This window comes from Magnolia sinica, chromosome 1 (assembly GCF_029962835.1).
Source record: "Magnolia sinica isolate HGM2019 chromosome 1, MsV1, whole genome shotgun sequence".
In the NCBI taxonomy this organism is placed as follows: domain Eukaryota; kingdom Viridiplantae; phylum Streptophyta; class Magnoliopsida; order Magnoliales; family Magnoliaceae; genus Magnolia; species Magnolia sinica.
This window is the reverse complement of record NC_080573.1, coordinates 37701315-37773403: the sequence shown is the minus strand read 5'-3', so window position 1 is coordinate 37773403 and position 72089 is coordinate 37701315. Positions and strand designations below refer to the sequence as shown.

At 39.8% G+C, this 72089-nt stretch overlaps 1 protein-coding gene and 2 long non-coding RNA genes across 3 annotated transcripts; 2 read left to right on the top strand and 1 right to left on the bottom strand.

The window, feature by feature from the left end:
• Positions 1-41845: 41845 nt before the first annotated feature.
• LOC131246091 (pyruvate kinase isozyme G, chloroplastic-like) lies at positions 41846-44740 on the bottom strand. Its single transcript, XM_058245962.1, has 5 exons — positions 44592-44740; positions 42795-42895; positions 42489-42636; positions 41997-42105; positions 41846-41903 (listed from the first exon to the last, which is right to left on the bottom strand). The coding sequence occupies exons 1-5, from the start codon at positions 44738-44740 to the stop codon at positions 41859-41861; spliced, it is 552 nt and encodes a 183-aa protein (XP_058101945.1). The 3' UTR covers positions 41846-41858.
• An 8156-nt stretch (positions 44741-52896) lies between these two features.
• LOC131246100 (uncharacterized) lies at positions 52897-55167 on the top strand. Its single transcript, XR_009171164.1, has 3 exons — positions 52897-53226; positions 53358-53447; positions 54835-55167. It is a non-coding gene; the product is annotated as an uncharacterized LOC131246100 (long non-coding RNA).
• Positions 55168-61328: 6161 nt separating this feature from the next.
• On the top strand, positions 61329-61997 carry LOC131246105 (uncharacterized). The gene is made up of 2 exons (XR_009171170.1): positions 61329-61600; positions 61706-61997. It is a non-coding gene; the product is annotated as an uncharacterized LOC131246105 (long non-coding RNA).
• Positions 61998-72089: the final 10092 nt, after the last annotated feature.

The window sequence follows — 72089 nt, the reverse complement described above, 5'->3', positions numbered from 1 at the left end:
ATCCATCATTTTTGCATGGTTAGTGGGCCAAGACTGTATTTTGATGATAGATTGTGATCTTGGTTAATGGGTGTTGTTTGTGTCTAAGGGATGATGATAGATTGTGATCTTGATTTATTGTCTTTTGAAAGATAGCTTTTTCTCTTGTTATTTGATTGGATAGTTCCATCTTTCTTCAAAGCATAAACTGTCAGATTGAATTTCTTTTATCCGTACTATACGTATGATGGCCAACGAGCTCATATTCATAAATTAAAGGATGGGTTTGTGCAAGTCTTTTCACGAAATGGCGAAGAAACAACGTCTAAATTTCCAAATTTGGTGAATATAGTCAAGGAATCATGTAAGCCTGCTGCCATGACTTTCATACTGGATACAGAGGTAACACATTATTTTGTTTGGATGTGCTCTTTAGTTCTATTTGGAGTCATTCGATTGAAATTACCACATTGGAGTTTTTTTTTTTTTGAAATAGAGTATACATTGGAGTAAATTGTAGTGATAATCTATCATTTTTTTTTGGTCGTTGGGTAGTTGCAGTGAATAGAAAGAATTGAAGCAAGCTAATGGCCTTCCAACAACTATCCTCGCGAGAGAGAGGGAGTAAAGATTCCTTGATAACAATGTATTACATAAAGGTGGAGTTTAAATTCCAATTTTTAATACTCATTCAAATTTGTTGTACTGCTCAAGTTGTTTATATTCTCAAACTTAATTCTCATAAGTGATCCTTGCTTTTAAACTTTATCAGATTTGAAGGACTTATTCTATGAGGAAAAGTTAGGTTATTTTGAATTTGCGAAGGAAATAACTGTAAGTTTTTTTTTTTAAATAACCTTCATTTGCTTGTATGATTTTTTTTTTTTTTGGAACTCCTATTTTTTCTATTTTGTAGGTGGAAGCTAATGAAGCACGTTTGAAAAGGGCTACACTGCTCAACACATTTTCTACATTTCTTAATTGGTGGGACTCATCCACTGTATACATGGTCTTACTCACATGCTCTTACATGGTATCTAATACTTCCTAATGAATTGTTTCTATTTTCCCATTAGGAGATTTTTTTAACCATGTTGCAATTGATTGGTGGAATGATTTCTGGAGTTCTCACAATCATCATGGGGATGGATGTATCACATGGTTCCCCAGGCCAATCCGGCGTGCCGTCAATTGCGGCGGTAAGATAAGATGCATGATTTTCCTTTTCAACTGTTAGTCATAGAGTGATAGTACTTATTTCAATTTTCTTGAATGGATGATGAATGTATTTGCGAATGTAAATGAAAGGAGGATACCTTGTTTAGGGGGACATGAAATTCTTGTAGCTTATGGTATGGTGCCCTAATATTGGTTGTATGTTACTAGTATGTAGTAGATAATAATAGGTTCAATAGTAGATAATACTAGAGAATACCTAAACTCAAACCGAACTCGAAACCGAACCTAATTACCTAAACCTAAACTTAAACCTATAACCTAAACCTAAACCTAAACCTATAACCTAAACCTAAACCTATGACCTAAAACTATAACTTAAACCTAAACCTATGACCTAAACCTAAACCTATAACCTAAACCTAAACTTATAACCTAAACCTATAACCTAAATCTATAACCTAGACCTAAACCTATAGCCTAAACCTAAACCTATGACCTAAACCTATAACCTAAACCTAAAACCTAAACCTAAAACTATAACTTAAACCTAAACCTAAACCTAAACCTATGACCTATAACCTAAACCTAAACTTAAACCTAAACCTCAACCTATAATCTAAACCTACAACCTAAAACTTGAAAACCAAAACCTAAACCCGATCCCGAACCCGAACCTGATTTCCTAAACCTAAACCTTAACCTATACTCAATTCCCTAAACCTTAACCTATAACCTAACCTAAACCTAAACCTAAACCTATAACCTACACTTATAACCTAAGCCTAAACCTAAACCTAAACCTAAACCTATAACCTACACTTATAACCTAAACCTAAACCTAAACCTAAACCTGTAAACTTAACTTAAACGTAAAACCTAAACCTAAACCTAAAACGTAAATGTAATCTCAGATCCCTAAACCTAAACCTAAACCTAAACCTATAACCTACAACATTAAGATAAACTTATAACCTACAACATTAACCTAAACCTATACTTATAACCTAAACCTATTCTCAAATCCCAAAACCTATAACCTAAACCTAAACTTGAAAACCCAAACCAAAACCCAATCCCGAACTCGAACCTGATTTCCTAAACCTAAACCTTAACCTATTCTCAATTCCCCAAAGCTATAACCTATAACCTATAACATAAACCTAAACCTAAACCTAAACCTAAAACCTAAACCTAAACCTAAAACCTAAATGTATTCTCAAATCCCTAAACCTAAACCTATAACCTAAACCTAAACCTTAACCTATAACCTATAACCTATAACGTAAACCTATAACCTATAACCTAAACTCAATTCCTTAAACCCTAACCTATAACCTAACCTAAACCTAAACCTATAACCTACACATATAGCCTAAACCTATAACTTTAACCTTCAACCTAAAACCTAAGCCTAAACCTAAAACCTAAATGTATTCTCAAATCCCTAAACATAAACTTACACCTAATCCTAATCTCAACTCCCTAACCTAAACCTAAACCTAAAATTGAAAACCCAATCCCGAACCCGAACCCGATTTCCTAAACCTAAACCTTAACCTATTCTCAATTCCCTAAACCTATAACCCATAACTCATAAACTATAACCTAAACCTAAACCTAAAACCTAAATGCATTCTCAAATCCCTAAACCTAAACCTACACCTAATCTTAATCTCAACTCCCTAACATAAACCTAAACCTAAACCTAAACTTGAAAACCCAAACCTAAACCCGATCTCGAAACTGAACCCGATTTCCTAAACCTAAACCTTGACCTATTCTCAATTCCCTAAACCTATAACCCATAACCTATAACCTAAACCTAAACCTAAACCTAAAACTTAAAACTTAAAACATAAATGTATTCTCAGATCCGTAAACCTAAACCTAAACCTCCACCTAATTCTAATCTCAACTCCCTACCCTAAACCTAAACTTAAACTTGAAAACCCAAACGTAAACCCGAACCCGAACCCGAACCCAATTTCCTAGACCTAAACCTTAACCTATTCTCAATTTCCTAAACCCATAACCTATAACCTATAACCTAAACTTGAAAACCCAAACCTAAACCCAATCCCGAACCTGAACCAGATTTCCTAAACCTAAACCTTAACCTATTCTCAATTCCCTAAAGCTGTAACCTATAACCTATAACCTAAACCTAAACCTAAACCAACCTATAACCTAAACCTAAACCCAAACCTAAACCTAAACCTATAACCTAAACCTATAACCTAAACCTAAACCTAAAACCTAAACCTAAACTTAAAACCTAAATGTATTTTCAAATCCCTAAACCTAAACCTAATCTCAACTCCTTAACTTAAACCTAAACTTGAAAACCCAAACCTAAACCCGAACCCGATTTCCTAAACCTAAACCTTAACCTATTCTCAATTCCCTAAACCTTAACCTATAACCTAACCTAAACCTAAACCTATAACTTATACTTATAACCTACACTTATAACCTAAACCTAAACCTAACCTAAACCTAAACCTAAAACCTAAACCTAAACCTAAAACCTAAATGTATTCTCAAATCCTTAAACCTAAACCTATACCTAATCCTAATCTCAACTCCTAAACCTAAACGTAAACTTGAAAACCCAAACCTAAACCTGATACCGAACCTGAACCTAATTTCCTAAACCTAAACCTTAACCTATTCTCAATTCCCTATAGCTATAACCTATAACCTATAACCTAAACCTTAACCTAAACCTATAACATAAACCTGTAACCTTAACCTAAACGTAAAACCTAAACCTATAACCTTAATCTAAACCTAAACCATAAACCTAAACCTAAAACCTAAATGTATTCTCAAATCCCTAAACCTAAACCTACACCTAATCCTAATCTCAACTTCTTCACTTAAACCTAAACTTGAAAACCCAAACCTAAACCTAAACCCAATTTCATAAACCTAAACCTTAACCTATTCTGAATTCCCTATAGCTATAACCAATAACCTAAACCTAAACCTATAACCTTAACCTAAACCTAAAACCTAAACCTAAACCTAAAACCTAAAACCTAAATGTATTCTCAATTCCCTAAATGATTTCCTTAACCTAAACCTAAACTTGAAAACCCAAACCTAAACTCGAACCCGAACCTGATTTCCTAAACCTAAACCTTAACCTATTCTCAATTCCCTAAACCATAACCTATATAACCTAACCTAAACCTAAACCTATAACCTACACTTATAACCTAAACATAAACCTAAAACCTAAATGTATTCTTAAATCCTTAAACCTAAACCTACACCTAATCCTAATCTCAACTCCTTAACCTAAACCTAAACTTGAAAACCCAAACCTAAACCCAAATCTAAACCCAAACCCAAACCCGATTTCCTAAACCTAAACCTTAACTTATTCTTAATTCCCTAAACCTTAACCAATAACCTAACCTAAACCTAAACCTATAACCTAAACCTGTAACCTTAACCTAAACATAAAACCTAAACCTAAACCTAAAACCTAAATGTATTCTCAAATCTCTAAACCTAAACCTAAACCTATAACCTACAACATTAACATAAACTTATAATCTAAACCTATAACCTACAGCATTAACTTAAATCTATACTTATAACCTAAACCTATTCTCAAATCCCAAAAACTATAACTTAAACCTAAACCTAAACCTATAACCTAAACCAAAACCTTAACTTAAAACCTAAACCTTAACCTATAACCTAAAGTCAATTTCCTAAACCTTAACCTATAACCTACACTTATAACCTAAACCTAAACCTAAACCTAAAACCTAAACCTAAACCTAAAAACTAAATGTATTCTCAAATCACTAAACCTAAACCTACACTTATAACCTAAACCTAAACCTAAACCTAAAACCTAAACCTAAACCTAAAAACTAAATGTATTCTCAAATCACTAAACCTAAACCTACACCTAATCCTAATCTCAACTCTGTAACCTAAACCTAACCTAAACTTGAAAACCCAAACCTAAACCCAATCTTGAACCCAAACCCGATTTTCTAAACCTAAACCTTAACCTATTCTCAATTCCCTAAAGCTATAATCTATAACCTATAACCTAAACCTAAACCTTAACTTAATCCTATAACCTAAACCTAAACCTTAACCTAAACCTAAACCAAAACCTATAACCTAAACCTTAACCTATAACCTATAACCTATAACCTAAACTTATAACCTGTAACCTAACCTTAACCTAAACCTAAAACCTAAACCTAAACCTAAACCTAAAACCTAAATGTATTCTCAAATTCCTTAACCTAAACCTACACCTAATCCTAATCTCAACTCCCTAACCTAAACCTAAACTTAAACTAGAAAACCCAAACCTAAACCCGAACCTGAACCTGATTGAATGGGCCCACACACAATCTTAAAGAATTATCCTTATGCAAGTAGATTATTCATAGCCTATTTCCTGTATGATTTCAGTTGAATACCTTGTTAGGACATTAGTTGTTGTCTCTTATTATGATGATTTTTATCCTCTTTTGTAGGCATGGAAGGTGGTTAGAGGGGGATTCGAATTGCGTGTGTTCCCCACCAAGGTGGAATTTACGTGGGCTCACTCTGATATTCTTGAGAAATTCATTGTCTTTCAGTTTTATAAGCTTATGTTAAGACATGTGCCTAAAAATGAAGTAAATCCATACTCAAGTGAATCACATGGCAAATAAGAATAGAGATTGAACGCCTACATTCAAACCTTCATTGGGATATAAGAGTTTAGGATTAGCAAATTTTGTGTTTTTTTAGTTTATTTTAGTTGTAATGACTTTATAAACAATTTGGATAACATATGAGCATCACGAATCTAGATCCTCTGCTTACCATTGATACAAATAGAAATTTCTTATTTTCTTGCATTGTGATTGCAAGTCCTAGTCATCATTAACGTTGCCAGCATTGCTGCATCAAACATAGTATATAATAATGTAGCCCAATTGCATAACAACAAATAAGAAAATCTTGCTTTGTGATGCATCAAACGTAGTATATAATAATGTAGCCCAATTCATTGTGATGCTCGAACTCAAGCATCACAATGCATCTATTTCCATCTCCACTATCTCTTATAGCATAGATTATTTGAGATTTGGATTTATCTCATTTTTAGAGTCATGTCCTAACACAATATGATAATATTAATAGACAAGGTGGATTTGTCACCAACATTATTCTAAGACCCTTATAACTTCTCCTAATAGGAAGTTGGGTAGGGCACATGCAGCTTGAATTCATCAAAGGAGATAAGGATCACCTCTCATATGTTCTCTGTCTCTTTTTATTTGTTTTTTTCCATAGGATTGTTTATTTTGTGGTGTCTGCTCAAATATAAGTATAACATTTTATCATGATAATATAATTATAAGTGGCCTAATCTCACCTTTCTAAAAACAACTAATAATAATTTCTACCTGATGAGAAATCACCAAGTACCATTAGGCTCAACCCAAAAGATAAATCAGCATTTTCTTTCTTTCTTTTTCTTTTAACACACACTCACATACCAGAGTCGCTTACGTCCAAAATGGGTACTTGAACTCGTGACCTTATATTGAAACTATTTTGAATCTACCATGAAGGCATCAATAAAGACCTAGGTGTGTGTGAAAAGTTAGCGATGTGTTCACCACACTGAATTTTGTGAGCCCCACCAGGAAATAGGCTATGAATAGTTTTTTATATTTTATTTATGATCTTAAACTTATATGATTTCTGCATGGATGAATGTGATGTAGATAAGATTGTTTGTGTTTGGATGAATATAGTTTATGTTTGGATGAATGTAGTTTATGTTTGGATGGATTTACGTAGTTTGGGTTTAGATGGATGTGAATGTGAATATGATGAAATATATTATATACAGGTGTATATCAGAAAGAATATGATGAAATATATTGTAACAGATGTATATTAGGAATTTTGTGCTGGAAAATTGAAAAAAAAAAAAAGAGAGAGAGAGAGACTTTTACCTTTTTTACATACGAAAATTTTCGTAGGTAAAAGTCCCATCCACGTTTTTTACCTACGAAGCTATTCGTAGGTAAAAGTTTTGTAAATATTTTTACCTACGAAAATAGTCATAGGTAAAAGTTTTGTAAATATTTTTACCTTCTAAAATATTTGTAGGTACAAATTTTATAAATATTTTTACCTATGAAAATATTCGTAGGTAGAAGTTTTGTAAATATTTTTAGCTACGAACATATTCACAAGTAAAAGTTTTGTAAATAATTTTAGTTTTGTAAATATTTTTAGCTACGAAAATATTCGTGGGTAAAAGTTTTGTAAATATTTTTCGCTACGAAAATATTCGTGGGTAAAAGTTTTGTAAATATTTTTACCTACGAAAATATTCGTGGGTATAAGTTTTGTAAATATTTTTAGCTACGAAAATATTCGTGGGTAAAAGTTTTGTAAATAGTTTTAGCTACGCAAATATTCGTAGGTAAAAGTAATTTTTACCTACTACGAATAAGTTGTGTAAATATTTTTACCTACGAAAATATTCGTAGGTAAAACTTTGGTAAATTTTTTTACCTACGAAAATATTCGTAGGTAGAAGTTTTGTAAATATTTTTACATATGAAAAAAAGCGTCCGTAAAAGTTTTTATCAACGAAAAAATTCGTCGGTAAAAGTCTTACCTTTGTTGACGAAATTTTTTTTTGTTGGTAAAAAACTTTTACGACGTTCTTTTACCAACAAAAATTTTCGTCGGTAAAACTTTTTACCTACGAAAAAAAGCTTTTAGTTACAAAAATTTTCGTCGGTAAAAGTGTGCTTTCTTGTAGTGAGATGTGGACGAATTTGACCTGGGCAAGAGCGGACAGATCATTAATCCTATCCAGCCAATACTTCCATTTTCAGCCTAGGGCAACTGTCCCCGATAGGAAGTTGATCATCAGTTGGGAGTCTAATTCAACAACAACTTTGGAAAGGCCCTTGGTGAAGCAGATGAAGAGCCCGTCATAGATGGCCTGAACTTCCGCCCCAGTGTTGGACACCATCCTGTAACCTACGGAGAACCCGAAGAGGAAGTCTCCCATGTCTCCTTTGTAAATGCCTCCGCCACCAGCCATTCCCGAATTGTCCCTAGAAGACCCGTTGACGTTCAGCTTCACCCAGCCGGAAGGCGGCTTGCACCACTTCACAACGCTGAAATGCCTCTCCGGAGGTGGGGAGGAACCAAATCCCAATATAGCGAGAGCCCGCCTACTCGTCCCGGCTTGGGAGTGGGGCCATCTAATAGTGATGGCATGGATCCAGCCTAGGATCCGCGAGATCAGAACGCTGATGGGGATAACCTTCCCATCCATCTTGGCTACATTCTTGCTCTTCCACAGCTCCCAAAGAAGCTTGGGGTCAGCAATTTCAGGGACCCTGACAAACCAACAGCAGAAGGGGTGCACCACCAGTGAATAAGCCTGGACTCGACCGATTGGACCCCCACGAGGGAGGACCCAAACATATCAGCGAAAAAGGACCAGGTGCAAACCGCCCGGGCGCTGTGAAGGAATAGGTGTACCACACATCAGCTACGTCATAGCTAGTGTATTGACGTCAACAAGTTCTATGGGTCAAATAATGAGGTATGTGTTATATCCAAACCATCCATCATTTGGAGAGCTTGTCTTAAGGCTTAAGCAGAAAAATAAGACAGACCTTAAGATCAAGTGGACCACACTGCAAAAAACAGTGGGGGATTGAACGTCTACAATTGAAACCCTTTTGGGGGTCACAAAAGTTTCGGATCAACATGAAATTTGTTTTTCCTCTTCATCAATGTATTTTTAACCTTATTAACATATTGGATTGAAAATAAATGTTACGGTGGTCCTATAAATTTTTTAACGGTGAAAATCATTATCGTCGCTGCTATTTTTGTCGTGGTCTGTTTAAGCTTTGTATGTAATTCATATTTTGTCTAATGCTCTAAAATGATCTCAAAAAATGGATGAACGGTATGGATATAATAAATATATCATTTTGGGGCCATGTATCTTTGATCTCATTTGAACCGTTAGTACAAGTCAGAGCTCTAGGAGCATTGGTGCTTGTCTTCGCACGACACATATCTACATCAGCTATATAACTGGTGTGTGGTACACCAGCTAATCCGCTTCCTAAAAAATGAGGCTGACATGATGTGTACATGGATTGCAGAACAGCAGTGAATTTCTTCTCTTTTTTTCTAATCCATATCAAAAGATGAGGGCTGGAATGTGATTGGCCACGTCATTATGTAGCAGTGCTGACAACATCAACAATGATGTTTGTTATGGGGAAATCTCGACAAGGTCAAACAGGGTTGACCGGAGCCATCTGAACCAGTTAATAGGACCTTGAAAAGAGAACATGTTAGGCGTGAGCGGGCCTCTGGGCTATAACCCTAGGCTGGGAAAGTCGAGTTCTCATCCTTGTCCTCCTCCTCAACCGAAGAAGATTAGCCGAGCTAAGCCCTCATCCTCGTCCTCATCTTCATCTTCATCCGAAGAAGATTGGCCGAGCTGAGCCCTCGTCCTCATTGAGCCCTCGTCCTCATTCTCATCATCATCTTCATCCGAAGAAGGTTGGCCAAGCTGAGTTCTCGTCATCGTCCTCATCCTCATCCTCATCTTCATCCGGAGGTTGGCCGAGAGCTAAGCTCTGAATAAGCAAGCCCAATAAACTCTGACCCTGATGAGTCAACTATGAATTCTGACTACAGGTACTCAACCGCGGCTTTGGATAGGGCGAGGTTTGAGCCCTGATGAAAATACTTTGAGTACCGAATTGGGAAACCAGTCTGAATGTGGACGTGGCCAAAGATCACACCTGGGGATATGCTCCATTAAGACACGATAAGCTACACGATCCAAAGATTATGGAGTATCTCCACGATCATAGTATCCTCTTGATTGAGTAGATCATGCCGAGATTAACGGACGTGATCCGCCCGACCCACGGGTATAAATACCAAGGGACTCCATTACAATAGGTAAGTAAGATCTCGCACCCTCTCTCTACATTACGCAACTTAGACCCAGATTCCCTAGCCTAACTTAGGCATCAAAGGGTCCCCTATGTAAGTCATGGTCTCCTTTGCTCATCTTTCTGTGCAGGACTAAGGACCATTTCGATTTCACAAGCATTGAGTGGGGGGGGGGGGGGTGGTCTAGATTTTGACCTCAACATTTTTTGGTGTCGTCTATGGGAACTCTGACAAAAAGCTAGAAGGTACTCTGGCAAAAAGTTAGAAGGTTTTATCAGAAATGGTGAAAGGAAAGAAGAAGGTTACAGCAGTGGAGCCCGAACCTAGCGGATAACATCAGTCTTCTTCACTGCTACATATCGAATCGGCTCCTATAGGGCTGTCTCAATGGACTCGGAGACGAGGAGGAAAGTATAAGGCATTACAAAATGAAATCCAGATGTTGAGGGACGAAATCAACCGAACGAAAGCGCAACAAAACCATTAGCCACCTCTTAACATGGTGGAAGCCACCCCGGCACCCGAGAAACGATTGTAGCAAGTCAGTTCCCGGGTCAGAGGGTCCCAGGCATAGTCCGCACGTGCTCCCAACCCTACACAGAATGCAGTGTCCTAGAACCGGTCTGCTCGAGTCCCGAAACCTACTAGGGATGCGAAGCCATCCTATGTGTCTGCAACTTCAACTCTAACCCCCACTGACCTCCGCCATTGGCTGAAGAGGAGAAGACAGGGTAGAGAGCCCGAAGTGGCGGAGATCCCCCAAGAGACAGTGGCTGAGAATCAGAATCCTTGAGAGGCTTAGCTTAAGGAATTTTGTGACCAAATCAAGACATTGTAGAAAAATCAACAGTTCGCATCCATCCCAACTGCAGTTCAAGTGACGATGGAAGAGATTGAGCCTCCCTTCACCTTGGAAATCATGGATAAGTTGATTCCACAAAGGTTCAAGATGCCTCTAGTCATCCAATACTCTAGGTTTGCAGACATGTCAGAACATGTGGATTCCTACCATTCGTGGATCCAGATCCAGTCAGCCACAGACGCAATGATGTGCAGGGCCTTCTCAATAACCCTCTCCAAGTCTACTCGAAGTTGGTATCGGCACCTTAAGCCAAACTCGAACAACTCCTTTACGGAGCTTAGCAGATTATTCCTTACCTAGTTCATCTCTGGTAAGAAGAGTCGGAAGCCAACTACTTATCTATTTACCCTCAAGAAGGGCAATAAGGAGTCATTGAAGGACTTCATTGTCGCTTCAATGAAGAGGCGCTGTTAGTGGACGACTACGATGACAAGATGGCACTTTCTGTCATGTTCAGCGGACTCAGAGAAGAGAAGTTTTTCTTCTCAATTAGGAAGAATCCACCAACTACTTTAGCCGAGCTCATCAGTCGAGCTAAAAAATACACCAATATCGAGGAGTTCTCTAACTCTCACAAGATTGTCCAAGTTGCCGAACAGTCATCCAAGGAGAAGAGACCAAGGAACGAGAGCCTCAGTCGTCTAGCAAGAAGCCAGATGATTGAGCCTCTCACGATCGTCGACCGAGTAAGAGGCCTGAGAGAAAGTTCTGCTCTTACACTCCCCTCAACACATCTCTGGAACAAATCCTGTTAGACATCAGGGATCAGAAACTCCTGCAGTGGCCAGTTTGCATGAAGGCCGACGCAGGACAGTGAGACAAGCGTAAGTACTACCATTTCCATCGTGACTATGGTCACAATACGAGCGACTATGTGGATCTCAAGGACGAGATTGAGGCCCTCATCCATAAGGGCCATCTACGACGATACACCAAGGAAGAGAAGTCGGCTCAAATAGAAGAGCAGCCAAGCAAGACTGCAAAAGAGCCTGCTAAGATCTGCACTATCTATGGTGGTTCATCTGGTGGAGGTGACTTGAATAGAGCTCGTAAAGCTTACTCATGGAGGTCAGACCCCGAGCATTATGTCCATCTAACCGAAAGGCCATAGAAAGAACTCCAAGTGAGCCCCTGTAGCCTGACCTTTACAGAGGATGACACGCGCAGAATTCAACATTTGCACGACAATGCCCTATTGGTGGTGATGACTATAGCTAACCATAAGGTTTACCGCATATTGGTCGACACTAGCAGCTCGGCTGACATCATCTACTCCGAGGCTTTTGAGAGAATGGAGATCGACAGGTCACGCCTCTGATCTGTGAAGACCCCCCTACATGGCTTTACCGGAGATAAGGTGATCTCCGAGTGAGCCATCTCCCTCCCCGTAACAGTAGGGGAAGGGCAGCATCAAGTCACACTGTTGGTCGACTTCCTTGTTGTGAACATGTCGTCAATGCACAATGTTATATTGGACCAACCTTCCCTTAATGCAATAAGGATGGTCATGTCCACTTATCACCTCATGATGTAGTTCCCTGCAGAGGGAGGAGTTGGGTACCTCCGAGGAAACCAGTGCGAAGCCCGGAGGTATTATTTTGTGGTGGTCAGAAAGGGTTCGGTGAAGCAAGCCCTCATCGTTAATGTCCTCGACCCCATAACTCCTGCAGAAGATTCCTCCACAGAGGACTTAGTGATCATCCCACTCAAAGAAGCCAACCCAAGTAGAATTATTCAACTTGGATCATCGCTAAATCCCGAGCAGCGATCTCAGATGCTAGCTTTCTTACAGCAGCACAAGGACGTCTTCGCCTAGTCACACGAGGACATGCCTGCATCTCTCCCGAGGTTATGGTCCACAGGCTAAATGTGGGCCCAAATCACAGACTAGTGAAGCAGAAGAGGAGGAAGTTCGACCCCGAAAGGTACTCGGCCATAGCAGATGAAGTGTCGAAGCTCCTCAACGTCGGATTATCGAGGAAGTACATTATCTAGACTGGATGGCAAACGTGGTCTTTGTGAAGAAAGTCAACAGGAAGTGGCGGGTCTGTGTAGACTACTTAAACCTGAATAAGGCCTGCCCCCAGGACAGCTTCCCCCTACCTCGGATCAATTAGCTAGTGGACAACACAGCCGGACACGAAATGTTATCCTTCCTAGATGCTTACTCCAGGTATAATCAGATCATAATGCATTCTTCAGACAAGCAGAAGATGACCTTCGTCCCGAATAAAGGTCTTTATTGTTACCGGGTCATGCCCTTTAGCCTAAAAAATACTGGGGCAACATATCAGAGGCTCGTGAACTAGATATTCGCCAAGCAAATCGGTCACACAATGTAGGTTTATGTTGATGACATGTTAGTGAAGAGTGTTAGGGCATCCGATCACTTTGCAGACCTCGGAGAGACCTTCTCAATTCTTCGGGAGTATCGTATGAAGTTGAACCCCGCCAAGTTCGCCTTCGGAGTAGGCTATGGAAAATTCCTCAGGTTTCAAGTCAGCTAGAGGAGCATCGAGGCAAACCCTGAGAAGATCAAGGCACTGCTTGACATGAGCTTGCCTCGGACCACAAAGGAAATCCAATGCCTCATCGGCCAAGTGGCAGCACTCAGTAGATTCATATCCTGAGCCATGGATAAGTGCCTCCCCTTCTTCCAACAGTTGAAGGGTCATAAGAAGGCCAAGTGGACCCTAGAGTGCGAACAGGTGGTCCAGCAGCTGAAACAGTACCTGGGCTAACCTCCCCTGCTATCCAAACCAGAAGAGGGCGAGCTCCTCTTCCTATACTTGACGGTCTCTACCTCGGTCGTCAGCTCTGCACTTATCAAGGACATAGGGGGTAGACAGCACCCCGTCTACTATGTTAGCAAAGCAATGGTACTTGCTGAGACCAGGTACCTGAGTATGGAGAAGCTGGCACTCAACTTTGTCTTCTTAGCGTGGAAGCTATGTCCATATTTCCAAGCACATACTATTATTGTCCTGACTGACTCTCCCCTCAAGCAAGTCCTTCAAAAGCCCGAGGTGTCAGGACGACTGACCAAGTGGGCGATTGAACTTGGAGAGTTCGACATCCAATATCATCCGAGAACTGCAATCAAGGGCCAAGACGTGGCCAATTTCATAGCAGAGTTCACTACTCTAAATGTAGAGATGATAAACACAAGCGTGGAGGCAGTTCCTACGGCCCATTAGCTCTCTCGCTTTTCGAGATAAGGAATCAGACGGAGAGCATAGATGGATTCCTTATGTGGATGGGTTGTCCAATTCTAAGCGCGCCGGGGCAGAGATTGTCTTGGTCGCGCCCGATTCAACCTCCATCCAATACACCATCAGGCTCAGCTTCAAAGCCTCTAACAACAAAGTAGAGTACAAGGCCTTGCTGGCCAGACTCAGATTGGCTACTAGTCTGGGGGTTCAATCTCTCGAGGTACGATGCGATTCTCAACTCGTTGTTAACCACATTTCCACCGAGTACGAGGCCAAGGAGATTAGAATGGTGGCTTATCTTGCCAAGGCCCGAAAGCTGATAAAAAAGTTCTGGAGCTACATCATCAATCAGATTCCAAAGACGGAGAACTCTTGGGCCGACGCCCTCGCAAAGCTAGCCTCAGCTGCGGAAGGAAAGATTCTCAAAACCATTACTGTGGAATTTTTAGATAGTCCGAGCATCAACTAGGCTAATCACGAAACAGTCAATTCAGTGAAAACCACTCCAAGTTGGATGGACCAGATCTACGACTACCTCACATCTGGTGAGGTCCCCCAAGATAGACTAGAGGCCCAACGTTTGAAGGTCAGAGCTGCGCAATACATAGTCTTAAATGGGATCCTATACAAGAAAGGGCATTCATAGCCCTATCTCAGGTGTCTGCGACCTAATGAAGCAGACTACGTGATCTGAGAGACTCATGAGGAAATCTACGAAAATCATTCTGGTGGTCGTGCCTTAGCTCTGAAGATACTCTGTTAGGGGTACTTCTGACTGACTATTCGAGAAGACTCCAAGAACTATGTCCAGAGGTGTGACAAATGTCAGAGGTTCGCTGCCGTGCCGAGGAAGCCTGAGGAGGAAATGACACCTATGAGTGGGCCGTGGCCGTCTACTAAGTGGGGGATCAACATCATCGGGCCTCTACCCACTGGAAAGGGACAAGTCAAATTCGCCATCATAGTGGTCGACTACTTCATCAAGTGGGCCGAGGCCGAGCCTGTGGCAAAGATTATAGAGCAGAAGGTGACAGACTTCATCTGAAAAAATATTATCTGTCAATTTGGAATCCCTCACACCATTGTCTCTGACAACGGGAAGCAGTTCGATAATGAGAGATTCCGAGGCATGTGTAGAGAGCTTAACATTTCAAATGCATAAATCTAACCTTGTCACCCGCAGTCCAATGGGCAGGTAGAAGCCGTGAACAAGGTCATCAAGCACCACCTTAAGACAAAGTTAGAAAAAGCTAAAGGTAACTAGGCCGAGGAGCTCCCATTTGTCCTTTAGGCCTACAGGACTACAGCTCAGTCGTCTACCGGGGAGACCCCGTTCTCTCTATCTTGTGGCTCGGAGGCAATTGTCCCAATCGAGATCGGCCTCCCCACAGCTCGAATAAGAAACTACCAGGAGGGCCAGAATGCCGAGCAAACTGTAGTAAGCCTTAACTTGCTTAAAGAGGCCATATGTAAGACCCATATCCTAGTCTGTACCATTCCGTAGGCTTCCGCGGTCCTTCCGGTCGAATTTTGGCAACCCTCGACCCGTATCCAAAGTTTACGCGTGATCTTAAGCCGAATCCCGTATAGCAAAGTTGGCTTGAACCAAAACTTATATCTTAGCGACCGCACCATCGGCGCGGTTCTAACGCCGCGACTTGTGCACCGAACCAATACCCAGGTCAGAAGATGTGAGCCTACGTTCATTTCGAGAAAAATGCCACGTATTACGAATTTTGAGAGAATCTTTACAACATGTCCCATCAATCAATCAATCACTCATGTCAAGTACAAGTCAAGTACAAGCCATACCCAAGTACAAGCAACCCATCTCTCCCATTCCTAAAGTCAACTCTCTCTCTCTCCACCCATCCCTTTCTTACAACACTTCACTCCACCCATCACCCATCACACATCATCCCATCCCTTTTCACCCATCACTCCTCTCTCTCTCATTCCATCACTCCACTTTCATGCAACCCAAAACTTCACACGTCCAAGCATTCTCAAGTTTTCCCAAAAACATCAAGTGTGGCCCACCCTCTCATCTCTCATCCCCACCATCAAAATTTCATCATCCACCGTCAAAGGTTAAGCATAGGAGCTAAGGAGGCTAAGGGACCAAGGAGAAGGCCTAGAGGTGGGTGATCCACCGTTGAATTCTTATTTTTAGGGCCCACTTGTTGGTGGGACCCATTTTGATGTATGAGTTGTATCTTGTGAGCCCATAGTGGCGGGGCCCCTCCATCACCATCTCTCTTGTCTTCCTTTCTCTCTCTCTTTCCTTGTTTTCTTTTTGATGACATGGCCGTGTGGCCCACCTAGATGTACCCCGCATGGTGTATGTCTCATCCATACCATCTAACCATATGATGGCCCACCTGAGCAGGGCCCACCTTAAAGTATGTGTTACGCCCAAACCGTCCAACGTTCAGGGACGCTGGAAGTGTAATGAAAAATAAAAAATATTAGCTTGGTTCAACAAGCCTTGGGTGGACCATTCATACAGGCCCCACCTTGATGTATGTATACAATCCACACCGTCTATCCTCTTTCTCTGCTCATTTTAGGAGTTGAGACAAAAAATGAGACCAACCTAATTTCCTGGCGGGCCGTAGTATAGAACATGGTACTTCTACTGTTGAAATATACCCCGACGTTTCTGTACACCAAAAGTCATCAATATTGGGCTTGATAGGTTTGTATTAAGCCATGGAAACCAATGGTCAGGTCAGATTTCCTTGATGCGGGCCCCACCTATGAAAAACCACAGGAAAATATTTTAAATATATATATATATACATGTGCAGCAGTGTCAGAACGCACGTAGGCGACGCGCACCTGACTGACGGACGGACTGGGCTGGGACCATAGGTCCCAGCCATGGACCCCACCTTAATGTTTTAGAACATCAATACTGTGCATTCTGATGGCCCCCTTCTGATCAGGGGCCACCACAAAAATCAGCCATATCCACAACTCAGGTGGCCCACATCATAGGAAACAGTGGTGATTAAACGGCTGCCATTGAAACCCCTTTTGGGCAGTACAGAGGTTTTGGGTCAATATGAAATTTTTTTCCTCTTCTACAGGGTACATGTGACCCTATCAACAGATTGGATGATAAATAAGCATTACGGTGGGCCCCACGTGGGACCCACTTGTGTAGGTAGGGTTGGCATGTGCGTCTCACAGCAACTATTCAGCTGCTGTTGACGTCACCAAGCTCTATGGACCCCACCGTATGTGTTGCGTCCCAACTTCCATCTGAATGGTGGAAATCCACCTGGGACAGTGACATCTGTGGACCCCACCATGATACATGTATCCACCATGATACATGTGTTGTATCCTAACTATCCATCCATTTGACAAGATTGTCTCAAGGCTTGAGACTTAAATAAATAAATAAATAAAAAGATAAATCCATCTACCAGATGGACCACACTATAGGAGGCAGTGGATTGGGCACCCTCCATTGAAACCCTTTTTGGGATTACAGGAGTTTTAAACCCATATGATATTTTTTTTAAATTTGGATCTTTGTGACCTTATGAATAGTCTGGATAGAAAATAAATTCCACGGTGGGCCCTCTAAATTTTAACAATGTGAATCATTGTCACCACTGCCATATGTGGTATGGTCCAGATGATCCTTGAATATGATTCATTTATTTTGAAATAATGCTCTAAACTAATCTCTAGTAGTAGATGGATGGTGTGGTTGGAATCGGCCTACATAACATATTTGGGGCCCATGGGTTAAGGCCGATTTGATGTATTTGGGGGCCCACTTGGCTCAGCCCACTCGACTCGGCCCATTTGCTCGACCCATTTGAGGCCCCATGAGATGTATGTGAGTACCTTATGTAGGCCCACTTTGATATACAAGAGGCCCATGTGATTGGGCCCATCTTAATGTATTTGTGGCCCATTGTTGAGGCCTACCTTAATATATATACGAGACCCATGTTATGAGGCCCATTTAATGTACTGGAAGCCCATGGGTCGAGGCCCAATAGGACGCACATACGGTCCATTGTAGTATGATTCCACCATAGTATATGTGTTGACCTTTATAGTGGGCTATGCCTTAGGAGCAATGATGGTTTAATGTCCATATTGTAGGATGATGTTGGTTAAATGTCCACATTATCACTCTCCCTAAGGCCCATTATTAGGGCCATACTTGTAGTGTGTAGTCCGTCTAGGCCCATCATCGTTATGAACAAAGTCCATCACCACATAACTTATTTAGTATAGATCCATGATTCATGCTTATACACATCATATGTATGCTTGATATGAGGAGTGATTGGTCATAGCATATGCCTTCGGGCAGATTGTTTATGGGCTCCCTGATAGGCGAACTTGCCCTTCATGAGTGTGCGGTACGCGCAGGACTGTTACATGACTAGTAGTGTGATTCATGCACTTCACATTTGTATGACATGATTACTATATACCCTAGCGACATCAGAGTTATGACCTTCACGGACACATCGTGGATGGAAGGATCGGATACCGAAAATATTGTTACTAAGCATCAGGGTGCCATAAATGTCCCTGGGTGAAAATCCCTAAACCCGATGGTACCAGAGGATGACTCCAACATCTAGACCGAGTGAATATATGAGCGCGTGAGGGCCGAATACCAGGAGGCCACGTCTCCCACTGTATCATGGTCAGTTGGAAAGGGGTGTGGCCTTACTCGCCCGAGAGTAGGGGGCAATACTAGGTTGAGTTTGACCAACTCATGAATGGATTCGCTATCGACGTACCGAATAGGTATTGGTAGACTATTGGCCAAGCGGATAGTGAGGTTTCTTACGCTCACTTGGACTGTGTGGCTTGGAGAACGATAGTGCCATTTGGAGTGTACTAAACCCCGGTGATTATTCAGAATGAGAACTGTATTGATATATGATGAGGATTGACATACTTGAGTTGCATCTCGCATCGCATGGCTGTGTTATGGCCGATAGCAGTCATATCTTGCACCGCATAGCCTTGGTACAGCCGATTGCATTCATGTACTCATCACCATGATTCCGCATTACTCTGACCTTGCATTCTGAGCACGCTTATATTGCGCACACACTTACACCACCCTCTTAGCTTTCTATAAGTTTATGCACCATCAATGCGTGCAGGTGACGCCAAGACGCAGTCGTAGCCTCGTCAAAGTTAGAGCATGCAATTGAGCTTTTGGAGTTTCTGTTATTATCATTATCTTGTATTTCCCTTTCATATGCATTGTACTCAAAAGTGTTTTTTTCATAGTGGATTTTGTGATGGTGTTCTTGTGGTTATTGATCGTGGGTTATGCTTATGGTTATGCTTGTATAGAATCAAAATCATAATTGAAATCCTCCTTGTAGGATCCCAGGATCGGAACCTGGTGTATGGGTGTTGGAAGCTGAGAATGGGGTACTATGGAGGCTGTCAGCGCCGGATTCGGCGATCAGGAATTTTGTGAGCCAGGTCTCCGAGTTTGGGGCGTGACACCAGAGATGTCGCCAGAGTCCTAGTCGCAGCTCAACATCAGCAAGTGGCACGATTCTATAATTCTAGGGTCAAGACGAGGCTATTTCAGCCAGGGGACCTGGTTCTCCGCAAAGTCTTCTAGAATAGAGCAAAATCGAGGGCCGGGATGCTCGGATCAAACTAAGAAGGACCTTATCAAGTGGTCAGATTAACAAAGCCAGTCACCTACCACCTAGAAGATCTCGAAAATCGTCAACTCCCTCACCCCTGGAATGCCAAGCACTTGAAGATCTATTTTCCATAAAAACTACTAGCCATTCAAGGCCCTCCATAAATGTATGACTCGGATCTAGTAGCCTATTATGGATCTGAATAAAAGCATATTTCCTTTTACATGGTTTGCCCGTTTAGTTTATATACAACAAAAGAGTCACCTCTCGTAAGCAGAGGTGAACTCAACAGACCAATCCCTTAAAGAAGGGAGGTGGGCTCGTTATTTCACAAAAAACTACAAAAGGGTCACCTCTCATATGTAGAGATGAAAACCATAGGTGAAACGATCCTTTAAAAGAGGGGTCGGCTCATCACATGTTAATAATCTACAAAATGACTAAGTGTCGCACGCCGAGTTGACCTCTCAAAGGATCGGCTCTCAACATCAACAAATCATCATGCAGCAACCAACATATAAAATTATGTCCTCAACAAAGGGTTAAAAGATCATCATGCACCCAAAAAATTATCATCCATAAACATCTTAAGATTTAAAAAAATGTAAAGTTTCTCACTCCCTCCGAGCAGAGGGACTGGCCACCGAGCAAGGGGGCTGAGCGTCAAGGGTGGCTTCGACGACGAGGGGGCATTCTCGGTCTCCTCAACTACGGCCGGTTCAGAGTCCTCCGCCTCGTCTGCAGCAAGAGCATCTAGGCCAATGCCTAGGTGGAGCTTTCAGACCTCAGCAAGGCAGGTGTTGAAGCCGATGTTGTATCCGAAGAGATACAGTTTGTCCAACTCTCCGGCCCTCTCCGACGATCCTTGTAAGCTTCCACTACCTTGACAGCTTGTGAGGCCGCTTGAGTTTCGAGCGCCCCTCGCTGCTTCTCCAGCTCCGCAGAAGCCCAAGCCTCGAGGACTATCCTCCATTGATTCAGCCCATCGGCAGCCTTACGCTTCTCCCTCCTGAGGTCATCCATGAGTTACGCACTCTCCCCCTCCATGCATTCAACGGAGGCCTCTAAGCGCCCAACGACCTCCGGCAGGCGCACGACTTCAAGGTCGGCCACATCTAAGTGAACTTGGAGTTGATTGACCTCACCCTAAAGCACCAGCTCCCTCGCTCGGCCCTCATCTGCAGCCATTTTCAGCTCTTCTCGTTCGGCAGCTAAAGCCTCCAGAAGCCTTTTGAGCTTTGCCTTCTCTGCTTCAAGCCCAGCATTCTCCACCTCGAGTCAGTCCATCTCCTTCAACCTATTCTTAACCTCCACCATCATTGGTAGCAACTAGTAGCAAACCGCTGTGTAGTCGTTCATGAACTTAGTGTAGTTACAGGAGAGGGTGCTGGCTATGCTCGACTCTGGTACATGCTTGGCCGCCCAATCATTCAACAAAGCCCTGTGATAACCAGGAGGAAAGACCTGCAGAGGAGTGGGTTGGGCAGCTCGTCCGACTCCACTGGCCTCGAAGGCTTGAGCCACAGCCTCGGGAGTGGTAGTGTATCCGCCCAAGGCGTCGATTCTGCCGGCCAAGAACTCAACCTTGGCAGTAGTGAGGCGGACTGCAGAATGGCCAAGAGCATCAGCATCGAGAGTCTCCCCGACAACTTCTCCCCCTATCACAAGGCGGCCAGCAGGGAATGAGGGTGGAACCTCAGAGACTTGCCCCTCTGGACTTGAAGTCGAGATGTTGATAGGCTCGAATCCGGCGGGGGCCTCCGGGGCTTGCGCTTTGGGGACAGGAGTCGGGACTGGGACAGGCATGACTTCGGCTGGGGTGGGTGCAGCTTCAGCCGGGGCAGGCTCAGCTTCAAAAATCTTCCTCTTCTTCTATGTCACCTTGGTCCTTGGCTCATTAGCAAGGACCACACTCATCAGAGAGCACGACACCAGCAGCCTCCTCCTTTTCGAGTCGCTTGCTTCTATTCCTACCCGAAAAGAAATAAAATCAACCTAAGCGAAATCTACAGAAGAACAATGGATAGTCTCCGAGGACCCTTACCCCTCTTATCCAGAGTAAAGGGAGTAGACTGGAGTCTGCAGAAACCAGACAACACTAGGTTCTCCCCATTAATGAGGTCGAACCAACAATGTTGTTCTTCGGCGAGCACTCTGGCTCTGGCTACTTGGTTCCGCTGGAGAGGATTGAGATCAGGAGCCCCTTTTAGTCGGGCTATAGGCAGAAGCAAAGCCCCAATTAGAACACAAAAAAAGCAAGTCGAACATACAGACCGCGACAAAATGAAAAGTGCCCGACCTAGGTTGGCAAACTTAGTAGGGACCCAAGCCTGCAGTCTGCCCAGCTTAAAGGCCGGGGCCTCCCACTCTCCCGAGGCCTAAAACGACTTCCCTTTCCAATCTTTGTTGGAAGTAGGGAGTCGAATTACCAAACCCGGGATACATGGGGGTCTGGCAGAGAAGTAATACCAGGACGGCTCGTTCCTGTCGTACTTAGCTATGTACAAATATAAGAACTCGTCCGGCGTCAGCCTCTGATTCTTCACCTGGTACCAGATGATGAATGTGGAGACTACGATTCACCAGGCATTCAGGACCAGCTGGCCTAGGCCCACTTTTAGTTGTGCAGTAAACTCACGCATAAATGGATGGATGGGAAGTTGGAGCCCATACTGAAGGGCGTCAGTGAATATAGCGATCTCCCCCTTAGCAGGAAGGCCCGCTTGAACGGTAGGAGAAGGAGCTCGGATGTGCACCGAGTCTAGAATCTAGTAATCTTCACGAATCCGGGCCATCTCTGACTCGACTAAAAACGAGCCCTCGGGGACCAATGGCTTTGGTCTGCCTCCCGATGGGCTTGCCTTCGACCATCCCGTAGGATCTCTAAGTGCCCTCTTCGACCTCTTGCCTCAACTTTCGGTCCTTGGACCCGCAGTTCTCTAGGTCGAGGGGTTAAGCGGTATGGCCTCAAAGGGACCTTCAGAGTCCCCGGGCCCTGAGTCGGTGGTCCCCAGTTCAGAGTCGGCCTTCGCTCCTCGGACCTCCTCAATTTCATCAAAGTTGCTCGACATTGAAAAAGAAAAAGTCTAAAGAGTGGAAGACTCACCGGACTAAAGGTGTTTCATTTCGGCAGAAAGTTTCTCTACTCTGGCAGCTTCCTCCGAGCAAAATCCTTTCTCCGGCTATCAAAAACCCTTTATCCGGTGAGGAAAAACCACTTTCTGGTAGAGGTGATTTGAAAAGAGCAAGGGAACAGGAAGCAAGAGAGATAGAATGTAGGAGAATGGGAATGAGAATGAGAGCAAGAGGGGTTTATATAACCCTTCCATTGTTCAACGTCATCATTGCAGACAGTTATCCCTGAAGCCGAGGTGGCTCGGCACTGTCACCAAGAGACACATGGAGGGAGCTAATAAGCTCGGGTCTGCATTCCCAGGTCTGAGTCTCATCGGCATTAAAAGCTATTTATGGCATAAGCGACCTCTCGCCTCTCTATGAGCTCATGGCATCATTTTCTTTGCTCCGCCAATTAGGAATCATAACTGTCGCCACGTGTCCTTCGTTCAGAGGTCAAAATCCGAAGAGTCGCAGCTGTCGAACTGCACGTGTAACCCGAAGTGCAATCGTCACAGTGATTGCACTCTAATCATCTCAACCGTCATCATGATGCGAGGCGTGGAGGCATCACCCCATTTCCCCAGGCATTTACTCTCCAAGTTCGAGCTCGGACTGAGAGAGTAGGGGGCTTCTGTTATGAGGAAATCTGGATAGGTTCAAACAGGTTCGATCTGAGCCATCTGAACCAGTTAATAGGACCTCGGAAAGAGAACATGTCTGGCATGAGCGGGCCTCTGGACTATGACCCTAGGCTGGGTAAGACGAGCTCTCATCCTCGTCCTCGTCCTCATCCGAAGAAGGTTGGCCGAGCTGAGCCCTCATCCTCGTCCTCATCTTCATCTTCATCCGTAGAAGGTTGGTTGAGCTGAGCCCTCGTCCTCATCCCCATCCTCATCTTCATCCGAAGAAGGTTGGCTAAACTGATCCCTTGTCCTCATCCTTGTCCTCATCCTCATCTTCATTTAAAAAAGGTTGGTCATGCTGAGCTCTCGTCCTCGTCCTTATCCTCATCCTCATCTTCATCCGGAGGTTGGCCGAGAGCTAAGCTTTGGATAAGCATGCCCAACAGACTCTGACCCCGATGACTCGACTATGAATTCTGACTATAGGTACTCAGCCATGGCTTTGGATAAGACGAGGTCTGAGCCCTGATGAAAATACTCCGAGTACCGAATTGGGAAACTAGTCTGAATGTGGATGTGGCCGAAGATCACTCTTGGGGATACGTTCCATTAAGACACGATACGCTACACGATCTAAAGATTGTGGAGTATCTCCACGATCGTAGTATCCACTTGATTGAGTAGATCATGCCGAGATTGACGGACGCGATCCACCCGACCCACAGGTATAAATACCAAAGGACTCTATTGCAACAAGTACACAAGATCTCGCACCCTCTCTCTATATTACGCAACTTAGACCTAGATTCTCTAGCCTGACTTAGACATCGGATGGTCCCCTGTTTAAGCCAGGGTCTCATTTGCTCACTTTTCTATGCAAGACCAAGGACCATTTCGAGTTCGCAAGTATTGAGTGGGGGTGGTCCAGATTTTAACCTCACTAATGTCAAATACTAACAGTGTAAAAAAAATCATGAAAAACCGGTATGTGTCAAGGAGAGGATCCAGATTCATTTCTTTTCAGAATCCCAATTCTCTGCTTGCAAGCAAGAAAATCCTACTTGTTGTATTCCGATTGTGCCACATCATCACACATTGGATTTAATTCACAACGTTGACAACATCAGTGATCACATGGATCAATCATAATGTAAGAAAAGGATTTTATCGTGGCAAGTAAAGGATCCAGATTTATTTATTTTTTACTTTACTTTTTCCTCACACACGTCTGGCCAACTTATGTCAAGACAACCCGAATTTTTAAGGTCCCAACGCAAATCTGACAGGTCCACCTGATGAGTGGGGTGGATGTCATTCATGCATGTCATTACATCAGCATGTGTGAGAAATAGTCTTACCTTTTGTTCTTCAGGGTAGCTAAGGAAGTGATCGCCCCACACCGTTGGGTGAAAACCAGCTGTTCGGCGGACGACCTCAGCCTTTATAATTTCAGTGGATGGAAGAGTGCAACAAAGAGAGGGTGGATCTTGATGTGCCATTTCGATTGATGGATTTAAGTGACAATAATTTTGTTTCTATTGAAGGCTTGTATGGTCAAGAAGGGGACATTATGGGGTATTTAAGGACCCAGGGGCACGCAATGCATGCAATATACCAACCTACCATACCTACCTGAGTTTGGTTATGTTATTTTATTGGGTCCAGTGGTCAAGGAAAAAAGAATTATGTACAATCACCTCATGTTACACGAAGTGGGTGGGAATGTTGACTGCGGAGCTCAGAGTGATGTATGTGTCTTACATCCACGCCGTCCAAAAGTTTTGAAAGCTCATTTTAGGGCATGATCCCAAAAATGAAGCAGATCCAAATCTTATGTGAACCATATCACAGGAAGCAGTAGTGATTGAATCCCCATCATTAAAAACATCATGGGGCCACCAGAATGTTTATTTGCCATCCAAATTGTTGATAAGGTCAAAAAGACATGCATTATGGTCCACCTGAAATTTAGATCGGCTTTATTTTTGGGTCATAAATTAAAATAAGCTTTCAATATGGATGATCAATGTGGATGTAGTCACATTCATTACAGTGGGCCCCACGGTTAGGGGCCCCATCCACCTCGATGGATCCAGAGTCTCACCTAATCCACTCCCAGATTTTAGGTGATCAGGGCTGTTGTGAGACCTTTATCCCTAAAGACTACTTTTCGATATCGGCACACTCCGGATAAACTGGATCGGTGAGTTTCGATTGGATGCTCTGTTTTAATACCTTGATGATCAGAGACCAATACCCAAACAACCACGTGGATGTTGTGGTTCCAACGTACCCAAACAACCACACGGATGTTGTGGTTCCAACGTCGTGCAGCACGCCCCATTTCGATGGCTGGATTGAAAGATATGCACCCCATCAGAATTAACGTATGGAATGCATCGTACATGTTCGCACACGTGACCCATCAGGTGTGTCACCCCATGTTAGACCAAGGGATAAAAATTTATGACCATCAGTAGTTCCAAGTGGAGCAAATGATTGGAAACTATAGAGGGGAAAATTCACCCTCCAAACTATTTGCCTTGGTGTGTCTCACTTTAATCACATATGAGGCTTGATTTCTACGAACTAGGTCTGCACTACGTAAAGATTACAAATTTACAACAGATCAGGTCCGCCGCAAAACCCAATTAACAACGCCCTTGGTCCGTCGCTGTTTGCTGCATTGTAAAAATTATACAACAGATAGGATCTGTCACGAATTTGCAATGGACCAAATCCATCTTTGACTTTCAACTTGTTCTAAAATTAGAGACGAATTTGGTCCATCTCTAAAATTTCTACAAAATAAAACATAGCATTAAATTTGTTGTTTTTCAAATCTGTTGCACACGAGCCATCTAAAATAAATTCACAAGATTGTTTAATAAGAACCCCATTCACAAAAGATTGGCTTGAATAAGAAATTGGATGCTCAATTGGCCTAAATAGAAAACACTAAATATATAGTAAATAGCCTAAACTAGCATTGCCATCTTACCATGAAGATGGTCTTCCAATGAGAACCTCCACAAAAAAAAATTTCCTATTTCCTTGGAGCCCATCTCCATCCAATTATTTTACAGCAACAACCTTCTCAAAGAAGCACACATTCTCATTAGTAAAATGTAAATGTTTTCCAAAATCTACATTATATTTTGCATTGATGTTTAAGTTCATTTCTCAATGATATGATATGGGCATTCTCAAACTGAGCAAAAGAATCTTTCATCTTCAACTCAAGACTGAAGAGTTTAACCCCTAAAAATCCATCAAAACCAAGGTATATGATCCTGAATTCAGAAAAAGGAATTAATCTATTAGCATGAAGCAAACTGTTTATATTCACAGCTAGATGAAAATTGCTACTTATCAGGAAATCAAAACTATGTTAAAATAAGTGTCTAAAAGAAGATGAAATCAGGGTGAATTTTCTCAATCTCTTCCTCCCACCACTTATAATATGACAAGGATTTTGAAAGGGAATCAGATCTTGTTTTATTCAAAATCCATTAACAAAATTTGAACCCATTAATGGCATTAAAATTTTGGAATACTAGAAACAAGCATGGGAAAAAAATATTGATATTGTATAAAAGCAGTGAATTTCTTCTCTCTTTTTTCCTTTTTTTTTTTTAATCCAGACAAAAAAATGAGGTGATAAACAGGAAAATCTTGTTTGTTGGAATGTGATTGGCCACATCATTATAGGTTGCATTTAATGTAGCAGTGCTGACAACATTAGTGATGATGTCACACCCAGATCCATAGCTCAACTGGCAGACTGAGTGGAGATACCTCGTTTCAACACTGAGGTCTTGGTATCGGTCCCTAGTGGGGGTGGCTAACATGGAGTGTGTGTACTGACATGGGTGTGTACTAACAAGCTAACCCCAAAATAAATAAATAAATAAATAAACATCAGTGATGATGTCGACCAATTACAATGTAGGAAAATAGGAAAAACCTGTACATGTCAATTAGGGGATCCGGATTTCCATAGATGATCCAGATTCATTTCTTTTTAGAATATGAATTCTCTGCTGGCCATAAGCAAGAAAATCCTAGTTGTTGTAATCTGATTGTGCCACATCATCACACATTGGATTTAATGCACAATGTTTACAATATCAGTGATTACATGGACCAATCATGATGTAAGAAAATAGAATTTTCTTACTTGTGGCAAGCAAAGGATCCGAATTCTTCTTTTTTACTCTGCATTTTCCTTACACATGTCTGGCCAACTGATGTGTGGACAACTAGGATTTTAAGGCCCCAACGCAAATCTGATAGGTCCACCGGATGAGTGTGGTAGATGTCATTCATGCATGTCATTACATCGGAGTGTGAGAGAAATATTTCTACCTTGTTGTTCAGAGTAGTTAAGGAAGTGATCGCCCCACATTCTCCTAGCCTCCAGATGTATCTGCTATGACGTAGGCCACACCCAACATCCATTAGAAGAATTTGTAAACCATTTGTTTCTTTACAGCCAGCTAGCGTCCAAGGTCTGGGATTTTTTTGGGGCAATCCTCAGTATTTCCAACTCCGAATCAAAGTTGGGCTTAGAGCAGTCCATGATGGCCTTTATCACTATCTGAACCTGGGTTTCTCCAACGTAGTGGTAGAATCAGACTCTAAGCTTGTGGTGGACTGGTTGAATGGAGCTTCGGATCCAGCTTGGAAGTGGAACTACTAGCTATCCAGGATTGGGAAAGCGAACAGTCAAGGTCAGTTTAGGTTCGTCCATATCTGGAGTGAGGGGAATGCTCCGGCCGATTAGATGGCTCGCCAAGGAAGCGCTCTCCAAGTCACCTTGCTCGCACTCTCCCTTCCCTGCTTCTCACGCAGATCAGGGGGCTTCTCTTATTGGACAGAGTTGGGTTGGGAGCTATCAGGCACTCAGCGTAGTAGTGGGCCATATAGGCCATCATTTTGATTTTTTCCCTTTCTTATTTTCCTTCCTTTGGCCTCTTATGACAGGCTTCCTCCAGGTTTTTTTCTCTTGGGGTAGCCCGAATGTAGATCAGGGTGTATATCTTTTCTTGGAATGAAAATCTTCATTTGAAAAAAAAAAAGTGATTGCCCCACATCGTTGGGTGAAAACCAGCCATTTGGTGGACGACTTGGGGCTGTCTAATTTCAGTGGATGGAAGAGTGGAACAAAAGGCTTGTAGGGTCAAGAAGGGCACATTATGGGGTATTTAAGGGCCTAAGGGCACACAATACATGCTATATACCAACCTAACATACCTACCTGAGTTTGGTTATGTTATTGTATTGGGTCCAGTGATCAAGAAAGGACCTAAGGCGCAATACACGAGGAAAGTGAATACACGCACAATCACCTCATGTCACACGTGTAAAATATTTTAGGGGAGAGGATTAGTTGAGAACCTGGATCCATGGAGTGGGTGGGAACGTTGACTGTGGGGCTCACAGTGATGTATGTGTCTTATATCCACACCGTCCAAAAGTTTTGAAAGCTCATTTTAGGGCATGATCCCAAAAATGAAGCAGATTCAAATCTTATGTGGACCATATCACAGGAAATAGTAGTGATTGAATCCCCATCATTAAAAAACATAATGGGGCCACCAGAATGTTTATTTGCCATCCGAACTGTTTATAATGTAAAAACGACATGTATTATGGTCCACCTGAAATTTGGATATGCTTTATTTTTGGATCATACCTTAAAATAAGCTTTCAATATGGATGACCAGTGTGGATGCAGTCACATTCATTACAGTGGGCCCCACAATTAGGGGCCCCACCCACCTCGATGGATCTAGGTCTCACCTAATCCACTCCCAAATTTTAGGTGATCAGGGCTGTTGTGAGGCCTATATCCCTAAAGACTGTTCATACACAGTTTTCGGTATCGGCACACTTCGGATAGACTGGATTGGCGAGTTATGATTGGATGCTCTGTTTTAATACCTTGATGATCAGAGACCTATACCTAAACAACCACGCAGACGTTGTGGTTCCAACTAGTGGTGCACACGGGTCGGTTTGGTCCAGTTCTGGGGTGAAACTGGAACCGAATCGTTCCTAACAATTCTACGATTTTTGGAACTGGAACTGGACCGTTAGCACCCTAGAACTGATTAGGAACCAAACCGTGAAAAACGGTTCAGTTTCGGATTGGTTCCACGGTTCTGGGCTCTTAAAAATCGAGAGAGAAAGATAGAGAGATGGAGAGAAAGAGATGTTGTGGGGGACCGGCAGTGCCGTGGTGGTGAATGGCGAGAGAGAGAGAGAGAGAGAGAGAGAGAGAGAGAGATGGCCAGAAAGGGACGACTAGCGAGAGAGGGATGGTCGGACGGTTAGCGAGAGAGGGACGGCTAGAGAGAGACGGAGAGAGAGAGAGAGAGAGAGAGAGAGAGAGAGAGAGGGCGCTGCAGAGATACAAAGAGAGGTCAGGGGCCTGGGCAGCCAGCAGCAGCACCTAGATAGAGATGAAGAGAGAGAGAGAGAGAGAGAGAGAGCAGGGGCAGGGGCAAGAGAGATTGGGCCTTGGGCAATTGCACACAGACGACGAGAGAGGAGATGGGGATGGAAAAGCTGCACGCACCACGTAGTAAAGTGAAACAAATTAGGATTTTTTGTTTTAATCTCAAGTTCGGATCAACGATTCGGATCTAATGTTCGTATCCATGGTTCGGGCCACGGTTCAAATCAACGGTTTGGATCCATGGTTTGGATCAACAGTTTGGTTCATGGTTCGGTTCGGTTCTACATGGCCCTAGACTGGAACCGAACCGTATCCAATGGTTCTTGGAAATTTGGAACCGGAACCAAAACCGGTGCAATCTAGAACTGGACCGTTGTATTAGTTTTGGTCCGGTTCCACGGTTCTACTGGTTTGATGTGCACCCCTAGTTCCAACGCCGCGCGGCACACCCCATTTCGATGGCCGGATCGAAATATGTGCACCCCATCAGAATTAACATATGGCATGCATCGTACATGTTCACACACGTGACCCATCAGGTGTGTCACCCCATGTAAGACCAAGGGATAAAAATTTATGACCATCGGTAGTTCTAGTGGACAGGATGATTGGAAACTGTAGAGGGGAAAATTCACCCTCCAAACTATTTGCCTTGGTGTGTCCTACTTTAATCACATATGGGGCTTGATTTTTAGGAACTAGGGCTACACACTACATAAAGATTACCAATTTGCAACAGATCAGGTCCATCACAAAATGCAATTAACGACGCCCTTGGTCTGTTGCATGGTCCGTCGCTATTTGCTGCGCTATAAAAATTATACAACGGATAGGACCCGTCACGCATTTGCAACAGTTTAAGTCGCAAATAAATGACGGATTTTATCCATCGGAAAAATAAAAAAAAATCCATCGCTAAATTATGAAAAAGCCCACCTAGATGTGGTCCATCTTATGAGCAGCGACGAACTTCAAATTCGTCATTGATTTTCGACTTGTTCCAAAATTATAGGCGAATTTGGTCTGTCGCTAAAATTTCTACAATAAAACAACATTAATTTTGTTGCTTTTCGAATCCGTTACACCTGATAGTCATTTAAAATCAATTCACAAGATTGTTTAACAAGAACCCCATTCACAAAAGATTAGCCTGAATAAGAAACTAGACTAATTTTTTTTGGGTGTCTGGATGCTCAATTGGCCTGAATAGCAAACAGTGTGACAACATTGCCATCTTACCATGAAGATGGTCTTCCAATGAAAACCTCCAAAAAAAAAAAAAAAATCCTATTTCCTTGTTGCCCATCTCCATCCAATTATTTTACATCAACAACATACTCAAAGAAGCACATATTTTCATTAGTAAAATGCAAATGTTTTCCAAAATCTACATTATATTTTGCATTGATGTTTAAGTTCATTTCTCAATGATATGATACAAGCATTCTCAAATTGCGCAAAAGAATCTTCAACTCAAGACTGAAGAGTTCAGCTCCTGAAAATCCTTCAAAACCAAGATATATAATCCTGAAATCAGAAAATGGAACCCATAGACTGAAATAGCAAACTATATTCTGAATCAATCTATTAGCATGAAGCAAATTGTTCGTATTTACAACTAGATGAAAATTGCCGGGAAATCAAAGCTAAGTTTAAATAAGTGTTTAAAAGAAGACGAAATCAGGGTGAATTTTCTCAATCTCTTCCTCCCACCACTTGTAATCTGACAAGGATTTTGAAAGGGCATCAGATCTTGTTTTATTCAAAATACATTAACAAAATTTGAACCCATTAATGCCATAAAAAAATTGGAATGCTAGAAACAAGCGTGGGAGAATAATACTGATATTGTATTAAATTTCTGCTAGTCAGCATTCATATGGCTCAAAATTTCCAAGATGGTCAGAAATCGCAAGAAAGGTTCAATACAACCCAGAGAGAGTGTTCATCAAAACATCATGTACCAAGTCAACCGCTGATCTTTCAGAAGTGATATAGAACTTTGTATATCTCCTACATGAAAAGGGGAAAGAAAATACACATTCCTTGGGCTACTGCGCAAATATACCACCAATCCGACAAATATGAACCATTTGATCTATGGAATTTAATGATCATGATTGTTGTACAAAAATAGGTTTGATCAACAATCTGGTCCATCTATTTGTTAGCACATATCATAGATTAATGCTTATGATTGAAAATAATCATTTTCATTAGGCAATCTTAGCCATCCTATCCATGAACTGGGAAAAAAGGATGTGTATAAAAAATAAGATCAATCAAGAATTTGATCCTATCCGTGTAATGTTTGCGTCGTAGTCAATGAGATGTGTTGTGGACTCAATAGACAGTACAGATCGATGGATCAAACTATCCAAGTGAACAATGCAACTAAGGAGCGCTATGACTTAGAAGTGCTCTAAGAGCCACTACAACAAAAATGGATAAAATCGGCACTTTGGCTGCACCATGCAGCGGCGCTATTTAAAAGCGGGCCACGGATGTTTCTATATAAAAATAAAAACAACAGGCGACTTTCATTTCGCTCCTGACTCTCTCTCTCTCTCCCGACGACTCTCTCTCTCCCTCTCCCGACTCTCTCTCTCTCTACCTCTCCCGATGACTCTCTCTCTCTCTCTCTCTCTCTCTCTCTCTCCCGACTCTCAGCTTCTTCCTACCCCCGACTCTCTCTCTCTCTCGCGTGACTCTCAGCTTCTGCCTACCCCCGACTCTCTCTCTCTCTCTCTCTCTCTCTCTCTCTCTCTCTCTCTCGCGCGCGCGCGTGCGAGAGCTGCCATTAATTTCAGGGCTTAGATGAAGATCTGAAACAGGTAAGAGTCTAGATTTCATCAATTTCAACCTTAGTGATTTCCTAATTAGGGATTTACAATGTTGAAACCCTAATTAGGGATTTACTATGTTGAAATCCTAATTAGGGATTTTCTATGTGAAAACCCTAATTCAATGTTGAAATCCTAATTAGGGATTTTTCTATGTTGTTTGATGCGAATACATAGAAACGATTTGTTGTGTGATACAGTTCTGATTTGTTCGATACTTCGATTTGCAGTTTTTCGATCTGAATTCTGTTGGATTTCGTGACGGGTGGAGTGTTTTCTGCACTCGATTATGTAGTCAGAATTTTCAGGTGTTTATTTATTTATTTTATTTTTATAAATACTCGGTTTAGATTTCCGTTATTTCTGCTGTGTTTGATTCCGATCCGATTAGGTTCTTATCTGATGCTTCGAGGATTTCAGGGAAGAGTTATCAGTTTGAATTCTACTGGTTTTTTCATTTGGGACTTTATGCTTTGGATTTTGCCATGGTAGGTGGCAGTGATCCGGAAGGGAGTCAGTTTCTGAGGTTTCTCTTTTCTCCATTTTCGTTTTTTTTTTTTATCATTTGAGAATGTTGAATTGTGTCAATCTCTATGGAAAGAACCGTAGTTTTAGATTTTGAAGTTGTCAGTTATTGGAAAGATCCTTAACCACTCAACAGGGCTGTGTCTGTGAAGAATTATGTATATATCGATCTGGTGTTTCAGCTGAACATCTATTGTCCCATTGATGTGAGTGGCTCTAGTCTGCCATCTGTTTCTTGGGTCGATTGACATATTGGTTGAAAAGAGGTTCCTTTCATCTTTGGTGGTTAGAGCTGATTGGCTTGTGTTAAACAGGTTACTCACTGTATTTTTGGATTCCTGTTTTTTGTTTACTATTTTGAGTTTCTGTTATATTCTCTTAGCTTTCGAGCATAATATTCTCCTGTTCTGATTTCTTTCTCATGAAATCTAGGCGAATTCTTCCTTCAAATTATCTCTGCAGATGACTTCTTGCTTCATTGCATCTTTGCATAAAATTCATTATATGTAAAAATAAAAATTAAAGAAGAAGAAGAGATTTTGGTGTTCTGACATGTATTACATCCTGATTCATCCAGTCTGTATGTGGGACCCATGGTTCAGTGATCCAGACCGTTAATCTAATGTGCCCCACCCTTCAAGAGTATTCCTGATCGGGGCAAACCCCTACCCTTCAATCATTGGCCTTTTTTCTAGACTGTTGCTACATTTTTTTCCTTAACCATCTATTTGTGGGCTGCTGATTAGAAGAGTATAGTCTTCTAGTTGGATACTTTTGGAGCATCCCCTTCATTGGTGGACCCATCAGATCGATGCTCCAAATCAGTGAAGCAGGGCCTGCTTGCATATATTGGGTTATATATTGCATAATAGGTGCCTTGGATTATATGAATTGTTCGCCTCATTTTTTTCCCTTATGGTTAACATTCGTTATTATTAGTCGTAACAACTGTCTCTGCAGGCCCAAAAGATCCTATTACTTATGATTGCTAAATGAGCAACAATTGTTGTCTCTGCAAACCCAAAAGATCCTATTCTTTGTGTTTGATCTGATTAAAATATTCAACAGCTTTGAATTTGACTTTTACCAGTTTAAAATTTTAGGAATGGTTTAAACTGTTGAATATTTTAATCAGATTCTGTTAAATTTGCATCTACTTTTAGTTTTTATTTTTATTTTTTTGATATGTAGAATGGGCTTCTTGTTTTGGTTTTTCTCTTTTCTTATCAAAGGGAAGGTTTAGCTGTAGAAGAGGACAGTGGAAATTGCTGATTTTTTTTTTATTTTATTTTTTTAAAATATGATTTTGTTATGCGTTAGGCTTGTGACTGTTCCTGAGAAATGGGGTCCTTTGTTTGTTTGGATCTTTGTTGTCGATTAGGTTTATGAGTACAGCAGAGTTTCTATATATATGAGTTCGAAAAGCCTCTAATCAGTTGAATTTCAGTGAGTTATTCCTAATGTAAGTGTGAAATTTGAATAATTTCCTTTAATTCATGAATCGGGATTGGATTGGAATTGTATGGCAGTGATGTATGTCTCTGGTTTCTTTTTATTTAAGTTTAGGTCGTGGTGATTATTAATTTCCATTTTGGCATGAGAAGGGTGACTGAGCTAAATTTATACAAGTTTATGTGAGAGAACAGTGATATCAAAAGCTGAGTATTCTTATATGGATGTGATTTGCTAAAGACTATCTATCAACAAATAAATATCAATTTTCTGTATTATGAACGGTTTCGTACAAATAATGTTATGGTTTCGGTTCAATAGGCTTGCTATTGTTTTTACTGCAACTACATCATTTGGTTGGTAAGAAAATTATAGTCCAGTAATTGTGATTAGTGCATCATAGAGGACTCAAATCTGCTTTTTTATTTTATTTTTCCTTAAGTGCTTGACAAACAGGATTGTGAAACTGTGCATATCCTAGCCAAGTGGCACAAGGCTTAGCAATTGCAACAGTTCTTGCCACTGCAGCAGTGAATGGATTGGCATTAATCATGTATTTTATTTTATGTGAGAGCAAAGATTTTCTTAGGTTGTTGCACCGGATAGGTGCAGCTGCAGGAAGGAGTTGGAATGTTATAACATAGCATTGGCCATTGTTTGTCTGGGTTGTGTGAAATTGAGATTGTGAATTAGTCATATATTTTTCAGTATAAATTTGTATAGCTTTTGTAAATGTTGTACTCTTGTCATTATTCAATAATTCAGATGGGGATCTCCCTTCCAGTACAACTTAAGTTGTTTTTCTCCCTTGCAGGTCTTTGCATCCGTTCAGGCAGAACAAACCAGTTAATCTCCTCATATTGCAGATTGCAGATGATGATCCATGGAAACAACAATAAGTCAGGCCTCCATGAACTGAATACTTATTTTCCCATTTTCCAAGTTACTTCAAATTAAAAGAAAGAAAGAAAAGAAGATGCTTTTCTTAAATCATCATCCAATCACTGTCTTACTTGGCTTCCTCTTCAATGAAGGTTCTGACATGAGTCTTGGACTTCTGTTTATCTGAATGCAGTAAACAGAAAATACTATTGCATCTGAATATATTATTCTTCAGTCGGATGTAATAGTAACTAAATCCAAAGCAAAAGCTAAAGCTGATGAAGAAGATGAAGATGATGAGGAAGAATCTGACAAGTCGAAGTTTGAAGTAAATGATGAAGATGATGAGGATGTTTCCAGTAGCTCATGGCTGTATCCTGGCCATTTATTGATCCTGTACTTAACCTTTCGCTTCATCCTTCAACAACTCAGGTGTAGTTTTCTGTTTTTGGCCCTATCTCTACAACATCACTGCTATTGGTTCTCAAACATAATTAGTTTGGTTTGGTTTTCTATAATTGGCATTGTTTGGAATTCTGCGTTGTGGGGAGTTACCTCTTATGTCCCACCACTTGGTGACATGTTTGAGATCTCTGCCGTTCATGTACTTTGTACAGATGGAGTGGTTCTGTAATTCTCCTTGGCAATATGCAAGTAACTAATTCCTCAACCATCTCATGGCCAACATCAATTTTGAGTCAGCATAAACCTTTGGATCCTCTTTTTGAAAGGTATATTGGCTCTAATCCAACTCCCAAGCCCGCAAATAAATTCAGCCCACAAATGTATTTCTTGCAATATTTCAAAATGTGAATGATATTTGTCACATTGCTGACAGTAACAGAAAATTCAGAATGCATTCTAACACAATCTTATGTCACTTTTAGGTTCCTATCGGAGGATGCTATCAACTTATCAATGTTCCTAGGAGCAATTGCATCAATAGTGGCATAAACAAGATATTCATCCTCACCCAGTTCAACTCTGCTTCGCTCAATCGCCACCTCACTCATACTTGTAACTTTGGAAATGGTGTCAACTTTGGGGATGGATTTGTAGAGGTATGATCACAAGGGTTAAAACATTAAGATGGCTTCTCTGATAGCCTTAAGCTCACCTCAGAATAAATTTTCTGTTACACATCTAACTTTATTCCTTTTCATTCTGGTGGGTGAGTGGTTCTTATTTAAACATATACACATGCACATGTGCAAGCTAACTATCTTATCTTCACCTGCCCTATTGCTAGGTGTTCCCATCTTCACACACCCCTATGTCTGCCCATTCATAGTTTTAAAACTCGGTGACTCGACTGAAGACACGGCTAAGTCGACTCGGTGAAATTTCGAGCAAGGCTTGAGTGTCAAGGTGAGTTGTATCATTTTCTTCCATATTTCTTTAATGCAGCAATACTATGTTGAAATTTTCAGCATTTTTACAGGTTGAGAAGTGGGTTGATCCAAAATTCTGTTGACAGTGTAATCTCTAATTGCTTTATGTTGAAATTTTCAGCATTTTCATATGTATGTTACCCATGTTAAAATCTGAAACTTTCAGATCATATGACTGAATTGTTGAAATTTTATGTTTCAGGGACGATCCTTCACAGAATTTGATAAGATATGTAAGTGCAAGTTTTCCTTCTTGATCCATGTATATCATCACTAACATTGCATCCAGCTGAGCCATATTTTTTCTGTAATAACAGCCTGCCCTTTTTGTGAACAAAGAGAGATAATTCAGAATTAGTAGAGACAGATGGGCTGACAAGTTGTTCAATAGAAAATTTGAAAGGTTTGATATTCAAACAAGAAGTGTTGTAGTCCTGGCATATTGCTGTGTAGATTTTCTTTTGTACATTGTTCAAAAACTTGTGGCCTGAGCTTGGCTGAGTTGACCTATTTAAAAAGCTGGCAAAACATTCCAAGTTGATGATTTACTTGGAGTGTTAGTAGTTTCAACCCAATAAGTTTCTGGATTGTTGAAATTGAATTGAAACTTTAAGTTTCTTCTGAGAATTGCTGGCATTTTGTTTAGTATCATCTTTTTGTTGATTTGCTCAACTCCTTTACTGCTTCTAACACAAGCAAAACCCAATTGACATCATGTGTTGCTCTCCATAAGTAACCAATTTGCCATGCTGGCAGATGTCTGGCATGTACATGAGCTGCCTTGTACATGCATGTGTTGACAAAAACCTATAGTACCAAAAGGCAAGAAAGAAACAAGATAAAGATCTTTTGCTTTTTCTGCTTTTACCTTTTTTCAAATTGTTGTATTGAAACATGAATCTATTACTCATGAAGCGATTTGAATATTAAGGTTTCCTTGGTTTCCTTGTATGTAGCTTTTAGTAGATAAATTTTAACTAGTTGATATTTCAATGGTCTTTTCTTGTCTGTATCCTTTTAAATCATTCACTCTCTTACTCAATTTGTACCACATTCTGATTTTGCAGAGAGGAAATGATGTTCTGCATTCACCAGTGACTATGCATATTTAGTTGTGGAGATTGAAGGTGCTAAATTGTTTATCGATAATTATATTAATTGACAGGTAGAGATTTCTGAACTAAACAAGGAACTGAGCTGACTTCAGAATCAGGCAAGATTTGTGGCATTTTCTTTCGTATGTACAGAATTAGGCTTTTATTATTGTTGTTGTTGTTGTTGTGGTTAGCAATATCAGTGTCATTTTGTGTTTTTCAAATGACTGAAGCAAGGCTACTTTTTAATTAGAATTTTTGATATATATACACATGAGTACTAGGCATCAAACTGGTGTCATGAACTTATCGATGCATATGCCACTAGTCAAGATCATACCCATGGCGTGTTCTTCACATACATGAGATTGAGGGAGCAGGAAATTAGAAATCTGATATAGTAATGTGTGGCACTAAACCTGAAATTTGGAGTTCAAGACAGTGTTGTATTCCGATTCATACTGGAAGAGCTGGTCTTTTAATTTGATTTTGTAGTTGAAAAGAATTTAAAGCAGAGGTAAACATGAATTCTATGATTTTTACAATCTGATGGTTATATATGGCATTGAAAGACTTTCTTTTTTTTTTCTTTTTTTTTGAATTTGGATAAGATGACTATCAGGTTCAACAGATTCAAAAAAACAACAAATCCCATTCGTCATATCCTCTTGATTAAACTGATTGTTCACAATTCAGCTCACTTGGGCATCCAAATGCAGCGTGCATGCCTTCACAAGATCAATAACATTGTTTACATTCATACCCCAAATTTTTATTTTTTTATTTTTATTCTTTCTTTCCTCATTCGTCTTCTGCTGCTGCTTCTTCTTCTTCTTCTTCTTTTTCACGTTATATGAGCTTGGTTAGACACAATATCCAAGTTAAGAACTATAAACTCATATTTTTGTTTTTATTTTTATTTTTTATTTTTGGGTATTTCACAAATTCAATCTTCTTTTTTCTTAACCATTCACAGTGGATTTTTTTTTCTTGCTTTCTTTTGCAGTGCTGCTGATTGGAAATTTGCAGCTGACCAACTTGTTAGAACAATTCCAGATAAATTAATAGTTCACTGTAAGGAGTAGTTTTCCAAGTTTTCTGTCTTTTTTCTTTCTGTTATGTTTGGTATTCTTTTCTCATTGGGAACATTCAGCCTTTTGACGCCACTTGTGCTAGGAGTAGACCATATAGAGGATTTGTTTTTATTTATTTATTTACATTTAAGACCATTTATTGTAATATTTTTTTTTTATTGTGTGGTAATATAAATTTTGTTTAATATTCAGTTTAATTTGTATTGCATCATTTTTATGTTTCAAATATTTAAAAAATACAGGTTTTGATTGAATTATATATAATAATAAATAAATTACTGGCATGCTAGGGCCTCTCAAATCCATACAAGGGCTTCTCGCGGCGCTTGTGTAGAAATCTTACGGCGCTTTTTCGCAAGAAAAAGTGTCCACAAAGCATTTTACCGGCGCTCTAATTGATTTATACCGGCGCTTTTTCGCGTCGGAAAAACATACAATTATCGGCGCTCAGAAAGGCGCCGATAGAAGTTCCCTAGCGCCGCCAATACTTTTAGCGACATATCCATTTAGCGGCGCTTGACTAGCGCCAATAATAGAATCACCGGCGCTTTTAGGGATTTATAGCGGCGCTTGTGAGCGCCGCTAAAAGTCACATTTGTTGTAGTGAGCATTGGAGCATTTCTCAAATATAATAGAATACAATCTAAAGCACATGTATAGTCTTCGAAACATTAGATTGCTTGGAAAAAAAGTGGTCCAGAAGCTCTTAATCTAATGCATTCTTTTACATTTTAATAATATTTTACAAAAATGATTTTGATTGTATTACTTAGTGGCATTAGGATATGATACATGAGATATGATCTTTATTTATTTTTATATGCCACCAATTAAGATCGAAATCAGTTAGTCTATTATGATTTAACACACATGTTAAGCCACAAGAGGAGGTGGGTCATAGTAGGGTTGGAATATTGCCACAAGAGGAGGTGGGTCATAGTAGGGTTGGAATATTGGCACAAGAAATTCTAAGTGGACCTGGTAGTGCACTTTGTAATTGTGTTTTCTACACGTGTGGTCACTATGCACACGAGTGAGAGATGAGAGATCGATGTTGTTCATCAGGCGACTCCCAGTGTGGACATGATGAGTCTCAAAAGTCAGGCTGATCTTGTCATCAGGTTGGTAACACATGTGCATGGAATTTCTACCGTTGAGATGTCACCTCATTTGGCATGCATGGAGAAGATCTAATAGTGAGTGGGGCATGGTCTGAAAATTGCAATGTTTGGGTGATCCTAGCCCTTTAATTGGTGGCATACAAATGTACATAAATGGCTCCAGTCAAGTGAGAAAAAGGTCCAATGATTAGATGGTTAAGATAGTCCTATCATAGCTAATATTGGCTAGGACCCATTACTCAGGCGGAGCCTAGCTAGTTCGATCGGATCATCAAAACATAGTTTGCAAACTCGGTTAATCCACCCGACACTTGGCCAAGTGATATTGTACAGTTGCCCATGCATTTATATGGGCCCTGTCATGGGTGGGAAAATACATTTATGCATTTAACCCATTCATAATGGCTTGCGTATCACTGGATCTTAAGATGAATGCCGGTTGGATACCTGAAAACATCAACAAGGTTCACATGGATAGTTTTACTTCTTGCTTGCAGCTCTGACAGGCACTGACTTTATTGTTTACATGTTATGTGCAAAGTGGTACAAATGCATCTCGTTTGAAGGGAAATGTGGAGCCAAAGAATTCACTCATGATACCAATTCGCTTAAAGAATCTAGTAGTGGGTGAATGAATTTGGGTGGGTTATTAAGCAAGATGTGTAGCAGTAAGCCTATGAACAGTGTTACATGGGTAGGTGAAGCAAGATACCAGGTGAAGAAACTTGTAGCAAATGTTGAAATAAAAGACAATGACAACCCATCTTTTAAAGATTTCTAGAAACTTCCAAGGCATGTTTCCTTCCCCCACACACAGTGGGATTTGTCTTCTAATCCCAATGGGATTGTAAAGAAAGTGATAGAAATTGGACATGCGTAACAATACGAGTAGCTAACAAAAGAAGATAGTTGGTCAGGATGAAACAACTTGAGATCATGTCTTGACCAATATTTATCATATGGTGTTGGTACCTTATCTGCCTCCATGAAAAAGAAGAAAACAAGTCAAGAAAAAAAATAAAATAAAATGTGTGATTTAGTACAGTGTTTCGGATGCTCAGCTGGTTGATCAATATATCAAATTCTCATTATTTATTTTTTATTTTTATTTTACTTTTTTTTTTTTGCATAGCTAAGCTGTGTTTGTAAGAAACACTAATGATGATGGTAAGTTCTCTAGCAATTGGCCTGATGTTCAAAACTCATTAGATAGAAAATATGACCACTTATAAACAGCGAATGCCTCCAGCTTCACATTCCTGATACCATAGCACTATACATGAGTTCTACAAAACATCTAAGAAAAAGATTCGAATTGACTTAATTCAGTATATTCCACATTCATCAAATCGGTTGTGTTCCACTCTAGTCTAGACAAGAGTAACATGCTCTCCCTCCTCCAACAAACCTCGGCTCTGGTGCATGAAAATTTCATGGAATTAACTACTAAAGGTGAAAACAACGGGAAATAAAAACGATGAAGATCCATGAGTGCAAGCATTCCATACCAGCAAGAGATTCAGAGCTCGAGAGAATGTCTCTTCTGCATCATTGGAAAACTGCTTATATATGGGCAGCACCCCATGATAAAGTGCCAGCCTCTGCTTAACCCTTTCTCTGCCAAGCACGAAACTCTAATTCTGCCAAGCACAGAAGGCCTCAATCTATAACTTGCCAAGCACAGAAGGCCTCAATTGATAAAGTGCCAGCCTCTGCTTAACCCTTTCTCTGCCAAGCACAGAAGGTCTCAATCTATAACTTGCACATCAGCAAGCCAATAATTGAGGAAAAGTCCTTAATGCCAAATGTTGGCTATTTGCCATCCTGAAACTTTCTTGGAAAGCAAATATGAAGGTGGTATATTTTCAAAGCATTGATGTTTCTGATGGCAGTTTTACAGAAACCCATCGAAAAATATTATAATATGACAGTTAAAAATACTAAGGAACCTGTATAAATCAAACAGTTCAATCTCGTAATGATTAGTGCAGAGAACTTACTCATTCGTGAAGGCAAAGATGGTAGAGGAATGCCGATAGTGGCTTAACAGTGTAGCCATTGATCCCGTTCTCATGAAGACAAGACTGGATGTGCTAAGAGTGTTTGCCATTGTAGTTGCATGGAAGCCAAACATAGAGAGACAGGAATAAAAGAAATTTATTGCACATAGTGGAGAATTGCATGTATTTGACTGATATACATTTCAATCTTCTTAAGCCTAGTATCGTAGATGCGTTACTAGACCAACTTTTCCATGATTAAAAAGAGAAGGGGCCTTCCCTTGTTGGTATAATAATCATAAAGTACTTTGAGAGCAGTAGCCGGACTTGGAGGGGAGATGTTTGACAAAGTTGATTCAGTCCTCAGTGCCACAGTATGCATTACTTTGACAGCCTTCAATGGATACCGAAAGTAACAATTGCATATATGTAACATCTTCTATTGATCATGAATACTCAAGTTAAAAGGAATATAGCAGTTCTTCAATATACTTGATAAAAATATGACTATATGCATAATCAATATTAACTATATCATTACGCTGTGACCATGAAAAACTAAATTCTTCACCTGCCAATACACAACTGTCCTAAATTGATCTGATTTCTCACTGCATGTTTCTGAACAGAAACAAAACTAATCCCACTTTATTCAGAATGTCATTTTTACTACCTATGATCTTTTCATGAGATCTCCCCATGTGCAACATAAAACGGCATTCAGAATACTTTCGCCAAAGATGTACAAGTTACAGATATCGCAGGAAAAAAAATAAAAATAAATAAATAATCTCAAGATGATTCTTTTTTCTTTTTTCTTTTTTTCTTTCAGCTTGAGTAATGAGAATGCCACTGATTGTGATTTATAAAGCTTTCTTGGAAATAAGCAAGATATACCTTGTAACCAAATAACCAATTTTATTATAAAAGGAGAGGAAACCCAAAAATGAACACCTGCTACCCAAAATCCATTACATCAGTGGAACATCAAAGTTTACAACCTGATCCCTGGTTGCCCCTCCCTTAGCAAGCAAGCAAGCATCAAAGTTTTCCTCACAGTGAATGTGAAAGAGAAACATTAAAGGCATCGGCATCTCTCTCAGTTCCTCCATCGATAACAAGGGCCATTGGCTAATAATAGATAACTGAATGCTTAAGGGCCTGTTTGGATGCCTGTAAGTTCTCTAAGGGGCTGCGTGATTTTCAAGTTCACTGGTAAAAACCAGGTAAAAGAGTAATAATTACTTTCCCGTCTATTTACAACATACCTGATTTGACTACTTACTATTTTGACCAAAAAATTACAAAATATATATGGGTTCCACTGTGATGCATTTTGCTTATCTACACCGTTCATCCATTATGCCATTTGAATTTATAGCATGAACAAAATAATGAGGTATATCCAAAACTCAAGTGGACCACACCATATGAAAAATGGAATCAAATACTTACCGTTTAAAACTTTGTGAGGCCACTGTTTCTTTTGGTGTGGGCCACCTAAGTGTTGTATCTACTTCATTTTTTGTCTCATTCTTCAAAATATTATAGTAAAATATATGGATGGAACAGATATATCATATATATTACTGTACGATTCAAAAATTAAAATTATCTCTTTTGAAATAGTTTCAATGGCACAAATACCTATGAATTTTCAAACATGGTAAACTATAATAATTACCTATTTACAAATACACTGGCTTTGAAAAAACAAACAGGCCCTAAGTTGTAAGTCTCTTACTAGTGAAAGTCGATCATGTTTGGATGCAAGCGATGGGTCATTTACAAGTAAATTGGTTTTTGTGTGTTTGAGTAACCCGTAAGTGTATCCATGAGACAAGGCATGAATTTGACAAAAGAGAAAATGGGTCATTTACAAGTAAATTGGTTTTTGTGTGTTTGAGTAACCCGTAAGTGTATCCATGAGACAAGGCATGAATTTGACAAAAGAGAAAATTCTAATCGTAAAAATTTAAAAATAAAAAACTCCCTGAAGGTTCGAGGTCTGAGCAATACTTTCTGAAATGTTATGACTGGTCTTATAGCAAGAAATCTATACAAAAAGTACTTCACATAACAAGAAATCTATACAAGTACTTATTTCCCATGGCAGTTTCACCAGAGAGCATGATGGCATCAACACCTTCTCGTACTGCAATTGCAATGTCTGTGACTTCTGCTCTTGTTGGAGTTGGATGGTAAATCATGCTCTCCAACATGTTTGTTGCCACAATCACCGGTTTTCCCATGCTACAGAACTTTCTAATGATCTCCTACTATTTGATCAGTGCATCGAAGCTTCAGTTACTTTTTATGGCCACAACATTTAAAATAAAATTTTTTTTTTAAAAAAAAAAAAAAAAAAAAAAACGCCGTTGAATGATCCCGGCCGTCAGATTGTTAGACTTTTCCCTCCGAATCCTCACACCATAACCCCTATTTATCCAACTCTTTGTTCGTCACTCTTGAAAGAGTCTTCAGCCGAGCATGAGAGAAAGAGGTTAAGGGGCGGAGAGGGGGGAATCGTGGGTGGGGAGACGAAGCTTTTGCGGCCGTATGAATGTGCCTGACACAGTTGAGTTTTGGATCCACCGCATCTTTGGTCGTATCTCCTAAAATGATCTCGCAAAAACGGATGGACGGGTGGATTTCTCCCAAACATCACAGTGGGACCACGTAGCATCCCAGTGCAGGAACTTCCTGGGGTCGGAACGGGGTTTAGCAGGGAACGGATTGGCTACTTCCCCTGCCACCGTCCGGTGGCTGATGGTTGGTGCTCTGTGGGCCCCACCGTGATGTATGTGTTTCATCCATTCCGTTCATCCATATTTACATATCATTTTAGGGCTTGATCCCAAAAATGAGAGCGAGGGATATAAATCTCCAGTGGACCATACCACAGGAAAACAATATTAATGATTAGATATCCAGTATTAAAATCCTCCTTAGTCCCACTGTACTATTTATTTGACATATAATCTGTTGATTAGGTCACACAGATTGGATCTCAAATAAACACCACGGTGGGCCCTAAGAAGGTTTCAACGGTGGATGTCCCTATCCCATGCACCGTTTTCTATGGTGGGTCCACTTGAACTTTGGATCTGCCTCATTCTTTGGCTCAAGCCTTAAAATGATTTCTCCAAATGGATAAATGATGTGGATATAAACAACACATACATCATGGAGGGGCCAAAGAAGGTGAAGACGTAACATCAATAGCAAGACTCGCTCTTGTTGCATTCGGTAGCTGATCCCGTCCGGGTCCACATGCCGTCCATATATTTTTTTACAGTGCGGACCGTCTGTTTCCCGGAGGCAGGAACTCCCTGCCTCCAGCGTTTTCATTGGTCAACGTCACTATAAGTGCCATATCATCAGATTTTTTTAAATATATTAAAAAAGGTACATTCAATAAGAAGTATAGTGGAGACGTTAAACGGAAGCGGTTTACGTGCTAAGTAAATCAGTATGGTAAGCGTATTGAGTAAAGTTTGTGGAGCCCAACGTCATCCTTTCATTGTATCAACTCCATTGATCTCTTTTATCATCTAATTTTACAGTTTTACAACAAAAATGATTCATATCCAAGGATGAAGTGGACCACACCACCTGAAATAGTGTGAATTGAATTTCTACCGTTGAAAAGTTGTTGGGGGCCCACAAAAGTTTTATATCAAGATGATATTTGTTTTTTCCATTCATCCATGTCTTTGTGATCTTATGAATAATTTGGATGAAAAATAAACATCATTGGGGGCTTAGAAACATTTCAATGGTGAAAATCAATACTTCCACTGTTTCCTTAGGTATGGCCTACTTGATCTTTTGATATACTTCAGTTTTGGGCTCAACCCCTAAAATGATATGAAAAAACGGATGGACGGCATGGATAAACCACATGAAATCACAGTGGGCCCAACAGAGTTTACTGAGTACGATCAAACTTGGTAGGCAATTCGATTTCATGTGTCTAACGGGGACGCGGATTTCCTGCCAAAGCCTTTTGGAGTAAGATCCTGCACAAGGATTTCGGATGGGCCCACTATGACATTTGTGATAAATCTAACCCGTTCATCCATTTTTAGATATCATTTTAGGACATAATATCAAAAATTATATTTCAAAAAAAAAGTATAACACCGTTAAATATATTAAAACGGTTTCGCTTGGAAATCAGATTGCATATTGATTACGGCAAGCTCTTGCTCTCACGTAGTTGGGCCCACCTTGTATGTATGTTGTCTTGTCCATCCATTTTTCCATCTAATTTAAGGGGTTAAGCCCAAAATTAAAGTATATCCAAATATCAAGTGGATCGCTGGAAGCAGTGGGGATAATGATTTCCACTGTTGAAAACTTGCTAGGCACCATAGTGATGTTTATTTGTCATCCAACCAGTTCATAAGATCATAAAGGCATGGATGAAGAGAAAACACAAATATAAGCTTGATCCAAAAATTTTGTAGCCCTGACAAATTTTCAATGGTAAACATTCAATTTAACTGTTTCCTATGATGTGGTCCACTTGAACATTGTATATGCTTTATTTTTAGTCTCAAGCCCTAAAATTATCTGGTAAAATTTATGGACGGAGCGGATAAAATACATAAAATCATGGTGGACTCTATGGAGTTTACTCATTACGCTGACACTGTAAGTTACTCACCATGCAATCAGCGGAAACGATTGGCTACTCCCCCTGCCACCAGCCAATGGCTGGTGGTTAGTACTCCGTGGGCCCCAACATGATGTATGTGTTTCATCCATGCCGTTCATCTATTTTTCCAGATCATTTTATGGTTTGAGAAAAGCACGAGGTATATCACAATCTCAAGTGGACCACATTATAGGAAACGGTGTTGAATTAGCGTCGACCATTAAAAACCTTTTTAGGGCCATAAAAGTTTTGAATCAAGCTGATCTTTGTTTTTTTCCTTTCATCTAGGCCTGTATGACCTAATCAAAAGATTGGATGTCAAATAAATAGTACAGTGGGCCTTAGGAGGATTTTAATGGTGGATATCCAATCACTGTTGTTTTCCTATGGTGTGGTTCATCTGAGATTTATATACCTCTAATTTTTTGGATAAAGCGCTAAAATTATATGTAAAAATGGATAACCCCTAGCCACCCAGCCGGTAGCAGAGGGAGTAGCCAATCCGTTCTTGCAATCAGCTACCTTCTATTTGAGGATTCAACGCATAGATTAAGTAGCAATACTGCTACTAAAGTGATGTCACCTAGTTATGTGGGACCCACCATGATGTATGTTTTGTATCCACACCGTCCATCCATTTGGAGAGATCATTTTAGGGCATGAGCCATAAAATGAATTGGATCCAAAACTCAAGTGGACCCCAACACAGAAACAGTGGAGAGAGTTATGCCTGCCATTAAAAACCTCAAAGGGTCACAATAATTTTCCATCAAGCTGATATTTGTGTTTTCCCTTCTTTAATGTCTATGTTAACTTAACGTTCACTATGATTTTTATTTAAGTTTTCATTTAGGGATTCAGTGCACAGGTTGAGTAGCGAGACTCACTACTAAAGTGACGTCACGCAGTTATGTCGGTCCCACCATGATGTATGTTTTGTATCCACACTGTGACGGGCTACAGTAGACAAAGTGACAAGGTTGTAGCACAAAATGACAGAGTACTGTAAACAAAGTGACGGGTTTGCAGCACAAAGTGACGGGGTACAGTAGACAAAGTGATGATGTTGCAGTACAAAGTGACGGGGTTTAGTAGACAAAGTGATAGGATTGCAGTACAAAGTGGTGGGGTTTAGTAGACAAAGTGACGAGGTTGCAGTACAAAGTGACAGGGTTCAGTAGACAAAATGACGGGATTGCAGTACAAAGTGACGGGGTACAGTAGACAAAGTGACGAGGTTGCAGTACAAAGTGACGGGGTTCAGTAAACAAAGTGACGGGGTTGTAGTACAAAGTGACGAAGTTCACTAGACAAAGTGACGAGATTGCAGCACAAAGTGATGGGGTACAGTAGACAAAGTGACGAGGTTGTAGCACAAAGTAACGGGGTACAGTAGACAAAGTGACGATGTTGCAGTACAAAGTGACGGAGTTGCAGTACAAAGTAACGGGGTTCACTAGACAAAGTGACGAGGTTACAATACAAAGTGACAGGGTTCAATAGATAAAGTGACGGGGTTGCAATACAAAGTGACGAGGTTCAGTAGACAAAGTGACGAGGTTTGAATTGGATTCAGTCATAATAAATGGTGGGCATGACTCTCTCCACTGTTTTCTGTGGTGGGGTCCACTCGAGTTTTGGATCTGATTCATTCTTTGGCTCATGCCCTAAAATGATCTCTCCAAATGAATGGACGGTGTGGATACAAAACATACATTATAGTGGGACCCGTATAAATAGTTGACATCACTTCAGTAGTAAGTCTCACTGCTCAATGTGGCACCGAATCCCAAATGGAAATGAAAGCGGATTGGATACTCCCCCTACCACTTGCTCGGTGGTGGTGGTGGTCGGTACTCTGTGGGCCCCACCATGATGTATGTGTTTCATCCACTCCATTAATCTATTTTTACGTATAATTTTAGGGGTTGATCCAAAAAATGAAAGGGATATAAATCTCATATGGACCACAGCACAGGAAAATAATGGTGATTAGATATCCATCATTAAAGTCCTCCTAAGGCCCACCGTACTGTTTATTTGACATCCAATCTATTGGTTTGGTCATAAAGACCTAGATGAAAGAAAAAAACAAAGATCAGCTTAATCTAAAACTTTTATGGCCCCCAAAAAGTTTTTAATGGTCAACGTTCATTCAACACTGTTTCATGTAATGTGGTCCACTTGAGATTGGGTTATACCTCATTTTTGGTCTCAGACCATAAAATGATCTAGAAAAATAAATGGACGGCATGGATGAAACACATACATCATGGTGGGCCCACATAGCACCGAGTGGTAGGGGAGTAGCCAGTCCGTTTCCAATGGAAACCGTGGACGCGGATTCAACGGGGAAAGCCTTTTACATGAAGTTCCAGTGCTGGGATGCATGATGGGGTCCATAGTGATGTTTATAAGAATTCTAATCCATTCATCCATTTTTAAAGCTTATTTTAAGACATGTAACCAAAAATTAAGATGATAAAAAACTCAACTGAGCCATACAAGATGAAACAGTGGAGAAAGAAATTCATACCGTTGAAACCTTCCTAGGCATCTTGATGTTTATATGTCATCAAGATGAAACTGTTTATAAGGTCATTTTTACTAGGATGAAGTGAAAAAACCAAAATATTAGACCGATGCAAAACTTTTATGGCCATATACATATTTCAACGGTAGACACTAAATCCCCATTGTTTCCTCTCGTGTGGCCCATTTGAGTTTTGTATACACCTTAGTTTTGGTATTATGTCCTAAAATGATATCTTAAAATGGATGAACGGGTTGGATTTATCACAAACGTCGTAGTGTGCCCATCCGGAATCCTTGAGCAGGATCTTACTGCAAAAGGCTTTGGCAGGAAATCCGCGTCCCCGTTAAACACATGAAATCGGATTGCGTATCGAGTCTTATCGTACTGAGTAAACTTTATTGGGCCCACTGTGAATTCATGTGGTTTATCCATGCCGTCCATCCGTTTTTTCAAATCATTTTAGGAGTTGAGCCGAAAACTGAAGTATATTAAAAGCTCAAGTAGACCATACCAAAGGACATAGTACGGAAGTATTGATTTTCACCATTGAAATGTTTCTAAGCCCCCAATGATGTTTATATTTCATCCAAACTGGTCATAAGATCACAAAGACATGGATGAATGGAAAAAACAAATATCATCTTGATATAAAACTTTTGTGGGCCCCCAACAACTTTTCAACGGTAGAATTCAATTCACACTATTTCAGGTGGTATGGTCCACTTGATCTTTGGATATGATTAATTTTTGTTGTAAAACCCTAAAATTAGATGATAAAAGAGATGGATGGAGTTGATACAATGCACGAATGCCGGTGGGCTCCAAAGACTTTACTCAGTACGCTTACCATACTCGCAAACCACTTCGGTTTAACATCTCCGTTATACTTCTTATTAATTGTACCTTTTTTAATATATTTAAAAAATCTAATGACGTGGCACTTATAGTGACGTTGACCAATGAAAACGTTGGAGGCAGGGAGTTCCTGCCTCCGGGAACAGAGGATCCGCACTCATATTTTTATAATATTTTAGGATGTGATTCTAAATCATAAAAAGATCCAAATCTTAAGTAGGGCATACCAATCAAACGGTGATGAATAACCATTAAAAGCTTCTTGCAGGGTACAAAAATTTTGGATCAATTTAATCTTTGTAATTTCCCTTCATCCAGATCTTCTTGACATTATCAACATGTTAGGATTGCAAATAAATGCTACTTAAACCCTGCAAGGGGCCCTTTGTAATTTTTAATGGTGAGCATTATATTACCACTATTTCCGGTGGTGTGGTGCACTTAAGATTTAAGTCTACACAATTTTTAATACTCTACCCAAAATTGGGTTGGAGAAACAGATGGACAGCATGGATATACAACACATCATAAAGGTGGGCCCCACAGTCAAGGCCGCACTGTGTTGTGTGAGGTCGAAGCCACACCTAATCCACTCTCTGTAAGTGGGTGTTATGTAACCGTAGAGGCCTACCATGATATATTTTTGTAAATTCACGTTGTCCATATGTTTTACCGTCTTATTTTAGGAAGTGATCCCAAAAATTGTGAAGTTCTAAATCACAAGTGAGCCATACTAATAGAAATAATGACAAATAACTGAGCCAAATTGATGTATTATATATATATATATATATCATTCGTGTTCCTAAAATTCGTTATATCTAGACAAACTAATTATACCCATTTGAAAAGTGTTTTGGATGGATCTACTTCGTTTCATGTTAGATTGGACCCAAACATATATCCTAATTAGCACATTCCAAACATATATGACCATTGAAATCAACTTTAGTAATAGCCTGATCAGAGAATTTGATCAATCCTATCATTATAAGTTATTCTTGTAATTACATTTCTATTATATTTGACTATAATATCAGTTTTTCAACATCTCAGTTTTTTTTTTTTTTTAATTTTTTAATTTTTTTTAATCTCAATTCTTTTCAAAATCTCAAAATTTCTCAAACATTGTTATTTTTTTTTCAAAGTTTATAACTTTGTTTTTTAAAATCACAATTTTTTAAAACTTTTCAAAAAAGAAATTTTCAAAGTCTCACCTTTTTATATCAAAATTTTTAAAAATCTCAAATTTTGTCAAACATTTGAGCCTTTTTCTTTTTTCAAAATCACAATTTTTTAAAACTTATCAAGTTTATTTTTCAAAATGTTAAATTTTTATCAAAACCTTAGTGTTTTTTAAATCTCATTTTTTAATCATTATAAAAAAAATGTCACTAAATTTTCCTTTTCAAAATGTCAATTTTTCTGTCAAAATATCCATTTTTTAATCTCTTTTTCAAAATTTTTAATAAAATATCATTTTTGTTATCAAAATTTTCAATTTTGTTTTCACAATACAAAAAAGAAAGAAATATATAATAATAATAATAATATAAAATCTATATATATATATATATATATATATATATATATATATATATATATATATATATATATATATATATATATATATATATATATATTATTATTTTTTTTCACTTCATCCCCGTGGTAATGACCTTGTAAATAAATTTCAAGATGCAATTTTTTCTTTTTTAAAAGCACCATTTTTCTTCAACTTTTCAATTTACTTTTTCAAAATGATAATTTTTTGTCAAAATCTCGGTGTTTTTTTTAAATCAATATTTTTTTTTCAAAATCTTAAAATCTTTTAAACATTTTCAAATATATATATATATATATATATATATATATATATATATATATATATATATATATATATATATATATATATATATTCCAAAATCCTTATTCTAACTATTTGAGACAGAGAAAATGTCGATTTTTTAATCTCATTTTAATCCTGTCACAATACAACTTAATTTTCTTTGGAGCCTTTTTTTCTGTGAGGTGCAAAATCATGATTTTGATGTAGTGACATTTTGGTCTAGAATCTAATATGTAATCTTAGGTAGTGATTAATGCCATTAAATGTTGGCAGAGTAGCGCGTTCCTTAAAGGTCACTTTGGAAAAGGGGTCTACATCTCAGGTGGGCCTCACCATGGTCACTACAACAAAATAGGGCTTAGCCGACTGATGGGCTTACCCTTTGCCCTTAGCTCATTTTAATGGCTGCGGGTGAAGGGTCCCTTTCTATTAAAAAAAAAACATAAAGCCTATCTATTTGCACTGTATCTCCCTCTCTCTGTCTCTCCCTCTCCCTCTCCACTGCCTCTCGCTCTCCCTATCGCACGCTCTCCTTCTCCCTCTCTCTCTCTCCCTCTCCCTCTCACTCTCACGTGCTCTCCCTCTCCATCTCCCTCCTTCTCTCTGCCTCTCCGGCCCTCTCCCTCTTGCGCGCTCTCCCTCTCCCTCTGCCTCTCCCTCTTCCTCTCCCTCTCCGCTCTCTCTCCTCTTACTCTTTGAAGTTTTAAGTGTTCCTTCATCTCCACGGCGGAGATCGGAGGAGTTGGTAAAAAACAAAAAAAAAAAAAAAAACACTAGCTCTCTTTCACTCGCTTTCTGTGAGATCTCGATCTTCCTTCGATTCTATCATAAGCAGGTGATTTTCCCATCTCTGCCCTAATTTTTCTGTTTTCTGTACTGGATCTTCTGTAGATGCATTTTCTTGCTGTGATTTCCAACTTGAGGCTATTTTCTGTGCACTGAGGGTTTCTGTATTTGATTTTGCAGAATTAAAAACTGGAAACGTGAATATATACAGCAGTTCCTGAGAGAGAAGGTGAAGCCTGGTGCATCAGCAAGCTAAGATTTGAATCTCAGGTTCCGTTTCTCCTCTCTTAATTGCTATATAGGATTCTCTATCCTATTTGATTTAGTTTCAATAATTAGGTTTACTCAAAATTTCAAATTTGCAATTATGATGTTGGGGTGTAGCATCTTAGCTTTCCTTTTCATTATGGAATATAATTGCACAGGTTTTCTACTTGGGATGATGCCACTCTTGCTTCAAACCGCTGTGATTTCTCTAAGGTCATTAATGTCTTTTCCTGTTTCCTACTTCGTTTGGAACTCTCCTGCTTGCTGCTTTTGGTAGGCTAAAGATGTAGAAACTAGCCAAAGAAAGATGAGTACCATGTTCTTTAGGAAAAAAAAATGAATTGTAGTTTAGAGGTTTGATGTCTCTACAGTTTCTAAGAAATAGTGGGAATTCTCAATCTCTCTCAATGTGAAGATCAAGGATTTGAATTTATGATGTTTCATTGGCTCCTCCTAAAGATTTCATTTCAATTGGAATTTGATTATTCATGATGTATGATGCTGCCTGTTAAGCATCCATGGCCGAATGGCTATAATTCGCAAATTCATAGATTCAATTCCTGTATGATTCACAACCCCATGCAAACACTTCAAGCTTTTATTTGTGGAGCCCTCAAGTTCTTGAGTTTCATCACATGTTAACCTCGCAGGGCTGTCAAACACCATTTGGTTAAAGTTGCACAAGGGACTTGAAATTTCAGTTGGAGATTTTGCTGTCATCCATGGGATGTTGAAACGAGCATGATAAAAAATTGATCTTGTCCTTTGCCTTTTATATATATATATATATATATATATATATATATATATATATATATATATATATGATCTGCAGTTATTCATTTATATAATTGGAAGCACACTATCCAAACATAGTACAAAATATTGGCTGTTATGGTAATTGAGTGATCAAATATCCACCAGTTTGTGATGTTCCTCTTATGGTAGATACAGACAATAGCAGTGTTTGATAGTCTTGGTATCATTATAACTGTATGGTAATTGAGTGATCAAATGAGAATTCTTCTCTAAAAATTGAAATTTTTTTAAGGCATGGAACTCAACAGAAATTAAACAAGAATTCTAAAAACTCAACAAAAATGTTTCAAAGAGAAAAGGCCATTGACAAAATGGAAATGACTCTTACCAAGTGTTTGCCTCACCGTCATCTCATGCACATGCTAGTTCCTCCTTACTAAGATAATCCGAAGTCCTTTGATGAACGAACTCCTTCATCCCATGTCCATTATAGGTAATGCACCCTGATGTTTGTAAACATTTCAACGACAGTAACAAGTCACACAGTTTTTTCTTTTCTTTTCTTTTCTTTTCTTTTCTTTTAAGAGAACAACTGTGAAACAAATTTGACATGGTTGTTGCTGCCAAACAGGGATATGAGGTGCTGGACAGAGTTCCATGAAAAATCCAAATCGGCAAAAAGTTTTTGAATAGGTAAGCTGGGCTTGAATCAGAGACCGAATACCTCTCCACAGTCCACACAAACATTTAAATGCAGCACAAATGCATATGGGGACATCATAGCTGTACAAAAAGGTAAGAGCATCAGGCTGATCCATTCATTAGATGGGCCACACATGTAAGATTGCTGATTATTTTAAACAGATAATTGTTTTTGTGCGTGTGGCTACCAGATGAATGAACCTACCTAACTTTTATCCCAGGTGATCTTCACAAATGGATCCAACCTGATTCACAGCTCAAATCTCGAGTTTGTCCTTACAGGCATTTGCATGTATTTATCTTTTAATTATTCCTCTACTTATTTATGTTTATTTGTTGATTGTGCTAAGCTTATATTATAAATCAATAAAATCAGTATTTTAGCCTTTTATTTTAATATTTTTTATCCATGATTATACATGATTACACTATTTGAAGGCCATCAATTGAGGGTTAGGATTGTCATACACCCCTCACATTTATCTTCTTTTTAAAAAAAAATCTTTTCTTCTTTATGAGAATTCACAAAAATCAATAGTATCAGCAAGAGAAAAGAAAACATAGAAAATGAAATTACTAATTCCAGCCCAATCCAATGAGAGAGAGAGAGAGAAAGAAATGGATTTTTTTATTTTTTATTTTAAAACAAATGGAAAGGCATCAATTTCTAAGAATTGGGAAAAAAACTAAAACTATATATATATAAAATCATTTCTAAGAATCCAATTAAATAATCAAACACAACCCACAAGAAGGGGATATTCAAGAAAAGCACCAATCAAGGCAAACAAATGGAAAAGGGAAAAATGAAGGGAGAAAAAACACCAAAAAAGAATCCAATAAAATAACCAAGCATACACACACAAAAGATATACAAGGAAGCTATCAACAACATGAAGCTTCAAATTAACAACCATAAAAGAAAAACGAAAAGCAAAAGAAACGGAAATTTAAAGAGGGAAAAAAAATCCAAACAGTAGAAAAATGAGAACCACAGGAATCAATCAGCTCAAAATACAAGTACCCATATACAAACTCTAGTCAATATATACAATATATGTACACATACACATACATACCAAAAGTAAAAACAACAAAATTGGCTGAAGAATGGAGTTTATAGTTACATATATGTACCCATCATATATACATAAATGTGAAAGCAATGCAGGAAACAGGGTCTTGTCAAGAATGGTGTATTATAACCCATACGTATGCATACACATCACACATACATACATACATGTCAAAAACAAAAATAGGAAACTGGGTTTGGTGAATAATGATGTTTTACACATACATACATGTACATATCACTCATAGTTACATGTCCAAAGCAAAACAGGAAACTAGTTTTGTGTAGAATAGTGTTTTACTCATACATATATGTACACATCATGTATATATATTCCAAAGGAAAAACAGGAAACTGGGTTCTGTGAAGAATGGTGTTTTACACATACATACATGTACACATTGTACATACATATGTCAATTCCTTTTAACAATCTTAAATGCCTTTAAATTATAATTATTAAATATTGAAAGGAGGGTTTTGCTAAAGGTTGGAGAGGGGTCAAAGTTTTGGTTGCAGCAATTTTTCATAACATTCATGTTTTATTGTCATTAGTTATCTGACCCAATGCCTGATTCCTACTTGCTGTAGCTTGGTGGTCATTGGTTGGATCCTTGTCGTGGTCATGTTTGTCTTGTGTGGTGTATTTCTTCTTCTCCACAAGTGAGTGATATTGGGTTATGCTAATTATCTATAGACAATCTTAGCATTTACAGTTTATTCAGAGTTGTTATATATGAGAATGAAGTTGCTAATCTTGATAACCATATGATGTATGCTTTGTATGTTTATTGAGTTGACTTATATTGCAAGGTCGTATCAAAATTTTTGCAAATCCAGTGCTCATGTGAGTCACAATAGGAAAATACAAATTTGGGCAGTATGCTTTATATGTATTACATTTTTTTTCTTAAATTATTATTGTGACTTGTTAGTTTATAATTGTGACTTGTGATTGTGATTTGTAAGTTAGATAATTAGTTACCCATTTGAGGATTTCTATGTGGTCATACATAGATATGGTGTGTTTTTATGCTAAGGAACTATACAGTATCCATATTAATGTAATTGTTTTAACAGATTCACAAAGTGCGATAAAAAAGAGAGGCCACACACGATGCCTTGAAGTTTGGAAGATGCGTGAAGGACAACATATTCATATTCCCATCAACACTAAAGGACAACCCATTGGTGACAATGTTAACAAGTTGACAAACTTCCTAGGGACTATAGCAAGCAATGGGGAATATGCACCCCTTACATTTACTGATTGGAGGGCAATGCCAAATGAGAAGAGGGATGATATGTTGGGACTTGTTATGGTAATGGTGACAATGCTTTCTTTTTTCATTAATTATTTCATTTTTTGTTCATTATGTGATTGTCTGGTTTTAACATGTGATGCAGTCCAAGTTTGAGTTTGATGCGGATGCAAAGAAGTAGGTGTTACAATCAATTGGTAGAAAATTGAAGGATTGGAAAGGTGAACTGAAAATCGACATGGCTGAGTCCGCACTTATGGGTTAGGCCCCACTCCGACTGATTTGTGGGGAAGAACACGTAGCCAACAAAGGATTGCCTCCGCTGCTCAGAGTAGAAATGAAGAATATGAGGGATTGCAGATTGAAGTATCATCCATAAAATCGGAAGTTTTATCCCTAAAATCGAAAGTTTCATCCCTAAAATTGGAATTTTCATCTTTTAAAGAATTCGTGGTGCAACTGATATCCTCTAGGACTAATCTGAAATCCACAGTATTAGATAATTCAGCTAATCTCAACCCAAACCAACCGGCCTCATCATCAAGCCAAGTAATTATATGATATATATGCATATATTTACATGTGTATTATGCCCTATATTATATAGAGTTTAGTAGGTATATGATGATTGACATTGACTTATCATTTGTATGGACACTTAGTGAAAAAAGGAAAGACTACGACTTGCAGTAGTACCGGGGTAAATTTTCACACAAATCGAATAGTTCTTTTATTATGTTTTGAGATTATTGTGTTCTTAATTAGATGTGGTATACAAATGATGCAATGTATTGTGTTAAATAGTAAATTTTATTTATAGGACGTAATCGAAGTTCTTCTTACTAGTATCCGTGAGGTTACTGTTGCTAGAGGAATTGTCTTGAGTAAGGATCTGCTCACAAAAGTAGGCGGGTTCCCACTTAGAAATGGTTTTTGGGAAGTATTATATTCAGGTGGCAATTGTACGTGAAGAGACTTTGATGAGACCCTATGGATGATACAGAACAATTGGGGATGCGGTTGGAACAAGTATTTGTTGGCCTGATTGTTGTTGTTTGGTAAGATTTTTTTTTTTTCATATACAATAAAACTTATATAAGATTGTAAATATTAACTAATTTCTTTTTGTTATTTTGTTTTGTATGTTGTGACAGCTATGGATTGAGCTAATTGGAGGGATCTCTCTCTCTCTCTCTCTCTCTCTCTCTCTCTCTCTCTCTTGTTATTTCTAAAAACAAAATTAATTGATTAGAGAAGCTATGATGTTTTTAGAGAAGCTATGCCATTTTTATTTTCCATATACACACATACGTAACACACGCACACACATCAATTGCCTGATGGTACTGATAATAGCTTACCTGATTAGCAGACCCATAATTTTCTCCACTTTATTTTTAGAAAGTAGCTCATGTGATGCCAGAAACCACAATAAAAAATGCTAAAAAGATATCAGCTGCAAAAATCTCATAAGAGCTCTCGGTTTCTGACATTTTTCGGCTCATGCTTAAATGATCATGTATTGCCTTTTTTGTATATACAGGTACTCATAAGGAATCTGCTAAGAATCCTAAAAATACAACTCTTTACATATTTGTAGTGGGATTCCATTGCTATGTTCTTGAATTATTTAGTAGTTTTGCTTGACTAATCTACAAAGATTTATGTTGTGATTTGTTTCAGCTTTTCATCTTCTTATATGTAACAGAAGGTACACATATTTCTATCATGATTTGTTTTGATTTTTTCTTTGCTTATGCGTAAAATGTTCTATCTTAAATATTAAGAACTATGTAGTGGCTTGATCCGAATCTGCCAAACATTGGGTATGTAGGCAGCCATTCATACTAGACCATATCAGTGCAGCCACAATTTTTTTTTCCTCCCTTCTTGTAGTGTAGATGCATTTTCATCAGGACTACTTGACGGTAAGAGAGGTGGATGTAAGTTCTCGAAACCTTAAATTAATCTTGAACATTTATATCTTTATCGCTTCATTTATATGTTGTCGCAAGGGTCAACTTCTGTCGTAAGGCTCAACATATAACTAGGATGCCCTCCATCTACATGGTGGAGACAACTTATGTATGGTTTGGATTTCATAGTTGACAAGGTGTATATGACCCCTTGTAGGACTGCATGTGGGCTTAGAAAAGTGCCTGTTTATTGTTATTAGTGGAGAAGACATTTTACTTTGGGTCTAGCCTGGACTTTCTTGTTGACAGCGCAATTAATGTTGTCAACTCAGCCACTAGTATGCCAGTGCAGCTGCCACGGTCTTGTGGATGGTATGGTTGTGAGATTAGAACTGCTTATAAAGGATGAAGCAAACGGCATGATCATGATCTGCAAAGTTTGGGAACTATACGCAGATTGCCAAGTTCGTGTCAATTCATTTAAAAACAACTTAAAATGAGCTACCAAGGTTCATTAATTTATTGGCCTGAAATTTTCCGTTAAATCTGCCTTTTTTGGACTTTCCAGGAATGGAAATTAAGTTGATATATTACCACTGTAGAACTACTGATGCTAATGCATGCTGGTGAGGATTAAATATTGCTGATTTAGTTGCATATGTGCAACAAACACCCATCATCAAATATGGAAGCACAAGAAGAGTGCATTTGGAGAACATATTAGTCTTTAAAAAATGTGAAACACTCATCATCAAATATGGAAGCATAGGAAGAGTGCATTTGGAGAACATATTAGTCTTTAAAAAATGCGTTGTCCAATTCATTAGAAAACCAAGTCATTCGCTTGTTGCATGCAAGAAGATGACGAAAGCTTCTTCTCAGAATGATAGAGCCAGAATGGCTGTCCTGCTCTCCTCTTTTAAATAAACCTGAAATGCTAGCTGGAATAAATCTGTGAAGTTGTTGATAGCTCTACAAGGCTCTTACCAAACATTCTTTTTGAAGCCATCTCTGTTACAACTAGCTTCATTGGCTCCTTATTATAGTGTCTGCCATGAAACCAAAATGCATACCTGGTTAGACCCAATTTTTTTCTTTTTTTCTTTTTTTTAGGCCTGATTTCTAGTGAATACTTTTGTAATTGGCTTGTTGATTTTACTCACCCTATGTGATTGATTATTACATAGCAGTTGTGGGAGTTTTGTGCTCACATTGCCAGTCCTAGGCCCCGATAAAGGAGAAGGGTTACATCAGGTTGGCAACCAACGTGAAACTTTTTCCACAACTTTATCATTGATTTGGTAGTGGCACTATATTCAAATGATCGTACTGTTGTTTAATTTGTTGCTATGGGAATTATCAGCAACTGAAATTTCTCTTGAGAGTGTGGTCTCTTTACAGATTGAATCTTGACATTTTCTTGTTCTAGGTGCCATTTACCAAATTTATATATTGGAATGGAATACATGCAGACATAGTTTTAAACTTGCTGGACAGGTGAAATTCATGCTTCTTGACATCATGCAGCTGTGATTTTATAATGGTAACAGATTCATAAATTTGTTTAGTTAATTCACTATTCACTTATTTTGTGGATTATGGTCCTTGTACAAGTTGATGTGGACAAGTTAATGTGGAAGGGAGATGCATAAAGGCCCTAACATATGTGTTAAAATCTTTAGTACACAATGAGTTGCCGATAATTCCCACAACAAGGAAACACCTAGGTAGAGAAGCAAAGAAAAACCACCAGCATCTAGATCTAAAAGACTCTAGTTGTGGTTAGATATTTTAGCCCCCACAATTAGGTTTTGAGGTTCTTATATTCAAAGGAAGTGGGGGAATCTCTTTTAAATTAAGGTTAGGGTTATATTAGGAAAGTGAAAATGCGGCAGCTGCTTAAGGGCCAACTCTGATTTCACCCGGAATTGCCAACCAATGGCTCTGTTTTCACCGACGAAAGCCAACATAGGCTTACGTTTTACCCACAAGAAACCTCTCCACTCTAGTTTTTTCTTGTACCCTAGTGGTCCTTTTGACTATTAATAGTTCACTACTTGGGAAATAATTCAAATCATAAATGAATGTTCCCTCTTCTTCTTTTTTTTTCCTACTGCCATTTATTTTGTATATTCATGCCTATTTCTTATTTTGGAGCTAATTTGTTCCATCTCCATTCAATAAATGGTTGTCATGGCTTTTCGTGGAATGCATGTGTCATATCATTATTAAGGATTGTCCTACCTATTTGGCGTTGGCTATTGAATGCGTCTGTTTCTTTGTGCTTGTGGTGGTGAGCATCTTCTTTGTTGCATCTCATATATGACGAGTGAACTGTGACATTCTGTTTGAAGCTCAACTTTAGGGACTATTCAGGACCACCTATAAATATTCAACATTGAGACGAAGGTAAAAATGAAATCACATCAGATGCCTGAGCAGGTGATAATGTCATCCACTTTAAACTTTATTAGCTCACTTTTCTATTTGTTTCATAGGTTGTTTTGTTTCTCAATTAGTTTCCATGCTATATTGTTATATTCACAGGTTGTGTTTTGGAAGTGGATTACGCCAAAGATGTTGGGGCTGGTCACACAAACATCAGTATATCATTGGTCAATAGAAGGTAATATTGCATTTTTCTTTTCGTACAAGGGTTCTTTTGAACTACATTCAATTTCTCGCTTTTCTTTTTTGATAGATCAATTTATATTTCAGTTAGGAACTTCCATTACATTGTTGAATTGCTGGCTTTAAAATTTACAAAACTTATTTGTAGGTGATTCAGAGTGTATAAAGATTTGTTTCAGATATTTTGATATGTAACCATGTGCTAATATTTGTTATAAGTTCTGTACTTTAATTCACAGAAACTATTCAATTAAGGTTTGATTTATTTCACTATAGGCATTGTCTGCCTATAATATGTTAGTTAAAAACTAAAATAGGAAGCAATTTCTTTACAGTATATGCCTAGGAGGGATTCCATGAATTTTATTTATTGCCTATCATATACCTAGAATAACTAAGAGTTTCCCTATATCTTATTGGGGTAAGCTGATATGGATTCAACACTACTGTATCAGCTGATGTGAAACTAATTTTCTGAACCCCACTCAGCAGGCTATGCATCTATCGTGGTACGGTGCCAATGGCTATGGTCGTACTATGGGGCTAGTAATATTTAGCTATGGATTTTATCCGTAACTTTTGACCAATTTTGCAACAAAAACTGATGATTTAGTGGTGTCCAGTACAACTGTCAGTAAAGGTCCTGGCCGCCGGTAAAGCCTTTACCGACTGAGGCTTTACTGACTGTTAGATAATTGCAGGCAAAGGCTTTGCCGGCAGTTTTCTGAGCATTTGCCGGCGGTTTTGACCGCCGGTAAAGGCCAGTTTTCTTGTAGAATGTTGAATCCACGCCAACCATTAGGTGTGTCACCCCACCTTACACTCAAGGCCTAGACGTCAACCACATTAGTGATTCAGGTTGACCACGCCATTGGAAATAATGTTAGTGAAAAGTTCACCATTCAAACTTTTTACCATTGTGTAGCCCACTTGGATTATGGATGGACTTGAATTTTCGGCCTTAGGCTACATTTTAGTGTGACATTTAATGGTTGAAGTGGATTTCATATAGTCATCACAGTGAACCCTCCAAAAATCAATGGTGGACATCTCTTCCAACTATTTCCCTTGAAGTGGCACACCTGAATCACAGGTTAGCTTAAGCTTTTGGCTATATACGCCCCACGTGGTATTGCACATCTAATGGTCATAGTGGATCTCAATTTCACATCACAGTGGGCCCTGATTAAAAATAAATGAGAGCTTTTGTTAAAATTTCTTTTTGTTAATTGGAGGGTCTCAACTCCATTGGGCTGGACTAAGTTTAATGTTCAGTCAAAAGATAACATATAAACGTTTATGTGCATATAAACTCCAACCCATCTAATAGGTTAACCTATCATGAGTATCACTTTTTAGAAAACTCTCTAAAGAAATTGTGAGTATACACATCAGTGGGTTGTACACAATTTGGATGACTTTAATGGTTTGGACTTCACATCTTAACTATTTCCAATCACGTGGCCCACCCAAGTGTTGATTCAGCCTGAGTTTTAACGTCCTGTCCAAACAAAAGGTGGCACAAATGATGGACGGGGTGGATCTATTCCATATGAAATCTTGCCTTCCAAGTCAACAAAAATAATGCCACTTATCTGTAGGAAAGCCATGCAAATTAAACATTATACGGAGATATTTCGAATGGGAGACAAGGACGTAGAATACACTGGGCACACACCCGTAAAGACTTTGACCATGTATGTCATGATTAGAGCTGAGCATCGGACCGAGTTGGATCAGATTTGGTCCAACTCGACTCTGTTCGAGATTTGCAGGGACTGACCCAAACCCAAGCCGATCCGAGGCCGAGTACAGGTCATCTAACCCGAATAGATCCGAACTCCTGCTAACCTGAATCGATCCGAGTCCGACTCAGTCAGGAAAACCGAGTCGGATCGGATTGGGTAAGACTCATTTCGTTCGTTTCTTTCAACCATGTGGAAATCATTATTCTCAGTCTCCTATGGTGCGATTTACTTGATTATTAAATATACTTAAAATTTAGTATCAACCCTTAAAATGATCTGAAAAAACTAATGGACGGTGTGGATAAACTAAAAAGTTCAAGATGGGCCCCACATAGATAAAAATGTACAATCGTATAGCTTGCTAAAGAAGCTTTAAACCCTTACATAGCTTCTCCAGGAAGCTTTATAAAGAAATCGGATTGCGTACTACTCAGTACGCTAAGAGCATACTGAGTAAACTCTGTTGGGCCTACCGTGAATTCATTTGGTTTATCCACGCCAACCATCCATTTTTTCAGATCATTTTAGGGGTTAAGCCCAAAATCGAATCATATCTAAAGCTCAAATGGCCCATACCATAGGAAATAGTGGAAGTATTGATTTCCACCATTGAAACCTTTCCAAGGACTCCAGTGATGTTTATTTGTCATCCAACCCGTTAGTAAGATCAAAAAGACATGGATTAAGTGAAAAAAATAAAAAAAGCATCGGCTTGATCTAAAACTTCTATGGCCATCAAGAACTTTTCAACAGTAGATGTTAAATTCATACTGTTTCCAATGGTGTGGTCCACTTGATCTTTGAATATGCTTTGTTTTTGGGCTAACCACTTAAAATTAACTAATAAAATGGATGGACAGAGTGGATAAAATGCATAAATGACGGTGGGCCCCACAGAGTTTACTCACGTACTGAGTTACTCAGCAAGCAATCCGCTACCCTATATAAAAGTACAGCCTGGCTAGCCTATAGCTAGCACAGCTGTATTACAGCTACTATAGTACGTGTCGTGCGAAGACAGCACGGACGCTCCTCGAGCTCCGAGTTGTGAGAACGGTTCAAAGGAGATCAAAGTTACATGGGCCCCACAGTGATGTATTTATTATATCTACACCGTTCATCTATTTTTAGAGATCATTTTAGAGCATTATCCGAAAAATAAATCATATCCAACGATCATCCGGACCACACCATATATAGTGGCAGAGATAATGATTTTCACCGTTAAAAAATTTGTAGGCCCACCATAACGTTTATTTTACATCCAACCTGTTCATAAGGTCACAAGTACTTGATTGAAATGGAAAAATAAATCGTATAAGGCCACATGTACTTGAATGAAGAGGAAAAACAAATTTTATATTGATCTAAAACTTCGGTGGCCCTGAAAAGGGTTTCAATGGTAGACGTTCAATCTCTCATTAGTTTTTGCAGTGTAGTCCAGTTGATGGTTAGATCTATCTTATTTTTTGTCTCAAGCATTAAAATGAGCTCACCAAAGGGATGGATGGTTTGGATATAAAACATACCTCGTGATCAGACCCACAAAAACCGCTTCATACACCATTTTTCGATCGAGCTGCGACTCTCTTTCTCCTTCCCTCTTTCTCTCTTCCATATATACCTTTAGATCATTTCTTAATATATCTCTCCAACAAAGGAATCCAAGCTCCAAAACCTTCTTCTTGCTTTCTTCTTCAACAAAGATAAAGAGATAGATATAGAGAGAGAATCACAGATATAGAGATAGAGAGAGATAGAGTTGACGGGCTAAAGTGTATAATGGGCGGGATTTTTTTGGCGCCGAACCTAAATCCTAGGCGGTAAAAGAAAGAAAGAATATATATATATATATATATATAGAGAGAGAGAGAGAGAGAGAGAGACACACACACACACACTAATATATACGGTCTAGATCGGGTTGGTCCAAATCGAATCCAATCGGATCGGGTTGGTTCGGAACAGGGCCTATCTGGATCCGACCCGAAAATAATTCGGATCTGGATTACGCTACCCAATCCTAACCATCGGTTCTGTTCGAATCGGGTCGGATCGGGCCGGATCCACCGGTTCGGGTATGAAATGCCCAGCTCTAGTCATGACCCCAAATCTAAAACCATGGTTAAGGCTAACTCCAACCTCGGGTTTAGACTCATGACTAAGGTTAAAGGAAAAATAAACATTCACTCTACAAAATTCACATCCAAACTACTAAAATTTATTTAAAATATTTCAAATTATTCAATCATCAATCCAAAATATATATCTCAAAGTGAAATAACAAAATATCAAAATTCAAAAGTCTAAAGTATTATAAACCCAACGTCCATGCTACATGAAAACCTCCAAAATTCACCCATAAAAATGCACTAATTTCGACGACCTGATACTATCGAAGTTGGCATATTTATATGGTTGAATTTATTCGACGGATGTAGACCGTCAAGATTACCTTTTAGGGATTAAAATTATGACGTCCTAATTCCCCTCCCGCTCCCATTTCCCTTTCTTCCTCCAGCTCCGATTTCTCCCTCTCTACCTCCCTCCAGCTCCGATTTCTCTCTCTCTCTCTCTCTCTCTCTCTCTCTCTCTCTCTCTCTCTCTCTCTCTCTCTCTCTCTCTCTCTCTCGCACTCTCCCTCTCCCTCGGTTTCTCAGTCTCTCCATCTCTCCGTCAATGATCTCCCTCTCTCAATCTCTCTCTCTCCCTCCCTCTCTCTCAGAAATTGTCGACAATCGACACTGGCAATGGTTGTGGGAGCAAGGACGTGAGACTCATATCCTAGCCCGTACCGTTCTATAGGCTCCCACGGTCCCCCCCGATCAAATTCCGGTGACCTACGACACGTAGATAGCATTTGCGCGCGACCTTGAGTGTTATCCTATAATTCCGAGTCGCCTTGACTTAAGACCTATGTCATTGCGACCGCATCATCGCTGCAGTTCCAACGCCGCGTCTCGTATGACAATCCGAGTTGTACATCAAAAGATGTAGGCAGCGCTTTATTTGGACCTTAATCGCATTTGTGGGACCCACCTATGGCATGACACGCCACCCTATGCATGCATGATATCATCATCTTCATAATTTTCTAGCCAACTATGGCTAGTCTAAACCCCTAGCCACTTATAGCTAGTCTAGACCCCTAGCCCCTCCCTTACATTCATTATGACATGCATTTATTACATCTTTTTCTCTCTCTTATATCTCTCCCTCCCTCTTTCTTTCTTATTTCCTAGCAAGAGAGAGCTCCCAACGTCCATTAGAGCTCTCCATTTCCAACCCTTTTGCAAGCTCTCCACCCCTAAATCCAACCCTCCAAAATCAATCCCAACCATTGAATCTTGTTCCCTTGGAGCTCTAGATCACATTGGTGGAAGAAGAAGTCCAAGATCTAAGGTGGGTGCTTCTCTCTCTCTCTCTCTCCCTCTCTTTTTCATTTGTTTTGTGTGTGAAGATGTGATTGTGTGGCCCACTTACTGAGTTGTGAGATGTCCAAACCGTTCATCGAATGGACCTCACTTTGATGTATGTATTACCCACATCATCCAACCATTTGGGTGGCCCACCTGAACAGTATGTCTGTAGGTGGAGCCCACCTTAAATGTATGTTTTAAGCAACCCTCCAGCATCCAGGGACGCTAGACGTTGCAACCGTGAAGTGTGAGCTGACAGTCGGTGTACTAACGTTCAAAAAAAAAAGAGAAGGGGTTTTGGGTGGGCCGCCCATGCAGGCCCCATCTTAATGTATCGGTCTAATCCACACCGTCCATCCCAATCCCCAGCTCATTTTAAGCGTTGAGCCAAAAAATGGAGCCAATCCGAGGTTCTGGCGGGCCATAGCATAAAACAAAACTGTTCTTTACTATTGAAAACCATCCTACTGTTTCTGTACCCCGAAACATGCCCAATATTGAGCTCGTTGCACTTGGTATGGGTTGCAGGAACCAATGTATGGAGTGGATTTTGTTGATGTGGGCCCCACTTGTGAAAAACCACAGGAAAATAAAAAAATAAAAATAAAAATAAAATAAAAATAGGCAGCGCTGATGCTACTGCTACTGCAGGGTGCACGCAGGCAGCACCTGCGCGCTGACGCTGACGGACAGACTAGGCTGGGCCAGGGGTCCCAGCCTGGGTCCCACCATGATGTGTTAGGACATCAACACTGTGAAATCTGGTGGGCCCCTTCTGATCTTGGGCCACCCCAAAAATCAGCCGTATACATGACTCAGGTGGCCCACATTACCGGAAACAGTGAGGACTGGATGTCTGCCATTGAAACTCGTTGGGTTCCACAGAAGTTTTTGATCAATTTGAAATTTGTTTTTCCTCTCCGTTAGGGTCTATGTGTCACGCCCCAAACTCGAAAACCGGACTCACAAAGATCTCGATCGCCGAATTCGGTGCAGACAGCTTCCGTAGTACCCCATTCTCGGCTCCTAGCGTCTATACGCCAGATTTCGATCCTGGGATCCTACAAGGAGGATTTTCCAATGTACGTTTAACTCGTAATAAGCATAACCACAAGTTTACCCAAATCACAAAGGCAACATCATCATCACATATCCACTAATATAAACAGTTGGATATAGTGCTGAAAGGGAAATACATATGTCAAAAATCAAAACTCCATAAGTCTGCTGCATGCTCCATGCTCAGTGCTGCTGCAACCAAATGCCACCTGCATGCATCAATCATGCATAAGCTTATAGAAAGCTTAGAGGGTAGTGTAAGTGTGTGTATAAGGTAAGTGTCAAGTATGCAATACAATGCCATAAATCAGACAATGGAATAAATAGAAATACTGACAAGATACGATATCAGAGTAATGCGAAAACCTACTGATAGGGCCATAAATACCATCAGCCTTATCCAGACTATACGATGCAGAAATATAATAAAAACAATATCATATACTGATGAAGCAATGGAGATCAGCTATGCAATGCGGAGACAGCAAGCCAAATAACAGATGCCGATGATGCAAATGCAACATGCAAATCCTGATGAGTCCACGAATACTGTCAGTCGTATCTAGGCCATATAAATGCATAAACATAGTAACCCCAAATACCATATATTGCTAATGTAATGCGATATGCGGTGCGAATGGAGTGACCATGCTGGAGTGTGAAGTCGGGATGATAGTACGTAGTATCGCAGACTACGGGGTCCACCACAAGGGACTTCTTTCCAAACCAGTCCCATACCTAAATTTGGATAATCAGACTCAATGTGATAAACTCCTAATCTCAGGTTAGTCGCGCGCCCAACCGAAATACTGGCCATGCGAAGGTACACGTCACAAATAGTTACGCACCATCAGCCCGAGTGGATAGTGAAGGAATGAATGAATGAATATGTAATTCCTGCTCAATAAGTCCATATATCAGTACGGTTACTCTCTGGAAAATCACTAAGGTCTATTACACTCCAAACCAGATTGTCGCCCCATCGCACACAACAAGATGAGTGGAAGAGACCTCACTATCTGCCTGCCAATATCGGGCCCGGCTCGTCGATAGCGGACCCATTCCTCGAGCTGGTCAGACTCAACCTGGCATTACCCCCTCCTCTCGGGCAGGTAAGGTCGTACCCCTTTCCAACCGACCACGACACAGTGGGAGACGCGGCCTAAAGGTATGTGGCCCTCATGTGCTCATGCATCCACTCGGTCTAGACGTTGGAGTAACCTCTGGAACCAAGAGGGTTTAGGGACTTTCACCCAGGGATATCTATAGCACCCCATGTAGAACAGATTTTCGGTGTCCCATCTGGCCATCCACGAAGTACCTGTGGAGGTTACGACCCTAATGTCGCTAAGGCGTACAGTAATCACAACACACAATGCAAGATGAATGAGTCATATAATCCAGTCATGCATCAATCTCACGCATACCGTGTACTCATGTGAGACAATCTCCACCTATCAGAGAGTCTCATAACAACATGCCCAATGACATATGCAATGGTCAACCACATCTCATAACAAACATGCAGATGATGCGTATGGGCATGTATCTTGATGCTATGCTATCACATACTCATAATCGGTATCAATAATCAGCCTTGACAATATGGACATTTAACCAACATTGCCCCCAAGGAATGGCCCACATAGAGCCTACCATATAGTGGACCAATGGCCTCACATAAGGGCCTAGTATACAACATCATAGGCCTCACTCAAGAGCTTAATACATCATAATGGGCCTTTCACATGGGCCTCACATACATTACATAGTCCTCAAATACATCAGGCCGAAGCCGAATGCTCATCAGAATGGGCCTCAATAGTAGGAATCGACGATCAGAATCAGACTCAGTAATTGACATCGATAATCGGCCATAACAATTGGAATTAATTAATAATCGGCCTCGATGATCGAAATCGGTAATCGGCCATAACAATCAGAATTGATCGATAATCAGAATCGGCAAATCGGTCATGAGAATCGGTTCGTTCGATAATCAGAGATGGCAAATCAGTCACGTCAATCAGAATGGCAATTGGCCACGACAATCGGGATTGATCGATGATCAGAGTCGGCAAATCGATCACGTCAATCAGAATCGGCAATCAGCCACGTGAATCAGATCGATCGATAATCAGAGTCAGCAAATCGGTCACATGAATCGGATCGATCGATAATCAGAGTCTGCAAATCGGTCATGACAATTGGATCGATCGATAATCAGAATCGACAAATCGGTCACGAGAATCAGATTGATCGATAATTAGAGTCGGCAAATCGGTCACGTTAATCAGATCGATCGACAATCAGAATCGGTAAATCGGTCACGAGAATCGGATCGATCGATAATCAGAATCGACAAATCGGTCACGACAATTGAAATCGGTCAAAATCAGAATCGGTAAATCAGTCACGTCAATTAGAATAGGCAATCGGTCATGATAAACGGCCTCGATCGCTAATCGGCAATCGGTTAAGTCAATCAGAATCGGCAATCGGTCACGACAATCAAAATCGGTAATCAGCATCGATAATCGGCATCGATAATCAGGGTCGATAATTGGCGTCGGCCTCGATAACTGGCACCGGTAATCAGTAGATAAACAAAGCGAGGTCCATAAATGATCTGCCGATCCACCATAATATAAAGATCGACACTTAACCGTGGTTATATCAAATCCAATAGCACGGAGTCATCCGTCTATGGTGAATGGGGCTCACTGATTAGGGTTAACTCACTAAGAGAATGATGAGAATGGGCCTAACAAAGCCTAAGGGAATGTCACAATGTGGACATCCAACCATCATTGCTCATCAATGTGGACATCTAACCAACATTAATCCCAAGAAGTGGCCCACATAGAGCCATACGAATAGTGGCCCTTGGCCTTACATACAATCACGATGGGCCTCATTTACATCACATAGGCCTCATCATATGGGCCAACATACATCTCATCAGGCCTCAAATACATAACAGGTGGGCCTCGCACCTGGGCCTCAAATATATCATAATGAGCCTTGCACCTGGGCCTCAAATATATCATAATGAGCCTCGCACCTGGGCCTTATATGTTAAGTGGGCCACATCACATGGGCCGTATTACATGGGTCACACCATCAGCTTCATGTATATCAAATAGGTCGCATCAATGGGCCTCATATATATCAAGTCGGGCCCACCCTTATGTATTTTAAGACCCGACCTATTCATAAGATAACATGGGGATAAATGAAATGAAAACAATATCAGCTTAATTGAAAACTACCATGGTCCTTAAAAGTTTGAACGGTGGATGTCACTGTCCACTATTTAAATGGTGGGGCCCACTTGAACTTTAGATCTAACCCATTCTTTTGCTCACGCCATAAAATGATATTTTAAATGATTAGACGGTTTGTATACAACACATGCATAATGGTGGGTCACATATTTAGACAGCACGGATGGATGAGGTGGAACCCACGCATCTTACTGCCTTGTGCAGCAGCAATGGGGCAGCCATGTAGCTGTCGTACATGCAGCAGCTACTGCTAAAAGAGAAGCTAAGGTGGGTCTCACGCACCCTTATATATATATATATATATATATATATAAAGGTGCGTGAGACCCACCTTAGCTAAGGTGAGACGCATACATATGTGTGTGTGTATATATATATATATATATATATATATATATATATATATGCCGCTGCTGCTAGTGCAGCTTTTAGCATTTAAAGGAGCAGAGGTGGGTCTCACGTAGGGCCCACCCTTATAGGTAATGTAAAAATATATGTTTAATACAAAACAACACCAGCTGTTGTACATGCAGCTTTTCTGTATTTAAAAGAGAGAGGTGGATCCCACGTCGGGTCCACCCTCATGTGTTATATATAAACAATATAATATGAGTCCGGATCCTCTGTTATCAGGTCAACAGAGAATTCCTGATACCCTAATTCTCATTGGTCCACGTCACCACTTACTAAAAAAAATAAAAAACAGCTTCGGACGCCAAACCATTAGGGTAACAGGAATTCTCTGTTAACCTGATAACAGAGGATCCCGACTCATATAATATATATA

Bases quoted from the DNA above. Each gene is read 5' to 3' on its own strand.
- LOC131246091 (XM_058245962.1), bottom strand. From the start codon at position 44,740: ATGGGAAAACCGGTGATTGTGGCAACAAACATGTTGGAGAGCATGATT. The intron at 42,896-44,591 runs TAAGTACTTGTA...TTGTTACTTTCG, and splicing joins GGTGAAACTGCCATGGGAAA to GTATCCATTGAAGGCTGTCA. The intron at 42,106-42,488 runs GTAAGTTCTCTG...CGTGCTTGGCAG, and splicing joins ATCTTTGCCTTCACGAATGA to AGAAAGGGTTAAGCAGAGGC.